General features: G+C 47.6%; 6 protein-coding genes across 14 annotated transcripts; 2 read left to right on the top strand and 4 right to left on the bottom strand.

The window, feature by feature from the left end:
- Positions 1-10,049: 10,049 nt before the first annotated feature.
- On the bottom strand, positions 10,050-18,877 carry AP1M1 (adaptor related protein complex 1 subunit mu 1). Of its 2 annotated transcripts, none has more exons than XM_080634050.1 (12): positions 18,528-18,877; positions 17,783-17,939; positions 17,353-17,420; positions 16,653-16,783; positions 16,363-16,510; positions 15,611-15,737; positions 15,102-15,244; positions 14,437-14,508; positions 14,054-14,212; positions 13,272-13,397; positions 12,996-13,071; positions 10,050-11,979 (listed from the first exon to the last, which is right to left on the bottom strand). In XM_080634050.1, exons 1-12 carry the CDS (start codon positions 18,678-18,680, stop codon positions 11,957-11,959), a joined length of 1,383 nt encoding a protein of 460 aa, XP_080490176.1. In that variant the 5' UTR covers positions 18,681-18,877; the 3' UTR covers positions 10,050-11,956. The 2 variants fall into 2 exon arrangements, with proteins under 2 accessions (XP_080490176.1, XP_080490177.1); XM_080634051.1 differs by lacking the exon at positions 18,528-18,877 and adding an exon at positions 18,257-18,513.
- A 138-nt stretch (positions 18,878-19,015) lies between these two features.
- Positions 19,016-20,172, bottom strand: FAM32A (family with sequence similarity 32 member A). Its single transcript, XM_080634052.1, has 4 exons — positions 20,069-20,172; positions 19,850-19,988; positions 19,700-19,753; positions 19,016-19,545 (listed from the first exon to the last, which is right to left on the bottom strand). The coding sequence occupies exons 1-4, from the start codon at positions 20,143-20,145 to the stop codon at positions 19,477-19,479; spliced, it is 339 nt and encodes a 112-aa protein (XP_080490178.1). The 5' UTR covers positions 20,146-20,172; the 3' UTR covers positions 19,016-19,476.
- Positions 20,173-21,555: 1,383 nt separating this feature from the next.
- Positions 21,556-25,749, top strand: CIB3 (calcium and integrin binding family member 3; the record flags this gene model as incomplete). 2 transcript variants are annotated; one of them, XM_080634117.1, is made up of 6 exons in its annotated part: positions 21,556-21,606; positions 21,921-21,955; positions 23,614-23,725; positions 24,079-24,226; positions 25,102-25,297; positions 25,728-25,749. In XM_080634117.1, 6 exons carry the CDS (start codon positions 21,556-21,558, stop codon positions 25,747-25,749), a joined length of 564 nt encoding a protein of 187 aa, XP_080490243.1. The 2 variants fall into 2 exon arrangements, with proteins under 2 accessions (XP_080490243.1, XP_080490244.1); XM_080634118.1 differs by lacking the exons at positions 21,921-21,955; positions 23,614-23,725.
- Positions 25,750-26,268: 519 nt separating this feature from the next.
- RAB8A (RAB8A, member RAS oncogene family) lies at positions 26,269-33,377 on the bottom strand. Of its 5 annotated transcripts, XM_080633788.1 has the most exons (8): positions 33,244-33,377; positions 32,990-33,050; positions 32,724-32,784; positions 32,377-32,454; positions 31,930-32,019; positions 31,279-31,344; positions 30,764-30,814; positions 26,269-30,354 (listed from the first exon to the last, which is right to left on the bottom strand). In XM_080633788.1, the coding sequence occupies exons 1-8, from the start codon at positions 33,365-33,367 to the stop codon at positions 30,262-30,264; spliced, it is 624 nt and encodes a 207-aa protein (XP_080489914.1). In that variant the 5' UTR covers positions 33,368-33,377; the 3' UTR covers positions 26,269-30,261. The 5 variants fall into 5 exon arrangements, 3 of the variants coding, with proteins under 3 accessions (XP_080489914.1, XP_080489915.1, XP_080489913.1); XM_080633789.1 differs by lacking the exon at positions 30,764-30,814; XR_013958442.1 differs by having other exon boundaries at positions 30,322-30,354; positions 31,279-32,019.
- Positions 33,378-33,585: 208 nt separating this feature from the next.
- Positions 33,586-42,665, bottom strand: TPM4 (tropomyosin 4; the record flags this gene model as incomplete). Of its 3 annotated transcripts, none has more annotated exons than XM_080634088.1 (9): positions 33,586-34,049; positions 35,219-35,288; positions 35,368-35,430; positions 35,951-36,026; positions 36,243-36,313; positions 36,625-36,742; positions 37,019-37,152; positions 39,949-40,074; positions 42,552-42,665. In XM_080634088.1, 9 exons carry the CDS (start codon positions 42,663-42,665, stop codon positions 33,967-33,969), a joined length of 855 nt encoding a protein of 284 aa, XP_080490214.1. The 3 variants fall into 3 exon arrangements, with proteins under 3 accessions (XP_080490214.1, XP_080490216.1, XP_080490215.1); XM_080634089.1 differs by lacking the exon at positions 33,586-34,049 and adding an exon at positions 34,623-34,705; XM_080634090.1 differs by lacking the exons at positions 39,949-40,074; positions 42,552-42,665 and adding an exon at positions 39,086-39,217.
- A 9,547-nt stretch (positions 42,666-52,212) lies between these two features.
- Positions 52,213-52,476, top strand: TINCR (TINCR ubiquitin domain containing; the record flags this gene model as incomplete). Its single annotated transcript, XM_080634071.1, has 1 exon — positions 52,213-52,476. One exon carries the CDS (start codon positions 52,213-52,215, stop codon positions 52,474-52,476), a length of 264 nt encoding a protein of 87 aa, XP_080490197.1.
- Between the last annotated feature and the right edge of the window lie 16,365 nt (positions 52,477-68,841).

The following is a 68,841-nucleotide window of genomic DNA, read 5'->3' as shown; positions in this document are numbered from 1 at the left end:
GTAAACGGGCTTGTGGCAGCAGAGGAGCAGCTCAGTTTTTCACCCCAGATGGACACGGTGCAGGCGAAGTGCTGCCTTGTGCACTGGCTTTTCATTTGGCTGTGGGGGGTTTGAAGAGCACGGATGAGTTTTCAACCCCTCCACAGTTCTGTATCAAGCAAACAAGTCCTGAAACCACCAAACCCCAATCCTTTATGAAAGCAGTGGTCCCACGAACGTGAGAGGCAGCCGAGGCAGGGGCTGAGCTGACACATAAATCAGAGTGACTGTTAGAAAGAATTCTCTTTTTACCTTTGGAGCTGGTTTGGAGGGTGCTGCTGTGGCTGGAGAAGGACGCGACAGCCCCTGTCCCTGCACTGCCATTGGCACCTCCTGAGAGCTCAAATGGCCTTTTCTGCAGCAAAGCAACTCTTCAAACTCACTGTCAGCTTTGAAACTGTGGCCTGAGCACAAACAAAACTCATTGCATCTCCCCAGTGAGATAGCCCTTGCTGTCTCTGACATTTCTGTGTGAGGTGGATATTGCACAGATGCTGGTCCTCCAAAAGGGATTAAACCCCAGCAGTGATAAAAGTGAGCTCTTTAGGGCAAGGACCGACTGCTCTCTTTGGCACTTGTTCACTTTGTGGCGCAGGGGAGGCTTTCCTGTGCTCGGGATCTCTCGATACCACAGCGCAAGGCAGTGCCAATAAAACGCTATGAATCAGAGCAGGTCAATCCTAGGGCTGTTTAAGCAGCGGGTGATGTAATATTGCTGTATGCAATAGCATATCTCTGAGATTTGCAGCGCTCCGAGCAGATGTGATGGGCTCGCTGCAGGGAACAGGCGGGTGAGATTCTCTGGCCCTTCTAGTGCGGATCAGATGGGGAATCACAGCGTTCTCCTTGGGCTTCACAACCTCTTTCTCCCTCCAAATGCCTCTTGGCTCCTCCACTCGTGCAGCTGGTAAGGACGTGCGATGAGGCAACCCCTACAGGCACTCTGCATTTGGAAACGTGCTGCTCAGTGAAGCAAGGCAGTTGTTGTCCTCCTCCCCCCTAGAAAAGGTCCAGGGATAAGATGCTGGAGCCAAAGTGAAGCCTGCCAAGGAACGAATGCCCTTGGGTGGGGATTACGGATCTTGGGTTTGTTATATGAGAACTCGGACCTTTCTTTAAGCTACAATAAACAAGCCGGGGAGCTGAGCCCTTCAAACGTTTCATTACTGATGAGTTTGAACGTTCAGCGCTTCTATCGGACAAATCTCGATCGAGGGGAAGATAAAGTCTGCTGTTTTTTAGCGTTTCACTACGAACACGGTGTTTGTGCCAACTGACACAATGATTAAATAGGATCCTCTCTTCTCAGAAATGAGAACTGTAACCGCACCGAGCTCTCCGCCGCTGACAGGAGATAAAAAGGAGTCAAATCGTGTGTGGTTTCCTTCAGACCAAACTTGCGGCGTAGCATTTCGTGAATGGTGCTGTCCAAAGCCAAAAGAACCTGTTTTGCCCCAAAGGTATTCTTACAGAAGGCTCCAGGGATGTGTTTTTCTGCAGAAGAAGAGGAAAGGTTTTAGCTGTTATCATTCATCCTTTGCACCGTGCTCAGTGTTGGCTCTTTGTCAGTGCAAATAGAAACCCAGCACCCCAGTATGGGAATGGGATTGCTTTCATTCAATGATGGCTAAGGAGGGCGACGCAGCTTTAAAACCAAGCTGGGTTTGTGCTGGTTTGGTTTGGGTTTAAACACACAAATGACTGTTCAGGACATCTTCCCAGCACTGTGTCACTGGCAGGGGCTCAGCTCAGCACCATGCAGCATCGTGCAGGCTGGGACAGCAGCTCCATCGCTGACCCCTGCTGCAGCCCCGGTGCTGATTAACATGGAAAATGAAAAGCAGCTGCTTGTTTCTTTTCAAGAGTATCAGCAAAACAAGAAGTTGGTCCCCTCCTGATGTGGGCCAAAGGCTTCTTCAGCCTTTTCGCTTTCAGCCACGCCAACAGCCACAGCTCTCTGCCTTTCTCTAAGGAGCTTTTCCAGTTTATTCCCCTCTGCAGGCCTGTGGCAATGAGCTACAAGTGCCCTTCCCCTGCTGTAGACCAAGAGAAAAGCAATGACAGAGCCACCCCAAAGAGAAGAGGTGAGGAATCGCAGCCCCAGGTACCTCTGAGAGTGCTACAGACGTTGTGCTCTGCAGCCTCTCGAAGCCCTGCAGAAGGGTTGGTTTGCTCAGTTTAAATAGGATGCCTCACCCTTCTCACGAGCAAAGTGCAGCCCTTCTCACACTTCCTTCATAGAAAGCTCTGACACTGCAGTGAACGGCAACCACTGTTGCCAGGCTCCACCAAAACAGGCCCAGCTCAGTTGTGCCCCCTTTACCCCAAGTCTTTGAAGCTCTGCTTTACAGGACCCAGGCTTGGTGAGGTGCCCTGCTGTGCAAAGGACCCCTCCATGGGCAGCCCTGGAGAGCAGCACTCGCACCACCAGGAATATGATCTTGGAGGAAACTGTGAGACCCCTGCTAATTCCTCCTGTGCTCTAGGACAGCCCCGTATCCACAATAGGGTCTTAAAACCTTTCCTCTGCTTACAGAGGTTTCTAATGGCTCTGAACTGAGACTGCTGCTGGTGGGATCCAGCATGGGGCACGATTAAATGTTGGACCAAAGCAAGGCACACTGAGAGCATCCCTTCAAAAACACACGATGGATGCAGGGAAAAGCAGCTGTAACATTTAATATTTTCTCTCACTCTGCGGGTATGGGGAGAGGAGGATGGTCAGAAGCCAGGAGACGTGAGGCCAGCATCCCTCATGCAAGCATGAAGCCAACAGCTTCTAACCCATATGGCAATGGAAAGGGTAACCAATGGCTTGGCCGGGGGGGAAAGGGGAAAATGCCTGATACTCAGCCCAAAAGAGAGGCCGTTTTTCCAGCCATGGGCTGTGTATGTGGATGGAGGGCAGGGAATAGAAGAGCTCTGGTCCTGGCTGCTGAGCAAGGCAGGATGGGACATGCCATGCACCGTCACGCTTCCCACGCCTCTGCCTTCCCCCGTGCCCTCGCACGGCCGCCGCTCTCACCCGGGATTCGTGCAGGAAACGTGGGTGAGGAGCTCCCCAAGAGCAGACACGGCCCCGCCGCGGGCTCCCACAGAGGCACCCGGGCACCCGCCGCGCTCCGGGCACGGCGTTGACTCAGAGCCTGGTGCCGGGGACGTCCCATGGCACCTGCAGGAAACTCAGGCTGAGGCTGTGCGAGGGCAGCGGCTTTGATGGGCTCCGCGGGGTAAAACCCCTCGAGGAAGGGTTACCCTGAACTGTTGGAGGGGAGGGACCACCACGGTCCTTGGTAGCATCACCTTTAGTGTAACGCGTGGCGCAGCATCCGCTCCGCATCCACGGGTATGAGCTCTGAGTCTGCTTTTGGAGATGGGGGCATCTTTTGGAAGAGATTCCCCCATGTTCACCCCGGGACCTCTGAGCTCTCCTCTGCCTCAATTCTTCCAGCATAAAACACACATATTTTGCTGGAAGCAAACACTTCTAACTTGTCTTTAACTTCCAGCCATTGCAGCTGCTGTTTCCTTTTCTCTGCTGAATTCATGTTCCTAACCCCATAAAAACCCCGTCTATCTTGTGTTTGCTGCAACACCATTTCACTTCATCAATCTAAACCCCTCCGGCTCCGCTGTCACAAAGTACTGCTTAGAGAAAAGAAAGCTGCTTTGACACTGCTGCCTTGGAGAGCTCCGTTACTCAAACGCTGAAGTCAGAAGAGCAAAATGTTCCCTCCTTTCCTGCCACCTCCACCAGCGTGTCGCAAGAGTGAGCAAAGAGGGAGCAAAAAGCCTCTTACCATGCCCCATCTCTGTGCTGTGTCAGCCCCTCTGAAATAACCCCTGTTGTCATCAGCACCTGGTATTCGTGGTATTCGGCACCATACAGGGAGATAAGGCCAGGGACATCATTGTGCAGAGCAATCTGCAGCCTGGTGATGCGGAGATGTTTTGGGATGGGGCTGCCCAGCACCTAGTGGCATCGGTGAGGGCTGCTTTGTACCAAATGAAGCTTCTGCGACCAACCCAGTGCTGAAATGAGCCTGCAAACTGCTGCAGCTCTTTATTGTGGTGTTATACACTGAAATGGAAAACAAGAGATGTTCCTCGAGGTAGAAATCAGTTTTATCGATGACAAAATGATCCCTTCACCCAGCTCTACCAAAGAATTTGCTGTAGAGAAATAACCTGGATTTCTAAAGTCAAGGGATGCTTAAGACAAACCATGGTAAGAGTGGAAGTTAGAGAACCTGTCTTTGGGAACTCCATAGAAGCAGCCACAGACAAGGGCACCAAAGGTGGTGTAGTGCTGTTTATCCTGGATGAAAATGACCCCCCAGTTATTTGAGTTTAGGAACATTTCAGGGCTCTCATCATGCTGGGGCTTTGCTGTTGTCGTTCCTCCTTGGTACTTCGTTACTTTGGACCAAAACAGTGACAGCAGCCATGGAAAAACCCACTCCAGCTTTGTCAAATGGTCCAAATGAGTTTGCTATAATCAGCGAGTGGTGTAATTCTGTACAGAATATTAATGGCAATATTGGCCCCCTTCCAGCTCAGCTCTTTACAGCTCCATTTAAACGCTGTTTGCTCTGATCTAATACTAGTTATAGATGTTACTCGACCTTTTTTGCCATTAACTGCATGAGGCAGGAGGGCTGTTCCTTTCAACACATAGATCATCCAGTGCCCGGACCACTTCTTCTTTCAAAGCCCAAATATAACATTTTATCATCTAATGAATCTGAAATTTACTTGGATAGAGCTCAGTCCTACACCATAGAAGTCTGTGAGTATTTAACGAGAGCTAAACAAGGCCCGCATTGATATGATTTATGGACTCAATGTTTATTTGCTAAAGGCTTCTTTACGAGACTTATATCACCATGATAATTACTTTAACTATGTCCATCGCCACTCCAATAATAAAACTATATGGATGAACCCCAATGAAATACCACCCGTGAGCAGGCAGGGCCAGAAAAATCATTCATGCTGCAACTATAGCAACTACTAAAATAGCAAAGCCCGCTGACTTCTGCCATGAACCTGTTCCGAATGTCCAAAGACACTGTGTGCCGCCAGCTTTATATACCAGCTCCCAAAATATCCGAATCCTGATAGGATGAGAAAATACTGTCATGTTCTTGCACCAGGCCAATTACAAAGCTGTAGTTCCTGTGCCGGTAAAGATGTTTCCTGTTGATAACACAAAAGGACAACATGGCTCTTAGCTGCTAATGTTATCTGGGACCCTCGTGACCTCTTGGAAACTGGAACAATTGCAGGGTTCACAACACGTAGAAGCCTCTGGCTTGTGCTTTTGTTTCAATAAATAAGCAAGGAAGAAAATAAACACTGGCTCCATGTGCTCACCATTGGTCAGGGAGCAATGATGGGGACTGAGATGAGAGCTCAGCTCTGTTAGCAAAGGGCTCCTACCTCTGTTGCGGCGCAGCACCGGATCGATGAGTCCTTTTCTAAACAGGGTGAAAAGGGGGCATTTTGCACGGGGCTGTTTTCTTTTGTTGGTTTTAAACCTCTTCCTTTTCAATTGTACAAACTGGGGCTGTATGTCTGAAGATGAAAAACCAGGTTTTCTTTGTTTATAACATTGGCATTTGGAAACAGACCTCATTCGTAGCCTTTCCCCCAAGCTTTCTTCAGACTCTTCCTGTCTGTGGAGCTTTGTCCCATTGCCTTGGCTGGACCACAGCAGTCCCTGGTACACAGCCTGGAATGCAGCATTCCCAGGGCTTTGAGGAAGAGCTTGCTGCAAATACAAAACTGCACCTGGGTTTGGGTGTTAGATTACCTCTTAACTGGCTCTTTCTGACACACAGGTGAGATCTCCTACCTGACACTCGAGGGGTATTTGCCAGCCCATTCACAAAGCCCTCATGGCAAAACCTCCTGAATCTTGATACAAGGAAGTCAGTACCTGTGCCTGCTCCTGGGCTTTATGGGATTCTCAAATCCTTCATTCCCCGCTGGCGCAGGAACATGCTTACCCTCACCAGGACATCGATAGCAGAACCAGCAGCTTCTATAAGCCCTGTAACTAAGGCTTAAAGTAGAAAAACCCAGGGTGAGATTTGTCCTCTCTCCAACCTGGAGCTAAGGTTCGAACCTGGTTACCAACAGTGCAACCCTGAGCCTGCCAGAAAGAAATCCCTCTATGGAGCCTTCCATGGGATCCCACAGGTACAGCAAGGACTCGGAACCCAGTGGCTTGAAGATTCATAACTAACACCTTTCTGGATTTAACCGAGTCGGCCTGATTTCCTTCAAAATCCGTGGCGCAACAACCACGCTGCTTCAGATGGTCTAAAAGTCCCAAATGAGGTCTAGGACGCTCCTTAGGAAGGATAGAAAAGAGGTTTCTTAAACAGAAAACGCATTTTTAAAGCCTCATAATTGACTATTTGGGCTTTAATTCCGTGCTAAGGGTGAGTCCTTTCAATGCTGCTTAAAAACACTCCATCTGCTCTTCGTCGCTACCTGCCCAACTGGAAGAGCAGGGAGAAAACTAGTCAGCGTTTTTCCTTGCTCAATTGTTATTCCTGCTGGAAAGAGGCAGAACTCCTTGCGATAGTTTCCTTTGAGCAGTGCTTATTCACAGCAAGTCACAGTGGGAGAGGGTGGGAGGCAGAGTTCATTCGTTTTTGTAGCATAACATCGAGCAGATTGTGTTTGGATTTCACTGGGTATTTGTTGTTCTACATTTCTTCGCTTTATATTGGAGAAGGGCCTGCAACAAAACGTTGATCCAAGGTACAAATCCACAGCCAACATTTGAACTAAGCCTACAAAACTTGCTCCAGGACGGGCCCTAGCCCTGCACGCTGACTTTGGGAGCGCCTTGTTCTTCACGTTGCTGAGCATTTGAGTCAGGCCTGTTTCTGCTTATTTATTTGACCATCAGCCTGCAAATGACCTCGGAGGCTCCAAGTTCTAGCCCACATTGTTTTCAGAATAACCCAGAGTAATTCCACCTACAGCAAAATGAAGCTGCATCCGTGCAATGCTGCAGCTGCCAGGGCAGCCAACAAGAGCAGAATGAGCATTAAGAGATGCTCACAGCTTGAAGGGGGAGGAAGAAGAGGTCATAAGGTGAAGCTGGGCGTAATTTTTGCTATTAAACTCAGAATTATCCAAACCCTCTGATCCAACCAGTCTGCAACACCCCCAGAGCAGCAGAACTGGGAAAAGTGGATTTAATCTTCCCATGCCATGCCATTGGTTTTGCAGGGCTCTCGATGATCTCAGTTTCAGGTGGCTGTTTGCACCAAGTTGCTAATAAAACAGTCCTTCACTTCCATGAGAACAAACACAGAACTGAGTTAAAGTCCTATCTTTCAAAAGCACGTTATATTTTGCTGTTTAGGAAGTGGGGCACAAGGCCCAGAGCCGGATGTGCTGCTGCCCAGAGCAATGGTCGTGTTGTGAAGATCCCACATCCAGAGCTGGCCACGATCTGCACATAGATCCCACGGTTCCAAAACCAAAGAGATCAAAGGTACAGCCCAGCTCACTGGCCCCGGGAAGGGAGGACATACAGAAAGACCCAAGCCCAATGTGCTAACGACACAGTGGAATAACTCCAAAAGGGAACCTCCTGCATCTGGGTACAGTGAGCGATGTGACTAACTGTGCTTGCACAAACGCTGAGTCAAGACAACATGCCCCAGCTACAAGAGAAACAAGTTTTATCTGTGCAGAGAGAGGGCAGGACTCATAGAACATTCCAGGCTGCACAAAAATCACAGTGGAGAAGGTGGTTTACGATGGTTTGTGATTTCACTACAACTTCTCCTGGAACGTAAATGACATTGTTGTATCATTAATTACCATAGCAATGCAGATTATTCATCTTGTGCCTTAACTTTGCTCTCTCACGCTATTTTCTGCAAGGCCATCAACCCTCGTGGTGCCAGGGCTGCTGAAATTACAAACAGCGGTGGGTGTCAACCACAGAGGGGAAAAAAAAGCGCTGAACGAATTGCAACACACTGCATTTGGCACCAGATAAAGCTAGAAATGCCAAGCCCATTTCTTGTCAGAGAATATACAGTCAGAAATAAACAGGTGCAGTCCCTTAACCCGAGACAAACCCACTATGGATAAAGTCTTATTGCCTCTTTTTATGTGTAAGAATGTTTCATAGACAAAACTGGCTGGGATTAGAGTCGGGAAGCAAATATAAGCAGTGCAGTCAGTACAAAAGCATAAAGGATGGCAATAAGGAAGAGTAGAAACATTAAAGAGAACACCAATGAAAATCTCTCCAGTGGGAAGACAGATGTGGAATGAAGCTTTTCTTTGGCACCCCCTTTCCTTGATTGGGAGGCAGGTTCTGGCTTCTTTTATCAAGACAAAGAGTTTTCTCCAGAGATAATCAAATAGGGGTGAAAAAGGGAAGAAGATGCTCTCTCACGTATCAAACAGGAGCTTTCAGACCGGCTGAGCCTTAACTTGTGACCCAGCAAGGTCCCAGCCAATGTACAACAACCAAGTAGCTGTTCAGTGGCACTGCGGTGCAGCTCATCCCTCCCTTTGCGCTGATGCTCCCTGCTCTGCATCGCAGTATCACCACTATCAGCCACATGGGAGTAACAGAAAGAACAGAGAGAATGTCAAACTACATAAAGAAGTTACTGAACTCCAACAATCAGACTGCATAAGCCTAAAAACCAAATACTTTCAGATAGGTTTTTTTCAGAGGCACTGAAATAGCTGTACTGTTCAAACGAAGAGATACATTCAGCACACAGTTTGCACGACTCTGGTCATTAAGACACACAGTGAGCTCCGAATGCCATCTACTGGTAGAAGTTGCCACGAAGGGAACAAAAAAAGACAGTTTGATGCAATCTTTCATTCTAAGAAAGCCAAGAGATCAGATACACACACACACTACTACAGGAAGTAACACTACCTATTTACTGCAGCGGGGAGTGCCGCTGACGCACCTTGAGGGACAGCTATCTAATCGGCTAGCAATTAAATAATGAGTAGATGAGGTTAGTCTTGCATGCCAAGAAAAGGAGAGGGGAATGCTTCCTGCTGTTGAAATATCTGAGCCAGCAGTCTGTGCTAGGATAGAGACTGGAAACACACTTAAGCTCACCGAGGAAAAAAACCAGCCTGCTTCCCAGGGTACCACACAAGACTGCAGAGAGTATTTAAACATCAGGCTTAGGAACAGTGGTTTCAGAGCCACTTAAGTTTAGTCTTTCAATATTCCAAATTCCAGGTAACACAGCTATGAAACCACATGGAGCTGAAAACACAGATGAGATACTTCACTGCTTACCTGAATTGTGCAAATTGTCTTTCAGAACTATTTTGTATTAGGTATTTACCTGTAAGGCAGCAGCAGACCATAAAACTTACAGTTTTCCATACTAGGCAGAGAACAGAAGGCACCAAGGGAAAGAAGATTTAGCAGCTGCTCTAAGAACAAAGCTTACAAAGCATAAACAAGGTACTCCTGGAGTAAGAGCTAGAGATGTTGTAATGTTCGAGCACTGAGTTTGTCTTTCTGCCCAAACAACCCAACACTTCAACAAGGAACGGATGAAGACGTAGGGATTTATTTTGCTTTCTGAAATAGAGGGTGATAATGAGCACTAGTTTTATGGCACACAGGCAAATTTGGCAGAGAACAACAGAAGAGCAAGGGTTTGTTCAGTATTTGGTAGAAAATCAGGAATACTTTTATGAAGTCAGTTCCAATCACCCAGGCCTCATATCAGAACAGCTGAGGGTACCTGAAGATTAGAGGCTACAATCTGAAGTACAACTGACTCAAAGCAGAGTTTTTGCCCTTTATTACTTCCTGGACAAGCACGGCTGATGCCTCATCACGAAAACAGAAATAGGAGAAAACACTGTCCTGGTCTGCAAGACACAACCCTTAACAGGAAAACAAACAGTGATCAAGAGTCACATTTTACAGAGAAGTAATAAAAGTGAACACTTGGAAGAAAAACAGTCATGAGAGAATGATCTGTCCACCAGTTACAGTTTTAATATAAAAATGTTCAGTCCAGTCATATGCTTTATTATTCACATGAAAATGAGTGGTGGAACCAAATCTTGAGGATGATTTAATTTGTTTCAACATTGAGCTTGTGGGGTGACCAATACACTAACCTGACTGCAGAATATACACATCCAAACCTACCATTGCTTAACTGGTATTGCCTCGGTACTGCCAGAGATCAGCTCTTTCTGAGGCTGATCTTCCTCTAATGTCACAGCAGCTGCACTGCAAGGGAATTTAACTGGGTCTTTTTGCTAACAGTATATACTGTATACCCAAGTATATCTATATATAGGGTCTACAACGATTTAGTGGGGACAATGAGTGAAATGTCTTCTCAATCTGGCGGGAGAGTCAAGGACTGTCACCAGAGTGGTGTGAAGAAACCTTGAGCACAGTGTAGTACATCACGTTTGCAGACATACATTTAGATTCTGCTGGTTTAAGTTTAGCATCTGTCAGGAGTACTAAACTCAAACAAAAGCATTCTAAAAACTGTTCATAAAGAAAAATACTGATAACCATCATTTTTCTGGAAAAAAAACCCAACCCAAAATTAAATCAAAATGACTATGTACACCCATGCCAACCTCAGCTTCTCAGAATACAAAATGAAACGGCATGTAAAAAAACATAATACCTTTAAGTATAACATTCTGAACTGTTATCCATCTGCCAGGAAGCTAGAATTCTAGTTGTTTACAAATGGAAAAGACTGAGAAAGAAAGCATCTCGCTTAGGACAAATCAAGTTAAATTCTAGCAAGCTATACCAAAAAAGGGAAATATTCACCCTAAATTAACACAAAGGCAAGCTGGAATTAAAATGGCAACTGTATTTTTATCAGCCTCTTCATCAACAACAATCAATTTGCCAGAAGGGGTTGGAGTATGTTACTATCATCTGGAAAAATAATAGTAAAACCCCAATCTTCCTACCAAATGTCATCACCTCCAAAATGGTTTTGATCTTTCTTTCAACAACTGATCTAAGGTTTTATGCTTACTTATTACAGTTTGGAACTTGTTTTACAAACAGAAATTAAAAGAAAGCAAAAGCTCATCAATTGGCAGAATGTTTCCAGGCCCTAGGGGTAGCACAGGGTTGAAACTTTTCAGTCTGCATTCTGACTAACTCAAACTAGCAATCATCATGCTTCTACAGAGATGTTCCCATAGACATTTACTTCTGTGATCGCTTGTTCTTGGTTAACGTAGTCTTTAACAAACACGTATTTTCATTTCCAAACCCTTCACTTGAAGTTGCTCTGTCAGACAAACTGGTTTGAAACCATGCAAAAGAAGAGCAAATAGTAATTGTTGATTTCACGTAGTTTCAACTCATATCCCGTTAATTTTTATAAGTTAACAGAGCTTTGAATGAGTTAAGGCACTCATATGCCCAGAAAAAAATAAATACCTTGGGCTAAATACAACTAAGTGTTCAGCAGTCATTTTAATTGCACAATTGTCTCCCTAATTTGTAGCATAACCCTGCCCACGTCTTTAGAGATCCTAAAATATGAATACTAGAAACTTTGTGGATGTAACAGACAAGGCATTGACAAGACATTCTCAAGGTCTGTTCTGTATTCCTGGCTCCTCAAGGTAACTGCTATTCAGAATTAGCATTTAGCAGCAAGATCAGCATGTTCTAAGAATGAAATAAATATTCACACAATCAATACTAATGGTTCAAATGCTCAAACACATTATTGAAAACAGTAAATTTCCAATCTCTGTCCTGCCAATCCAAGACTGCAGAAACAAGACCCTTGGCAACAACATTCACAGCTCTTGATACCACAGAAGCTTCTGCAAACAAATTCCAGGCCCGAAGTTTTGTCGTCTGTGGTGCTTGCAAGGGGTTTTACTGCGTTCGAAGCTGGTAGTCTGTAAAGGGGAAGAAACCCAAAAGTGGTTTAGTAAATCATTTCAGTAAAGCAGATGAGCAAATTGGGATGAAGAGATGCGAAATAAACCCGTCACTTTGCTTAGAATGGCCATGATAATGAGCTCTAAAGTGATTAAGGTAATTGCAGGCAGACTAAAACCAAACCCCCCCCCCTTTTACTTGCTAACAATCTAGTATCATGTAGTAGACAGTGTCTTACACATCTTGAAGCCGGCAGAATAGTATGTGTGAGTGATCTCTTTTTAAATTTACGTTCCAAAAATCTCACCATATCTCAGCTTAATTACAAAATATTGAACTATCCCATTGGGTCCTTCATTAAGACACCAAAAAAGGTGACTGGAAAAAGCAACAAACCTTAATCTGTGTCTAAACCATACAGTTTAATACTTAGAAATATGAGCAAACTGCATTTGTGCGTTTCTATTTGGAGGTTTATGCTCGGGAAACAAAATATGCACGTTGGAGATGCCTACAGTGTATTGCCTTCTTGTGCCCTCGACATAAGAAGGACATGGAGCTGTTGGAGCAAGTCCAGAGGAGACCACAGGGATGGTCAAGGCCTGGAGCACCTCCCATATGGAAACAGGCTGAGAAAATCGGGGCTGTTCACCTTGGACAAGAGAAGCTGCATGGAGATCTCAGAGCAACTTCCAGCATCTGAAGAGGGCTACAAAGATGCTGGAGAGGGGCTCTTCATCAGGGACTGTAGTGATGGGACAAGGGGTGATGGATTCAAACTGAAATAGGGAAAGTCCAGGTTGGAGATAAGGAAGGAGTTCTTTACTGTGAGGGTGGTGAGGCACTGGAGCAGATTTAGCCAAAGAGGTGGTAGATGCTCTGTCCCTCGCAGAGTTCAAGGCCAGGATGGACAGAGCCTTGAGTGACATGGTCTAGCGTGAGGTGTTCCTGTTCATGGCAGGGGGGTTGGAACCGTATGATTTTAAGGTCCTTTCCAACCCAAGCCATTTTGTGATTCTATTATTCTACTTACCTCCATTCTGGGTAATATAACGAACCCATGGGAGAGCCTGATAGCCACTCTTCTCAATTATCTTTAAGTAGCGAACCTAGAAAGAAAGGGATGTTAAAGAAATAGTCTTCAATGTAAGCCAAGCAGCATTCAGCAAAGAAGATAAAAATAAGATTTTTTTCGGGGGTCAAAAATATGGATTATGGATAACATTGAACAGGAATCAACAAGATGAGAAAAACTTGTGCATGAAGAGCCCAAAAATACTCGTCAGTATTTCTATTTTCAGCTACTAACCTGGATTCCTGAAGTGGTGAAATATGGAATCTCAAACTTTACACTTATGGGAGGTTTTCCTTCCTTATCTTCAGCTTCAACACTTGGAAGTCCAAAGTGAGCTCTCATCAGGTATTCTTTTCCACCCTAGCCAAAAAGGACAGATTTTTTTTCTTGAAACAAAAAATACAACACACTTGCACCAATACAAGGGCTATATTCTTAATGTCAAATCACTGAGCTCCACCATCCCTTCAGCTCTTCTCTAGGACTTAAAAGTGAGCACTTGTTTTTATTTAAAAAATGTTTTGGTTTTTCTTAGATTCAGATAAAATTAGGACCAGCCTGAGGCATAATTCATTTTCTTCCAGCCTCATACTCAAATGAAAACAATGCTGTTGCCCTTTCTGATTAAACAGTGACAGACAGCTGTAGCACCACTACATTAGCATTTGAAAGAGCTCATGCTCATGGAAACACCCAAGAAGCACAGTCTGACAAACTTAAACAGCTGCTGCTAAACCTAGGCCAAGGGATTGCACCATCCACAGACATGGCTCAAAAATCTGCTCTCTAACCTTGTTCTGAAAAAAATATCCCAGTTAAACTAATATAAACAGCAGTATCTTAAACATCTATTAGCAAGTTCCAACCCTTCAGCCAAGGGAGAAGAGGAAGAAGCCAGTACTATTAGATACTACTGGATATTAGAATCTGCTTCTAATAGGCAGAGTCTGAACATGCATAAAATATTAATATTAATTATTACACTATCAGGCAATAAGACTAAAAATAACACTTACTGGAAAAGACTTAATGGACCAGACAATTTCACTGTTCTCTGGAACCCATTTGACACTTCCAACAGTGGTTTTAAACTTTGGCGAGTCCGCATCGTTTGGAACTGGAATGTGAATCTCCACATTGTTGGCAGTTGATCTACGTTTAAATTGACTTTTTGCCTAGAGAAATTTAAAAACTGTGTCAGAAAAGCAGCCCTCTAAATATTTCCATTATGCTAGTGAGTGCCGAGAGCTGAGACACACAATTCCCCCTGTCCCAACCTACACAGCGAGGAACAGAGCTGTAATATGCACTTACTAATGAAGTTACAAATGCCCAAACTGCTGGTCAAGCTTTGAGAACAAATGAAAGACTGAAATTAGCCATGATTAGAATTGCTGACCTTGATCATGTACTCGATGCGGCTATGGGAATGTTTTTCAATCACAGACTCAATCCAGATCAGTGGTTTTACCTAATGGGGGAAGAAACACATTTAACAGCTATAGTTTTCCTTTGACATGGTCATTCCAATGTTGCTTCCCCATAAAGATACACTCAGCATGTGAACCCCACAGAAAACAAAATCTGTGATGCTTGTAATGATAACCAAGTTGTGGTTTTATTAAAAATACAATTATACAAACGAGCAAGCACTGACATGCCAAGGACCAAATTCTTGACTTTAGTCTGAGGACAAAACCATCAGTGTGTTATCAGCATTGTTCTCAGACTAAAGTCGAAAGGAGAAAAATAACTGCTCCAGCTGAACCAAGGACACTGGTCAATTGCTACACTGACATTTCATCATGCAGGTAGCTGAAAAAGTCACCATAGGAATGGTACTTCAGGAAGAGTTTCAACAGTAGTTGAAAATACAGAGGCTTACTGACAAGTCCAAACTCATTCTTCTTCCAAACAGGGAAGCACAAAGCTTCATTAGTAGTTGATCTGAAAACTACTGTGCTGCCCAGATTTTAAGGAAAACAAATAATTAAGGGAAAGCTATCAGCAATGCTGCCCACAATCTGAACTGTTATCATGGAAAAAGCAAACATCCAGACTCACGTGGGTATTGAGGCGATATGACATGAGCTCAAACTCTCCATCAGGCGGAATGAAAGAAATTGTCCTGTCGTTCTCAAAGCGAGAGAGACGAACGCACTGGTGAAACTTCACATCTTCCAGTTCTACTGATTTACTTTTGCCACCTAGATATCAATACGTATTTCAAGGTGCTGCACAACCGATGCCCAAAGTCTCATCAGTGCCAGCCACACAGCAGAGCTGTTGTCTGCTCACGTTCCTCCCTTTTAGCCAGTCTGTTCTTTAGCTTGCTAGAGCTTTTTAGGACTACAGAAGTCCCAGTGAAAAAAGGGATGAGGAAACCTAGATGGTTACCACACATTACCATGGTATTCCATCTTTGCCTGATAGTGTCGCACAAGACCCAATATGGTTTTCTATCCTGAAAAAGGGTGTATTTCTATCATCTCTGACTAAATCCTTTCAGCTGAACTTCAGCTGATTTCAGACAGCATCTTTCATGATTACTGAGGTTTCACTGAAATACTCACGGCCTGTATTATCAAAGAGAACTTTGTCATTTAAACCCAGGCGCAGCTCTGGCATTCCTGAGAGGAAGACTCGCATTTTAATGGATCCAACTATCTCACTCCGTAATACGTTTCCATTGGCACTGACCTGAAGTAAAACAAAAAGAAAGGTAAGACTGCTCTGATGGGATACATTATGACATCAAGCACTCCTATCCCATTCCCATGTCCCAAGTCTTCTAGGATGTCTTTCTCCTGAGAAATTAATCCAGCAGATTAGAATTAGATCAGGGAGGTGATGGGCACAGACAGAGGAGGGAAGGACAGATCAGAAATCAGCAATTCAGGTTAGATATAAGGAAGAAATTCTTTACTGTGAGGGTGGTGAGACATTGGCACAGGTTGCCCAGAGAAGTGGTAAATGCTTGATCCCTGGCAGTGTTCAAGGCCAGGCTGGACAGAGCCTTGAGTGACATGGTCTAGAGTGAGGAGACCCTGCTCATGGCAAGCGGGTTGGAACTAGATGATCTTTAGGTCCTTTCCAACATAAACCATTCTATGATTCTACAGTGCATACAAGTAAAGCATTGTTTGTTTACTAGATGTCCTTATGGGTACTTGAGTCTCAATAACTGACGTTGTTTTGAGCAGCACAGGCCACTAGCCACATTCAACCTGACTTTTTATTGCAACTTGCAGGTTTTCAGACAGTAAGCCACTTTCAGCACTTCTTATTATGATTTTCATTCCAAGTTAAAATAGAAGGTACCCACCAAAAGGTTAACAGACTCTATAACATCCAGGAACACCTCATTTTTCCTGTATTTTATCCCTTCTGATCTCCATGATACAGCATTGGTAACAGTGGCAGGTGGACGTGGAGCTCCAGTTTCAAGTTTGTGGCCTTCCTGAGTGATGTACCTTTACACATAATTGGCATGAAAAAAAGCAACATTAATTCTTTTGCTAACCAGACCAAAGCAAAGCATTTGTCTGCATCTAGAAGGATGCTCAAAACTTTCCAAGAAGTCTGTCACTGTAAGTGACACAGAATGATACTTACTCTTGTAAAATTTTACTATCAGTGGTTTGTGGGTAACCAAAATCCATAAGCTCATCTAACAACTCATAAATAATAACAAAATTGTCCCTAATGCTCTCTTCTTCCAACTCCTTGAAATATTCAGAAAAAACCTGAAACAAAATGACAGGAGGGAGGGGAGGGAGGAGGATGTTAACTGAGGGAAGTACAGCACATTCAGAATGTATTCTTGTATCTAAAATGACAAGTCTTAAAAAGCCCCAAACCAAACCACATCGTTCACATACAGCATTCTATTCAGCAGATTTAGCCTCAGGAAGTCCACCTCCATTAAAAGAGTCGGAGAATCCTAAAAGCAACTCTAACTATTGTGAAAAATAATTATTTTGAAGAAAATCTTTTTCACACCAGGTACAGATGAACCAAACGTAGGAACTACACGATATGCCACTACTCACGCATCAAGTTCACAATTCTCCTCCATGTTCTCAGGCTTTGTGCAACTACTTACAGCACTGTGTCACATCTTTTGCCTACTCAGCTACAAAATATCAATTCCATTACTGTAGGAAGATAGTTCTACAAAATAACCAAATATAAAGTAAAAAATGCTATTACCATATTCCCATATCCATGGGAAAGCTCCATGCACTTATATTTAGATTAGATTTAGACTGAACTGAAAAGAAGCCAGAGGTGACTTTGGAGATTTCATACTCACCTGAACTACTTTATATAAAAACGAAAACACCAGTGACACACAAGCATTTTTCTTAGAGGTTGCAACAACTGATCAAGGATGTTCAGGAAAATGCATTCAAAGTCACCACTCAAAAGTTTAATAAATGCCTTTAGGAAATTAGAATTGGCAAAAAAATAACCCTCCTAAGAGTTAATTAATTCACCTCTGGTCTAACAAGAACTGAAGATAAACTTTTGGGAAAGAGTAGAATTAATATAAACCCTTTTCTACACCCTGTGCTGCTGGTGCACATTACACTATGCAAAGCATAAACCAACTTTATTTAATAAAGCCTCCTTATGTTACCTCACCCATTCTCCAGCTTTGCATTTAGACACAAAACAACACAAATATTGTAGCAGCCCTCTGTATCTCAGCACACAGGAGTTATCTGAAGTATAAAGGATACGATACAAGTTGTTATGTTTAATCCACATAAAACGAACTCCTCCATGTGCTAGAATGGGAGAAAGTGTCCCCTCTTCTTCCTTTTCCATAAGAATTGGCATAAAATGCTCCACCTCTGACATGTCCACATCTCCACGGTAATTCCGACAGATAAGAACCTATGAAGAGAGCGACAAACTCATCTTTTCTTTCTCTTTCATGAGACAATGTTACCATGCAAGGCCAATGCACAAGGTATTCGGAAGGCCTCATTAAGTAACTTTCACTTCACTCCAGCCATTGCACAAACACAAACTACAACGCTAAAACACTGATTAGAACGTGACTCCTTAACCTTTCACTGGAAAGTCATGTATTAATGTTTTTCATTGCTCTTCACCTATTGCTGCACGAACCCTAAAGACGCTTTTAAGACAGGAAAACAAGCCAGCTCCTCGGAGACAAACTACCTCCAATTAGTGCAAAGATTAATTACCCTGGGGCTGCCCAAGGTCGCAACTCAGCTCTCCGCAGCCACCTCACTCAGCACCTGCAGCTGAGCCACAGGCCACGACTCTCCCGCTACAGCTGAGGCCCACATTGCCACATGAGGCTGGGCTGGCAGCAAAGAGGTGCCGGAGAGGGGAGCGCGGCTCTCGCAGCCCCCAGCGAGGCCGGGGCATCCTCCGGGCCCCTCAGCACCCCCACCGGGGCGAGAGACGCCGCTCCTCCGCCTCCAGCCCTGCAGAGCCGCAGCCGGGCCTCACCTTCCCCTTCAGGTCCAGCACGTAGACAGCGCTGGCCGACATCGCCGCCCCGCCGCCCGCCCGGGCCGCCGTGTCGCCCGGCCGCGCACGCACCGACTTCCGCTTCCGGGAGGAAGCGACGCAATGAGACCCGGCTGCTGCGCGGAGGGGCATGCGCAGGGCATCGCGGAAGAACACGTTGACCCACCGAGTCCCACTGCTAAATAGTCCCGGGGTCTTTTTCCCCAACCCATGGTGGTGAAAGCAGCACCGTGATAAGAGGGGAAAGTTTGTCCAGGCTGAGGTGGGGCTCCGGGCAGCAAGAGCAGAGGGACGGTGTTCACATTCAAGAACAATATTCAGGTTTAAGAGGCATATTGGGGTTTTAATTGAGGTACATGGTACATGTCATCTCTCAAAGGCAGTACGAGTTATAACGACAGGAAAGGCACTACAGAAACTCCACACGCAAATTCTTTCCCCCATTTATAAGTAAATCAGCACCAATAAAACGATGAAAGCGGCATTTTAATGGTGACATTGAAGTTACGCATTACAGCAGACCCTCTACCTCTAGATGAAAAGAAACTATACAATTCCTCTCTCCTGCAAGAGAAACTTATGCTATGAGAGGCTGCCAGGCTCTTGATGTCCGAAAAGAACTGTACCAAATAAATAAAGGAACACTCTGCAGCTGGCTAACAGCAACCGATTGTGGCCTTAATGTTGCTGTAAGCACTAAAAACCCCCAAACCCTCTGCACCTTCATAAATCAGAGCTCATCAGAAAAGAGGGAGTTTGTAAAATATTCAGTTTCAAAACCCAAAACAATGAAATAAAAGTACAAATCCCTCAACATTCGGGAGATAGGTAAAACAGTCAGTGTGGAGATTACACACATTTACATGGCAACCCTGTTCAACACCAATAAAACACATCCCCTGGTCCAAAGCCTTGAAAAGCAGCCCATTCACTTTGTCCAGCTGACTTTGGGAATGTCATAGTGCTCAGTCAGAGTATCCAAGTGCCTGTTGAAGTCCTAAGGGGACAGAAAGAGGAACAGAATGTTTAATATTTGGCACTGACATCACAAGGCCCCTCGCCTCCCTGCTTCTGTGTTTCAAGGAGGCAAAACAGCTCCCCCAGCCCAACAAACCACACCAGCCTCAGTGAATCAGGATAATTCAGCTCACCTCCACCCTCTGTTTATGGGTTTTGGATGCTTTCTTCAGGATCCTCTCCATTTGCTGTAGACACAAGAGAGCCCAGTTACCACCAGCACCCACAGCCCCTCAGGGGCCGCCTCTGAGGGCTTCAACTGGGGGTTTTAAAGCCGGTTTTACCCGCTTCTCCTGCATTTTCTCGTAGGCCACCTGCGCTGGGGTGCGCTTGTCCAGGCCGCGCTTCTTCTCCTCCTCCTGCTTCTTGCTGCTCACGATCTGCTCCAGGATCTGAGTCTTCTCCTTTGCCTTCTTCTTCTTCCTGCGGGCGGAGGGCGATCAGGGCACAACCTCGGCTGCCCACCCGGTGGCCCCCACCCCGTTGCCCCCCTCGTTACTCACCGCTTGCCGGCCCCCAGCCCCGCTCCGCCGCCCTTCAGCCGCAGCGGCCCGCGCTGCACCGCCTCGTAGTCCGCCATGGCTCTTCCGCCGCGCCACGGCGCCCCCTGGCGGGCGGCGTCGTTACCACGGCAACGGCGCGTCCCCCTCCAGCCGTGAGGGAAGGGCCGGGGCCGCCCTGAGGGGAGAGAGCGGAGCTCCGGGATGCACCGGGATCAACCCGGCCCCACACGCTGTGTGCCCCTCCGAACAGCGCCGTTCCCAATGGGTTTTGGTGGTTTTTACTGAGGCTGTTCAGCCTGGAGAAGAGAAGCTGCGTGGAGACCTCGGAGCAGCTTCCAGTGTCTGAAAGGGGACTACAAGGATGCTGGAGAAGGACTCTTCATCAGGGACTGTAGCGATAGGACAGGGGGAGATGGGTTCAAACTGAAACAGGGGAGATTTAAGCTAGATATAAGGCAGAAGCTCTTCCCTGTGAGGGTGCTGAGGCGCTGGCACAGGGTGCCCAGAGGAGCTGTGGCTGCCCCATCCCTGGCAGTGTTCAAGGCCAGGTTGGACACAGGGGCTTGGAGCAAGCTGCTCCAGTGGAAGGGGTCCGTGCCCGTGGCAGGGGTTGGAGCTGGATGAGCTTTAAAGTCCCTTCAACCCAAACCATTCCATGATTTTATGACTCTATCTGAAGGCACACTGATGCGTGAGGCCAGTCTTCCTTCACTGAGGGGAGCAGGACACCGGGCACAGTAGCAATGCCCAAGAAATGAAGGTGATCAATAGATAAAGGCTGTGGTTGTGCGGCCTCCTCTTCCTCTGCCCCTTGTTTTTCATATTCCATACAGCCTGTAACATCATATGCCTGTTCACATGTATGAACTCTGTATACGTGTATATGCACTATATACGTATGCATGTCACGCTAATAATCATTAACTAGTGATAATGTGTATCAGCAGATAATGCAGAATAAAGAGACTGGACTTTATAGATACTACCTCCAGCACAAATTACTGTATAGTAGTGTATAATGTGTATTACAAGGAACAGTGAGACGGAAAGGATGAGGGGTTACCATCACTGTTACGAATTCCTCATCTTTGGTGTTAATTCTTAAAGCAGACAGACACCACTGATGCTTTGCAGTTAATTTACCATAGGTGAAGGAATGAAAAAGCGTGCCCCATGAAGTCTTCCTGCTGCTTCAAAGACACAAACCAGCTGCTATTACTTGTTTGGGTAAATACTGTAACATGAGTCTCCACTGTGCACACCGGAGACAGGTGAGTGATGCTGGATAAGAGCCTTGAGACTAAAGATTTGATGAAATGCTCCTATTATGATACTTTACAGCGTGCAGCATAGGGAAGCTGGTTACCTGATCCTCTGCTATACCTGAACCTCATTGTTGCAGCTTTTAATAACTGAATATCGAGCCCGCCTATAAAGGTGCCCCGAGGAAAGAATGATGGGACTAGAATTGGCATTCGGAGCTAGAAATGGGCAACAAGCAAACTGTTTTCACTCAAGAACAACTGGATGCATATCAGGTATAAGACAAACTAAATGGCTGTTTGGACAGAACGTTGAATAATGGCAAATAATTGTTTCTTTAAACAATCTCTCTTAAAAACTATTAATTAGGAGCACTAAAATACAGCAAAGATTTTACTAACATAGTTTGGTTCTTACATCTAGAAGAAGAGTTATAAAATACTCCTAATTATGTGTCAAAAAGAAAGAGATTTAATGTTTGGCCACGTATATTGCAGTATAACTCCGTTTAAGTTGTTATATGGGAAGAGTTTGGGTCAGTACTTGATAAATACTGGCATTACATGTTATATCTTTTCTTATTTCACAGGACTGCACATTCTTTACAAGGAAAGAAATTCTGAGGTGAGTTTTCTATATGCATTTTGTGGGTAAAAGACAGAGATTGCTGTAAGGACAAGTTACATATAGGGTGAGGTGTTTGGAAAGAATTTGAAAATGGATTTACACAAATTCAAAGTGATACCTTTGGGAAGTCTGAGCATTTTTGTTGCCTTTTTGTGTGCAAACCCTCTGGTATCTATCCTAAACTGAGACAGAATCCTAAATTTTGTATTAAGGTACCAGTCTCTCTCTAGTTAACAGAGATAAATGTAAAAGGTTATATCAGTGCCTCCTTTGCCAGGGATATCCGCAGTTTTATGACAGATTCTTCCACGTGTGCTGTTATTCTTTAGAATACTTCACCTGGTTTATGAAAACCTTAATGACTGTGTCAAATTTTCTTCATGTCTTCTTATAAATAATTATACTGATGTTCTAAGATGCGTTTTTCCCAAAGCCTTCAGTCACCCCATCAAGCACTCCTTTTAATCTCTGGCCAAAGGATCTGATAAAGACAGGCTCTGTCTTCTGTTCATGTAAGACTGAGAATCTTCACTGAAAACCTGAACTTGTTCTCCTCTCATTAAAAATACTCACCCACACTATTGAAGTTGCATTTGCCATTCTTAACCATGTGGTGTGCCAGCAGAAAGGGAAGTGTTCAGTTTCTGCATCTCTCAAGATATCACCACTGTTTTTGCTAATTCAGCTGAAGGTAACAACCTTGTCCAGAGTCTGTCTCTCTTTAGAACCTGCACATCTGTGTATGAAATCTAGACAGGATAAAATATGAATGGTTCTGTAATAATTAAAATCTAAACCTGTTATCTTTCCACACCGTAAATAGATGCCAGGCCCATAACTGTGTCATAAGACATTTATTATTGATAAAGATCCCTTTTAAAGTTCTGCCCTATTGTTTTGTTGGTAACGGCTGTTACCAAAAGCTTACTCCTTACTCTAGCACAAAAACTAAAGGAAATAGCATCCTGAAAGTGTTGGATAAATTAAAATCCTTACCCACATATTCTGTCTTTTGACCCTGAGTTCTATGAAAAACAGGAAGATACGCGGGGTGGATAGAATCCTGCTAGAGTTAGTTCCAGATATCTCTTCCTGCCCATGGCTTTAGGCGTTCAGGGTTTTATTCTGCTATTTAAACTGAATCTTTCATGCTCCAGTTTAAGCCCATTATTTTTGGTCACATTCACTGTGGACAAGGAAAACAAACCCCTTCTGCCTTGCCACAAGCATTTCTCTGTTTGGAAACTGATTAGGTGGACCTGCATGTGGAAGGTCTTGTGCCTTGTTCTCATAAACACAGACATCTAACTACACCCAGTAGTAAAGTAGAAAAATATCTGAAACGGTAACATTCTGGTTTCAGATGCACAGTATCTGGTGGTTTGCCTGCCTGACCTGGGTAAGCGTTTTCACCTGATTGTTCAGTGAACGTGAAAGGCTTTGCATTTTTCACCAGTTAAATATGTTGTTCTTTTTAATACTCCCTTCCACCAACAACTACAGAGCGTACTAAATGTTATTTAGTGACTGATACTGATCTGGTAAAGCATGCAAAGTGTGAGGAGTGAGATGGAAAAGGCAGTTCTGGAAAAGATACATTGTTCTCGGAGATCTACAGAACTTGTTCCCTAAACAAATCTTTCTTTCTATTGCAGACTGTTTTACAGATACCGAGATCTAGCCCCACAGCTAGTTCCACTTGACTACACACATAAACCAGACGTGACACTTCCCTATGAACTCATTGGCAGCATGCCAGAGCTAAAGGTACACAACTGGAATCGAGTGACACATTTCGGTTTAATCTAACCCTGTTTTAATAATTTATCTGCTACTAATTGCTGGGAGGTTGAAATACAAAGAAATTTTGGCTATTGAAGTCAAAAGGCTTTCTGGAAGCTTCTAGTGATTCCTGAAAACGCCCTGAAATTGCATAAAGGTTAAAGAAGGCTACAGCTGTGTCTACCTCTGGTACTTTAGACAAGAACAGAACAGCAGAAAAGAGAGCACTTGCCAAAAAGAGGTTACAGCAAAAATAATCTCGCTCCAATTGTCTTATCTGCAGTGAAATAAATGCTGGTGAAGATGACCTTCCCCTGCTCCTGTGTTCTGTTTCCCAGGACAACCCGTTCCGCCAGCGGATAGCAGAGGTTTTCTCAGAGGGTGGAGATGGCAACATGACTTTAGATGATTTTTTGGACATGTTTTCAGTGCTGAGTGAAATGGCTCCCAGAGACTTGAAAGCTTATTATGCTTTTAAAATTTATGGTGAGTGAGACATGCATTAAAAAGTAAACTTTGGGGAAATTCTGCAGCTTCGTGTAGGGATGCAAAATACTCATTTTGTCACCATAACGATGCTAGTTAGACATGTTTTAATACAGCCTTTCATTTCCTTGCATTTGAATGTCCCTTCTCTCTCCTAAAACCTTCTGGTCGTCTTTACCCTTTTGTCTCTTCTTTATTTGAGGTTAGGGCTTACTCCAAAATTTACAACCTGAAATTATCTGCAGTTTTCAAGAGCTGATAAACATGTAAGAAATACTTGTGTCTCAGGGACTGCTTGGAACAGCGCAGCACAAGGGATCTGGCTGCCCATGAATAATCTGTTGGGTGGTTTTGGTGTGGGGAGCACACTTCCAGCATCTTGTTCCAAGGACAAATTTAAAGATTGTTTTTCTTTTTACAGTTACTTTCCTTATGATCAGCTAAAGCCAAAAAATACATCGACCAACCAACAGCTTTTTCTTACCATTTAAACTGTGCACGATTCAGCCAAGCTCTTACAGAAGTAAAGCCCCACCAAAACTGCACAGCCCGTTCTCTTCCTTCGACTTACTAGTTCTTGCTTTTAGTTCAGTAGTAGTGCTTTACTAGAACAATTTAATGATGGCTAAGCTATGTTTAGCCATTAAACTATTCACAACTGTACCCCTTAAGTACGACGGGGGAATTATTCCAGGATTTTTATTTTGTATTTCCTTTCTTTACAAGCAAGCACAGATAAGATTTTCTGATTTGAAATTCCTCCTCATAAATACATCATGCTCTGGGAACCAAACCTTTCCTGTTAGGTCTTGGCAGTCGACCTCGTCAAAGGGCTGAGTTTTGTCACTTTGAATTCCTTTTGTTTCCCTTGCCAGATTTTAACAATGATGACTACATATGCAAATCTGATCTGGAGAAAACAGTCAACAAATTAACCCGAAATGAACTTACCCCAGAAGAGGTGAGCCTTGTATGTGAAAAGGTGATTTACGAAGCTGACGTGGACAACGATGGCAAGCTGTCTCTGGAAGACTTCCAGCATATGATAATACGGGCTCCAGATTTCCTTAGGTAGTATCTGCTTTGCATTTCTAACACAAGATTGATCTTACTTTTTTGTCAGAAGTCTCTATAGTGTGTTTTATGTCTCCTTAGCCATTGCAGATCCCTGACAGTAGCAGCAGAGCTGTCCACTGGGAAAAACAGACACTTGAAAAAGTGGGGAGGCTTCTTGAGTTGCTTTTGGAACCTCTGATATATTTTGGACATTTAAGTCCTCAACTTAAAATGTTAGTATTAGCTCTTAGGCTCCATTGAGAAGTATATGAGATGATGCTTGACAGAGTCTTACTGTGGTTTTTGACACACATCTTGCACAAAGCAGCACTCAAATGTTGCATTTCTTTGATGTACAAAGTTTCCAACTTATAGGATTTAATTGTAGTGAATCCTTTTAATTGATCGACACATAAGTGATCATTACTTCCTCTTTCTTTAATAGCACATTTCACATTCGAATCTGAATCTACTGAAACGTGGAGGGAAGCACTTCCTGAACCGTCAACAACTATTACTTCACCTGAGATTACTGTCCATGAGGGAGCAAAAGGAAGGGAGCAAAGAGGACAACTTCTGGTAACCGAACCAGTCAGAGAACTCTGTAGAAGGAGCAATTCATTAAGCTCTTCATCATGATTTCTCTGTCATTTATCAAAATGTCTATTTTCCCTGCAATGTAACAAAAACTTTATTCCTCCTCCCTCCCCCCAGCTAAAGCAAATCTGACCTAGACAGAGAGATGAGAAATAGATGTTTCAAGTTCGGATACCACCAGGTAATAAAGGAACTTGTACCAATCTATACACAGAAGAGTTTTCAACTTCCAAATTTACAATGAAAAGTGAACATATTTCCAAGGACAAGAAAGCCTCCCCTGGGTTGCTGCCCCCCTTTTCTATGCCTATAAATATCCTATTTTCCACACAAGAACCTGCATGTGTGAGTGATGAACGGGACTGAAACTCAGTTGGTAAAATTCTCTTTTCATAAAGAAGTTTATTTATGCAGTGCTCAGGGTCCTGTACAACAGAGTAAAAACATACGTACTGTAATAAACAACAGGTTTGGTTTTCATACAAACATGGAAATCAAGGAGAAGTGTTTCAGAAAGCAGTTGCCATGTGGGAAGGGTGGCAGCCAAAAGTGGGCATTCTAAAAAACACAATTTACAGTTGTTTTACAAAATTCTGGGATGCATGAAGTTCCCTTCAAAGCAAAGTCCTAAGTCCCAACTCACGCCCAACGTAGAGCATCTGATTCCTGCAGAAGGGCTGGAGAGCCCGGCCCAAAAAACTTGCATTGACTACAGAAACAAGATCTCCAACGATCACTGGAAGAGATGGGTCCAAGAATAAGGCAGCCTGAAATAATCAGACTGCACGTTACCATCAACGTTCAATTGAACAGCTCCTCAGTTAATCTAGAAATGAAGACAGAAGTTAGACTCATTCCTTCCCAACCCCTCTGAGCTTCTGGTTCTAATGGAGACGGTCCTCCACGCAGCTGTTTGCTCATTCACCAGCACAGACACCAGCCAGTTCAAGTCCAAGAGAACAAGAAATCATGGTAGATTTTGAGCATGATCATCAAGCCAAAGACACCACCACTACAATCATCATCCCCTAACAATTGTCAGTGAGATGAGCAGCATTTCACATGAAAGGAGACACCAAATAAGTTTCAGCAGCAGTAAAGAGACTTACAATAATCCATAGGATTTATAAACCTGAGGCTAAAAGTCTGATGCTGGCATAAGGCTCTGATGTCAAGGAACATGAGGTGTGCCCACCGGTATAGGACCAAGATAACATTAGGGTTAAAATGGCAGTGTTCAGACTGCAGTTCCCCTACTTATTGACAGACGAGCTCCTGACAGGCCCACAGCCAAAGGGGGTGAAGACTATCTGAAATATTGCAACCAGCCTCAAAAATAAGGTCAGTCACAGAATTCTGTGATACTCATTAAAGTAAGGGAGCTTGAGAACATGCTCAAAAATGGGCTTGTTTTTCTACAAACCAAGTGTTGCTCCATTACCTGAAATTTTAATGGCATTTAGACACTGAGAATGTGTAGGAAGCAGAGTTAGTTTTTTTCAGATCCACTTAAATTCCTCAGTTATACAAATTGAACAAGTTTTCTTCCTTAAAGAAAGCTCAGCTACAAACACGTTACTGGAGGTATTTACACAGTACCTCGTTCCATCCTTGTGTCTTCCAGAACATTCATACTTAAAAACCACAGTAATTTAATTACGTGATGGAAACACCAACTACAGATTGTCCTTCTCCAAGATTTGATGTCCGCGTTCAGGAACATGCAGTCAAGTGTACGTACAACTGCAGTGTCTTCAACCTTTTACTGTCTTACATTTGCATTTTATGTTTCATATTGCTTGCTCTGATTTAATATTGGTGTAGAGTCTGTAGACCCCAGAAGTACAGTGATGACCGTAATCACAGTAACTATGAAACTTCCTGAGTTTGGGCAAAATGTAGTTGTTCATGGAGTAAACCAAATCATGTCATAAAAGGAAAGCATGCTATAAATTAGGTACATAAACATGTGCAACAACCAGCACAGGCTGAAACAAAAGGTATTCACATACAGAATTCATTCTGAATGAAAACAGTAACTTCAGATTTAGAAAATGAGGAGTGAAAAACACAATCCCATCCTTCAAGTTTTATCCACTTGGAAATGAACATAGTTTGCTTTCTCACTGCAAGACGAGTAATCAGTTTAGATACTGCCACCAGGCAGCATCATGGTGGACAGCCCATGGTATCAAGTTAGACCCACCACTTGTTTTTCCAGTCCCTTTGAAAAAGTCTGGCTGCAGCATCTGGCTCTGCTGAAGTAGAAGGATGGATGTGAGACAATCCACATTTACTACCAAGCCAGAAACAAATCATTGAACAGATGAGTTTTGTGCAGGAAAACAACATTCAGCCCATGCCTTAATGACCTCCCCACCTCTGCCTCAGCCATTTCTTGAAGCACGCATAAAGTCTTTCTTTAAAAGCATCCTCATCTCAAGATCAAAGTGTTGCTTGCCCAATCTATAGCTCTGCATTAACGATGCTTTGAAGCACGCACTGACTAGAAGGCTCTTCAGTAGCTTAAAGTGATTTATCCTACAGATACACCAGCGTGTACATCCCCGTATGGTGTATGGTCACCAAGTCCTCACGCTAAAAAGCCACAAGTAAGCAAAAAAAGAAACCCAAAATCATAAAGTTCTGGCTAGAGGGAAGCTCTATGTATGATTTTAATCATGAACAGAGCTCACTGTAATCTGCTCTTTAAACATAAAATAACAAAAGGCTGGTAGCACAGAAAATGCATTTTTATAAAGCAGTAACTTCTGCAGGAAAACTTCCTTTTCTATTCTAGAAGAACAGACAATGCTCCTGTTGAGCCCAGCTGCATGCTGCAGACTCCTAGTTTCAGCCTGAATCTGACAGACCATTAACTATAGCAATATGCAGGAGTGCTCCTTCTAGGCCAGGCTGTAATACCACAAGCTTGAAGAAAACAAAACTGGTGAGTAAATTCATTAACTTTAAAATCAGCTTTAATTTTACCCTTGAAGTGCAGTTGTCAATGTAAACAAAGCATGTTAACAATTCCAGTGAGTTGCAGGACACAGCTGGTATGGTTGTGTCAATTCAATACACCATAACTGCAATCACTCCACAGCAGACTTTGAAGGAGATGGCTCTTCCTGGCTCCTTCTGTCAGCCTAATGAAGTCAGGCTTACAGCCTCTGAACTGACAGTAATAAGCTATGGAGGAGCTTTACTAGGCTGTTACATTTTACACATTGGAATGTACTAGACTGTGTATATCAGAATAAATACATAGACTATTTCCACTGAGGACTAACACTGTCTGCACTGCTGCTCACCAGTGACAGCATTGCTGCTGCCTGAAATCCGGGTCAGCAGCAAGGCAAATCTCAGCTTCACAAAGTTGGTTTGCAGAAAGTGTTTGTATGTGCAACATTCCTTTGCGCATGTGAGCAAAGTGCGCGTGAGGCCACACCACTGGAAGCAGTGCAATACATGGTCTTGTCACGATATAAACTGAGCTATTAGGTCACGACAGATCTGGAGTTGCTCTCAAGTGGAGAAGGAAAAGCTGGAATGCTTGAGTGAGTGTCCCCTGCCTGAACCAAGGCCTGTTTCTCTAAGAACAGACCACAGACCATTCGCACAGGACTCGCTGTAGCCATCATCTCCTCTGAAACACGTCTGGAGTACTTAATTAAGCACAGTCACATCTAACAAGGAGAACATAATTCCTGCTGGGAAGGAACCATTCCATTTACAGCACACTTTGGTTTCTTAAAAAAATAAGAGATTCTTTTAAGGAGGATTACTTTTGAACTTCAAATGTACTCGTGGATTGTCCACAGTGACACAACTGTAACAGGCAGATAAAGGGGTTTTCTCCATAGCAGCCAAGAGGTGGAGATGCAGAAAGCTTCCTTCTACCTTCCAAGAAGGTACAAGCCTCTACTGCTCACAGCAGCACAATTCTTTGTTGTTTTGAAGCAACTGTCCTATATGCACCTCTAGATGTGGCTACACACACGTCTCACCTACACACACCTGTACTTCACCAGTACTGGCATTCCCATGTCTTGTTTTGATCATAACTTCATCTCTCCACGTTGGATATATCACGGGTACAAACCAGAAGGTTGAAGCCTGCCAGCAAAGGTGCTGTATCACAGGTTCCAGCTGCTCTGCACTGCCTCTGCTAGACAACATGCCCCGGGGCAATCTGACAGACATAAGCTTGTTTCATCTCCAAACTTGAAGAGTCAATTCCTAAAAGAACCAATTTCTTACTCGTACGGTCACGACGTGATGGGGTTGAGAATGCAAAGTCCACACAGCCAGAGGAAAGCTCGCTCGGAACAGGCAGAGTCCAGCCCAGGGAGCAGCCGCTCAGGTTAAGGCCGTGTCCCTCACAGAAGAACACATCGGAAAAAGCTGCTTTTCTTTTGCTGGTCCGGGGTGATTTTGACGCCCTGGTTGCTGCCCTGGGGGCTGTTGCCTTCCTGGAGACACAAAGAGTATTTTGTTACTTATCTAGCAGAGAACTGCAACCGCTGCCTTCAGCTCTAACACCCGCGGCACCCATTCTCCTGCTCTCCATGGGCTCAGAGGCAGCCAGGATAAAAAGCCCCCAGTGAATGCTCAAACACATAGGAATCCACAGCAAGACCCAAACCTACACCCCTCCCTTTCAAGAAAACAGAGAACCTCACCCATTGCACCCACCTCCTGCACTGCACAGACAGTTAGTTGAAAGCCAAGGTCAGAGCCTGCCTTGGCAAAACTAAGTTAATTCCTCTGACATTTGGTGCACTCCCCATGTAAAACACCACAAAATATTTCCTACGCACTCTTTGGCTTTGGGGTTGTTTCCCACTGAACTACAATGTGGATGAAATAAAAGTCACTCACCAACTTCTTGTCCATTTTCGCTTTGATATCTCTTGCCAGAGTGAAAAATGCCTGCAGCGAGCGCAACAGTTGGGTGTTACATGGTGAATAAGATGTACTCAGGAACACTTTTGCTTAGCAGTGAGCTGCCTTCCCCAGTTCCTATGTACGCTGAGCTCCTGAAAAGCCAAGTTCTCAGCTTTTCCCCCCTCCTCTGTGTTTTTAATGCTCCTTTTCCAACTCCAAACCTCCCTTCTGAGCCCAAAACCCTGCACAGGCCACACCTGCAGGCCCAGCTTTATGGAGCAGGAAAGCGTTGCCCTTTATCAGTCACAGCAGTGATGCAAAGACACGAGCCAAGGTTCTCACTTTGCTCTCAGCCCCCTGTGGCACGTCCCATATTAAACAAATGAGCACAACGCTGGGCAGCCAAGGCCTTCACAGGACATTTCATAGCCCCACACAGCACCAAGTGCTCCCACCCCCTGTCTGCACAAGCCAATGAGTCCTGCAAGGGGGGGGGTCCCGGTACTCACGTTCTCTATGTTTATATTTGCCTTTGCACTGGTCTCCATGAACTTAATCCCGAAGCTGGCAGCGAGCTGCACGCAAACAGGTTGCAGGTGAGATGAGGAACAGCTCCAACCCCTCCCCAGCGTGATTCTTGGGAACGGGGGGATTTACTCAGGCAGAACAAGCTGCAAATATTGGGAAGTGAATCTCATTCCCGATAGCATCGGTTCCACCGGCTCTGCTCGGCTGCTTTACACTCTGCACACACTCCTTTGTATTTGCTCTCGCATGGACACCGTGTCAGCCCTGTAGCATCTGCAGCGTGCAAATGGACCATCTCTACCTCAATTAAGCAGCACCTGATGCCGCAAAGACAACCCTGCCTCCTCATCTCAGTAGCTTTCAGCCAAGGAGAGGCATTTCCTCAAGGCCCAACTCCAGCAAACCTTTCCTTCCTTTCTCTCAGGAAACCTCCAGGCCGTTGCTTGGCATGTGGCGAGCACAGAACGGACACAAACCCTTCCCACAGACCCAGCTTTTACCAGAGCAGGACAAGGCGCTGCAACTACAGCTTGGGGAACGCTTGACAGCTCCACCTGGAAACATCGCCCCAGGACCGACACCGACGGCTGCTTCCAGCCCGCGTTGCGAGGCGGTGACGCTACAGCACTCACCTTCTCCCCTTGCTCCCTGGACACTTGTCTTTTGTCATTGGCATCGCATTTGTTCCCCAGGATCATCTTCTCGACATCGGGAGAGGCGTGCTGAGACACAAACACACCACAGGCTTTGCCCTGGGAGCCCACGCACACACCGAGGCCCTAACATGCAGATGCTGGTGCTCAGCAGGCTTCCCACAGCCCATGTCCCAGTGGGTGTCCTGCATCACAACCGCTCCCAGACCACTTGCAGCAGCAGGAACACATCACCCCTCAGGTCCCCTCGTCCACCCCTCAGTTACTGCTCACCACGACATTCCAGGATCACTATCACTGATCTTACTCCATTTGGTTCCCTTCAAATTCAAAAGAAGCTCAACGCATCTGAAGCAATGAAGCTCCAGCTACTTTGAGAGGCAGAAACACCACCTTTAACATTCAGTGAGGAAACATAGAAATTACCTCTTCAATATTCCTGACCCAGTTCCGAATGTTCTCAAACGATTTCTCATTGGTGATGTCGTAGACTAACATAATGCCCTAAAGATTAAAAGGAGGCAGCTTCAGCGGGTGTTACTTGAAACAGGAGCTAAAGTTCTCCTTTCACAGCACAAAGGAGCCACCGAACAACAGCGACTTTGGCAACCCTTGGGTCACGGTTCCGCATAACACAACCACGGCTGCTTGGCCACAGAAGGTGCCCGGGACACGTGCTCATGGAGGGACCCTGCCCCAGCACAGGGGTAAATACAGAGCCAGGCACCGCGTACGCGCCCCGCGGTGAACCCGCCCCGTCCGCCCGCTCCTACCATGGCTCCCCGGTAGTAGGCGGTTGTGATGGTTCGAAATCGCTCCTGCCCGGCGGTGTCCCTGCACCAGAGAGAACACGGGGGTCACACAAACCACCAGCACACACCGGCTACAGCCACCAAACGTCGGAGGCATTGGAACTTGAAGCAGTCACTGGGGGCACTGGAGCTGTCTTTTGGGTTCTAAGAGCTCCCAAAGCGCCAAAGAGCAACCAAAACTTCCCAGGAGCGTGGCCCCCGCGCCCCACAGCGGGCACGGCTCTTACCATATCTGCAGCTTAATCCTCTTGCCGTCCAGCTCTATGGTTCTGATTTTAAAGTCAATGCCTGCAAAGAGAAGCCACCAAGTCACGGCCGCGCTTCCCGCCCGGTCCCGGAAGAGCCCCGGGGGCCGAGCGCCCTTCCCCGCCGCTACCCGGCGGAGCAAATCGGTAACGGCCTCACGGAGCGAGGGCGGCCGGGCCGGGGCGGCGCAGCCCGCACCGACAGCGCCGAGCGCCGCGGGCCGGCGGGCGCTCACCGATGGTGGAGATGAAGGTGGCGTTGAAGGCGTCCTCGGAGAAGCGGAAGAGCGCGCAGGTCTTGCCCACGCCCGAGTCGCCGATGAGCAGCAGCTTGAAGAGGTAATCGTACGTCTTCGCCATGTTCGCGGGCCCCGCCCCCCGCCTCCTCATTGGCTGAGCCCGGTATACGTCATCGCCGACTCCGACGGGAAGAGCCCGGCGCCGCCGCTGCGGGCGGAAGACGCGCATAGGGCTGGGCGGGGCGATGGCGTCACGCCTCGGCGTGACGTGTTGAGTCGTGACGTCACCCGACCGGAAACGCTACAAAGACGCCCCGAGGACACGTTGGTAACTGTGAGAAACGGTTTAATATGAAACGTCGGTGAGAGGCTCGCGGCGGGGGCGACGCTACTGCACGGGGACAGCTTCTACCAGGGCTGTATAGAAACGACCGATGGACCGGGAGCGAGAGCTGCGGCCACGCTGGTGCAGACCGGCACAGAGGGGACCAGGCGGGTGCGCGGCCCCGGGTGCGGCTCATGCTCTCCTGCACACTGCAGGCGCGGTGGCAGCCTCTGCCCCAAGATGAGCCCAGGCTGGCTCCTGGGGCACAGCAGCACCGAGGCCTCGTGTGCAGCTGCACTGTCCATAACTTATTGGTTCTGGCAGGGTGCGGGGGACGATGCGGGAGATGCGGGTGGAGGGGGCAGTGCCTGGCGGCGCGGGCGTCCGGCACTGTTTCATATACAGTTCAGCTCGTTGAGTGTCTGGTCCAGTGTCTGGTGCAAGCCCAGGTTCTCCTCTTTGGCTTGGGCAAGTTTTTCTAGGAAGAAAGAAAAACCAAGACTTAAACCACGTTATTTTCTCTTTAAAGAACCCTGTGATTACTTACCTTCACCTCTGGGACACCGCTGTAACTGCCTTCATAAAATTCACCCATTTCTTTGGCAACTGCTCTGTGAGGCTTTTGTACACATTTTACATGTCATGTACCATAATTAACATGTCATTTACATCCTTCATGGTTTTTGCTGTCCCAGAGGTGTTTAACCCAGCAGATGGAACACTGCCAGCGCACACTGGAGATGCTCAGAGCCTTCCGCTGCTAAGCGTGTCCTTAGAACACTGATCCAACATGACCCCAAGCGTGGGGTCCTGCCCCGGCACCACCTGTGCGTCCTGGTGCCACGGTCAGTGGGACCGCTGTGGGGTGTAGGAGAGTTCTAGAGAAGCAAAGCCCAAAGCGGAGAGGTCGAGGTATCTCGGTTTTATTGAGCTCGGTTCTTACAGAGGAGGCGGAGGGGGCGCCTGTGGTGGCTGCACAGAAGGGACAGGTTTTACAGGCAAGGAAAGCGTGAAAGATGCGGAGGGCAGAGCGGCCCGGCCCGGGTGAAGGTCACAGAGAAGTCATGTCGTTGAGAGCATGGTCAAGCTCCTCGCTGATGGCTTTGTACTTCAGCTTCTGAGCGTAGAGCTCGTCTATCGGCCCCAGGGCAGGAGGCAGGTTGCAGCAAGAGAGGTGGAAAAACAGTCCAGAGAAGAGGCGGACAGCGGGAGATGTGCAGCAAGGAAGGCGAGGCAGCAGAAGGAAGCAGTTGGGGAGGGAAACAAGAGAAGGAAAGATGCAGAGTTGAGCACCAGTATGGAACAGGAAACCCCCCAGCTACAGGGCAGGAGCTTCCCCTACGCTCCCCTTCTTTAACCTTAAAATAATCATTTTTCACTTATGGAATGCAGCAGGTTGTGATCTGGTTACACCAGAAGGGCCCGGGAGCCCTCAGATCTGAGATGGCCAAACCTGGGTCAGTGTTACCAGCTTCTCAAAAGAGAACCTCCACCAGGAGAACTCCCTCTGCCTACAGGCACTGATGGACATCGGACACCCGATGCGTTCCACTGTCCTTGCCCAACACAATCCACCACCCGCTCCCAGGATTTTGTTTTCTGATTGGAAACTGCCTACTTTTAAAGGAAACTCCAGTGATTTCGTACCTTCCAGGTCATCAATCGACTTCTCCAGTTTGGCAACAGTTCTCTCTGCAAATTCAGCACGAGTTTCAGCCTAGAAAAAATGAAATCAAGTAACTGGATGCTGTTAAAAGCACGGTGCCAAAATGCAGTTTGAGGCTGCACAAACTTACTTCTTTAAGCTTGTCAGAGAGAATCTTGATTTCTTCTTCATATTTATCTTCTTTTTCCGAGTACTGTGAAAACAATAAACACTCTTTAAGGGAAGCTGCAGCAACAATAACACGTTTATGAAGCCCCGACCTATTTATAACCACTTTTCCTTTTCCACAAGCTGCAAATGTCCCTTTCACGCTTCCCTCTTCCTCCCAGAGACATTGCAGACTCCGGTTCATAAACCCCCCATTGTGAGAAGGGGGATGTCTGTGTTCCTTCGTTATCGTCTTGTCCTTTAACAGGCACATGTGCCCATGCAGAGCAGAAAGAAGTGAACAGGTGAGAGCATGAAGCCTTCCAGAGCCTGATTATCGAAATCAAGTGTTATGAAGATAGCAAAACCCCCCAGAAGAGCAAGATCAGGAACTTGAGAGCAGCCGGAGGGTGTGGGAAAGGACATGCAGGTGCTGGCTCAAAGTTGTGTCGCAGAGAATCACCCAACGACTGCTCTGGGTTTGGGCAGCGCAGCCCTTCACCATCCCTCTATTTTATGTACAAGCTCCGACTCTGCCCCTGTCCCTTCGTTTAGTGACGACCCACCTTTTCAGATTGAGCTTCCAAAGACTTCAGGTTGTTGGTGACATTCTTTAACTCCTCTTCAAGGTCACTACATTTACTACAGGAAAAAAAGAAGACAAAATTACTATTGTCCCTGTTACGACTTCACATACAAGAGAGGGAGTCATTGTAATCAATCTGAATGGAGAAAACTGGGTACACAAGGTACAAAACAGCTTTTCTAGCCACACGACACACCTGCCTACCAAGAACAGGCTTTCCTATTGAAATACACCGTGCTCTAAACTGCTTCCATGTAGCTGAAGTTACTCACACTTCAGACACCTCTGCACGCTCTTCAGCTCTTTCCAGTTCACCCTCCAAAATAACCAGTTTACGGGCAACCTGTGGAGAGAAAACGACCATTCTGGAGCCAGGCTGGAATTTCTTAGGTGTTTCTCTCACAGCACCATGCTCGTGCTTTCCTTCTGACTGAAGAAATCAGGTTAACACCGACACGCACAGCCAGGGCAGCCTTTTTCCCAAAGAAGCTACATTTTTGTGGCATTTTTAGTATTAAACATCTAAGATGCTCCCTTTTGGGCACGTTCCCAAGCTGAACGCAGTGAGGAGTGTACAAGGAGTGAGTAACACGAAGAGTAACGAAGCTGTTCCTCGTCCTCCCGTGTGTTTAATCCTTCCCTCAGCCCTTTTACCTCTTCGTATTTGCGGTCAGCCTCTTCGGCGATGTGCTTGGCCTCCTTCAGCTGCATTTCCTGGATTTCCATTTTCTCTTCATCTTTCATTGCTCTGTTCTCAATAACCTTCATTCCTCTGCAGAAGTCAAAGCAAGGGTAGTTAATGTAGAAGCATTTAAGCCCTCTTATTTCAAAGGTCCTAAGGTAGAATTCAATATTTAGAACCAAAATATCCTGTTCTGCCCACACCACCCCATTCCTCAAGGTTAACAGAATCACTTGTTCAAGCTTATAGGAAAGTTCTGAGTCTCTGACCTGCCATCCACAATTAGCACATGCAGGTACTAAATGATACAGGAGTATTTGATTCATATTGTTCTGCTTTACAAGAAAGAAGAAGGAGGGACCATACCGCTCGCTCTCATCCGCTGCCTTCTCGGCCTCCTCCAGTTTCTGCAAGGCTGTGGCCAGCCGCTCCTGGGCACGATCCAGCTCCTCTTCCACGAGCTGGATACGCCTGTTCAGAGCCGCCACCTCCCCTTCAGCCTGTTGGGAATACAACCATCAGACCCAGGTCATGGACAAGCCACTCTCATGCTCTGACAGATGTTCTCAATTCATGTTCCCTTCAACCTGTGCAGGCTTCTCCTGGGCACACAGAGGAAACTTTCTGTTTCCCAGGGCTGCTTTTTGTTTGCTTAAACAAAGGCATCTCAGGAATTTCAAGGTAGGAAGTAGGTGCTGCTCCTTTCTTTCCTAATGGTACTTATCATTCCTGCCCTACAACAAAGGACTTGACACCATGGAGAAGTATTTTCAAATCCAGGTGCTGCATCTACCCCATTGGATTCCAGAGTTAAAACCTGAACTGTTTCCATCATGGACTACGCCAAGAACCTCACAGCAGATTCCTCTGCCCTTGGCTAAAGCCATTTCATTCTCTTTATGTGCTCGGCTGGGCAGATGCCGTTGGCCGCAGTGTGGGGGAGACCCTCAGCTTTGTAACATAAATAGGGCAAAAATGAGATGTGTTCTTAAAATAAGTTCACTTCCCCTTTTCACTGCTTCCTGTAGTAGTTAACAGATTAAGCAGAAAGCTGTTCTTAATAAGAAGATGTTTGTATGTTATCGAATAAACTGCAGACTAATTGGAGACACTATTAATGTTTAAAAAATAGACTAGATAAGAGATGGAGGCTGCTGGGAGAGCTGCTCACACGGAGCCAACACCAACAACTCAGTGTCTCTAAAAACATGGTGGTTATTACTACACTGCTCCTTTAAATGCTTGTTCTTTGAAGGAAATCAAGCCCCACTTTAATAACCACCAACTTTGTGCACTGACATTGTCCCCAGTCTGGGCATGACTGCCATAGATACAATTAGCTTTTAATTATGATCTTTTAAACACTTTTTGGGCTACAGATCCTGGAAGGGTCCTTGTTTGATGCGTTATGTTGAACACTTGGAACAATAACTTGACTGGTCCCCCACCGCTGCTCCTAAGCTGGAGGAAGTGGTTTCCATTTGCAGCTGCACCATCTTGGAAAGGATTTCAGTGACTGATCCAAATGGAAGCTGACCCAGGATTCCTGTAGTCATCAATTACCCAGCGTTTCATTTGCTTTCTACCCAGGGCTGTGTGTTTAACTTTCTCGATTTACACACAAAGCATCCATCATGGGGAAAACTGGCAGCTGCTCCGGGGCTGCCTGCAGCTCCTTCCACTAGCCGGGCCACTTTTAAGACGGTTTAATTAAGCAAGATTCCAAAGCTGTGGAGACGGGTCACTGGGAAGCTGGAGTTCTGGCTCCACCTCTCCCAGCAGCAGCCCGCAGTCCTTATACGGTAAAACTAACTCGCTGACATGCGATAAAATAGCAGGAAGATGCCGGGAAGGCTGATCACACACAAATCTAAGTGAAACCAGCTGTCCGGCCCCGGGAGAGCCGCTCACTAGCGGAGAGTTCTCACTGCTCTGTGAACACCAGGAGGGAAAGTTATTTCTCAGCAGTTCGGACATTTCCCAGCTGTGCTGGAGCCAGCGGTGCGGCGCCGAGAGGCGGGAACTCCCCGCTCGTTGTCATGCAGCGCTTTTTCCTAATTAAACAGCCATTTCCTACTAATCTCATCACCGCTCCCCGATGCCGACCGGTGCTCGCAACGCCTTTTCCGAAAGAAAACAGCCCCAAAGCGCGACAAGCGGCGGGGCCGGGACCGAACCGCCGCCGTACCCCGCGCCCCCGGGGGTCGGAGCGGGCGAGGCGTGGCGACAGCGCGGCGGGTTCCGCGGGGAGTTTGCGGAGCAGCGAGAAGGGCAGCCGAGGAGTGGAGGCAAGCGGCAGCCGAGCCGCGCTCCCGGAGCGGGAGAGAGCCAGGCACGCCCCAGCGAGAGAGAGCCAGAGACAGGAAGGAAGGAGCAGGGCAGCCCGGGAGAGAGCGACCGAGAGAGGCGAGCAGGCAGCCCGGGCGGTCTCACTTTCTCCCGCAGGTCCCGTTCCAGGTCCAGCTCCCGCTGGAGGACCTGGGCGCGATCCTCCGCCTCATCCGCCTGTTGCTGCAGGCACTGGATCTTCCTCTTCACCGCTTCCAGGGAGCTCGGCGCGGCCATGGGCGCGGCGCTGGCGGCGGGCAGGGCGCGGAGGTGCTGCACGTGGCGGCGCGCGGCCCCGCGCCTTTCAATGGGCCGATGACGTCACGCCGCTGGAGGTGGGGGTGGTGACGTAGCACTGAGGAGTCTGCGCAAGCAGCGCCGGGACGGTCGCGCCCGCGGCCGCCCCGCCCGTTACCCGCTCCCTCGCCCCCCATCCCGCGGGGCTCCCGGGCCGTCCCCCCCCCTCGGCGGTGGGGTTCAGCCGGGGGGGCCCCGCGCAGGCCCGGCGCAGCCAGACCTGCCCGTGGTGCCGGCAGAACGCACCGCTGCGCGGCCCGGCCTGCCTCGCCAGCCTGCGACGTGGCCGAAGCCAAAGCGCATCCTCAACGCCCCAGCGTGTCCCTGCTTCTGCCCCAGCTCCCCTGGAAGATCACCGTCTGTTTCCTTAGTCTTTCCTAATGAATTGCCACCCATGACACCTTTCCCCCCCGCCCCCGGCCCCATTCAGACACCCCTGAGGGTGCAGTGCTACAAGCTCCTCTTTGGGTACCCAGCCAACCCCCGGTGCAGAACAGCCAGCCCCAGCTCATTTTGGCCCTGGGGACAGGGGACTGATGTACCTGCAATGTACCACTGCCTTCCCTATCCCCTGAGCAACGTCCCGTGATATAAAGATTACAATCACTACTACGTATGTAGTGCAAGCTACACAGTGTAGCTCCAGGCAAATACTAGCTTTAGGTACGTACATCCGTGGCCTTCTTCTCAGCCTGCTCTAGTTTTTCCTGGGCATCTTTGAGCGCCTCGGAGTACTTATCCAGCTCATCTTCAGTTCCTTTCAGCTTCTTCTGCAGAGCCATCAGCTCATCCTCTACCTTTCAAGAAAGAAAAACCCCAAAACACAACGAAGTGACCATTCTGATCCATTAACAATTCCAGTTTAGTATGGTTAAACCCTCCCTTTACTACCAGTTTTAACCTAACATAACATACAAAGAGTCACAAAAGACTAGATCAAAGTTGTGCTGGGGCAAATAGTTTGAGGAGGACCAGTAGCAGTTGCCAGGGAAGAATCACTGGAAATACACTATCCTTGGAGCAGCAGTCCCTCCCATAGCACATACGGGATCTGATTTAATACATAACTCGGTATAAGCCCCTTTTCACCTCATTTCTGTTTTGGACTCAACACCCTGCACCAGTTAGTTTTACAGCATAACTGTAAAGGTTTTAAAATGAAATCCTTGTGTTTGTCCTAACACTACCTGATGGTTTATTAGGAAATTCCTGTATAGCTAGTGGCCATTCCCTAATCATCGTTTCATGTTGTTCAGGACACTTCAAGCCCAATGGGATGCTCTGGAAGCAGGGAGGAGCAGACCCTACTGTAAGTGGGAGGTGGGGCTTGGTGACCTCGGAGGTCCCTTCCAGCCTCAATTATTCCCTGACTAACTGGGGCCCAACAAGGTATGCCCCATCCTCCTGCGAACTCCAGCTTTTTCCTCCATACCATATAAATCCAGGCAGTACAACACTAGAATGGAACTATTTATAACCTGCCAGGAGACTGTTTAATGACAAACTGTCTCCTGCTCCCTGAAGAATTTACATTATCAGGAGGCTTGCTGCTGATAAGGGTGTGCCTGCAAACCCATCTGCTCCATCGTTTCATTTGCAATACAAACCACTTCAGTCTGGAGAGAAACCCATTTAACCATTTAGCTCTGCTTTCACATAAATGTAGTCTATCAAAATAGTTCACTCAAAATAGTTTGTGTTTGAGTGCACTGCCTGTTTTCATTCTAGCTTCAAGGATAGCTTGAATGACATTTTTGGTAGCGTGCTATTCTTGAATGTTGTGATGTTGCTATACTTTTACTCAGAGTAACCAGACGGTGTGAGAGAACTGCCTGTGCTTGCTTGGATGCTTTAACAGCGGGACAGTGAGCAGGATGAAGGAGGTGATGCTGCCTTTGTGCATGCCATTAAAATCACCACTCAAGTACTGTGCCCACAGAGGGAAAAAAGGAAAGCTGAAACATTTGAGACAACTCAGAAAAGAGGGGTAGGATCAAAGATTGATTTTTCTCTTTCAGCTCTTCATTGTGAATTATCCTCATAGAGATACTTGAAAAGTCCCACAAGTGTGTCATTTATCACTCTGTAGGAAATCACCTTTGAGAACTAAATGTAAAGGAAGGCTAAGCATTCAATCACCATTAACCGCTCTGAAGAACAGTCTGCTGTGGCTGTTACTGAGTGCAGGAAGATTAGTGGGTGGAACAGAGGCCCAACAGAAACAGCATCTGATCAGCACCTCTGAAGCTAGGGAAGAAATAGGGACTATGTACGTGGGGTGACAAGGGTGACAAGTGTGCAGCTTGCAGCAGCTTACTGTAGAGACAGGGAGGAGACAAGTAGCTTTCCTTATGTTGGGGGTAGAGGGTAAGGTCACAGCAGCTGACCCTCTGGAAAGGTTTTTCTGTTGCTTTAGCTGAATGGGTATGGGTTGAAAGTTTAGTTCTATCATCCAGGCTCTCAAACTAAACTTGAACATAAGAAACAGTTGGCCAAATGAATACTACATATTGTAGTAGCCTGGAGGATGTAGTAGAAGCAGCCACATTTAGAGAATGCACAAGGCAAAGACATGGGGATTTTACAAGAAGTCCGGTAAGAAACTTGAATGTAGACAGCTTACATTTCAAGATCGTTCTGAAAATGCTACGGCTCAAATAGGAGGTAGACCCCCAGAATAAAGAACAGGGGTAAGCAGAAGGAGAATGATACCACTAAAATTCAATTAAAAGCTTTTGAGTTAAGACCTTTCTGATTATTCTCAACAACAAATAACACTGTTGAGTCACAGCTGGCACCTCTACGGGGCACTCTGTATACTCAGCTCTAGCCAAGCGAACATCACTAACTCATTCCAAGGAGAGGCTCAATGAATGTTTAGGCACAGCTGCCTCTTCAGGAGGTATTAACACTTGTCCTACAGGTGTTCAAGGTACACAGCTTTGATTTGGAGTAGGTAATGCCTTGTCCACGGCATCACAAGCACAAGAAAATTAAGGCAATTACGTCAGATTCAAGAAAACTCAGACAAAAACCCCTCAGTAATCTGTGGGTAGTGCTAATTTTGCGAAGAATCAGCTGGCTGAAAAGAGACGTTAATACCCAGGCAGGCTGAATGAGCCTGACATCAAAAAGAGGCAAAAGACTTCAAAAGAGGCTTAACAGAAAACCTGACTTCAGATGATGTTGTTTCCTGCATCAGAAAGTTGCAACACCGTCTTGTTAAACTTATTTCCACAGTGCACGCACAACCCGCGGCTTTATTCCTTCTTACCTGTTTGCATTTGTCCTCAGCTGCCTTCTTATCCGTTTCAGCCTGTTCTGCTCTGTCAATGGCATTCTCCTTGTCTAACTTCAACATCTGCATCTTCTTCTTGATCGCTTCCATTCTGGCAGCAGGGTAGGCTTGTATCTGTCACGCAGCTAAAAGAATTCCCAAAAGTAAAGCTCAAGGGGTTTAACAGCTTGGGCAGAGCAAGAAGCTGCACCCAGCCAAGTCACAGGGCAAATGAGCTCAAGTGCTTGTAGAGAGCTTTAAACCCAGAGACCCCTGGACAAACCCCAGATCTACCGGCCTCTCCTCTGCGCTTTCACACACAGCCTTTCTAAGGAATGAGCTGGAACAGGCTCGCTAGAGGAATCTTCACCACTCCATCATCTCCTTATTTGGGTCCTGTTTTCTTAGAGAGAAAACTGTTTCCATTTTTAAGCTTCTGACAGAAGCAAAAGTGTTGACATCTGAACACATGCTTGAAAGAAAGCTTATTAGCACCCCTCCGTGTTTGCAGAGCAATGAAACAGCCCAGGAGATCTATGGGGATGGCCTGGCTTCTGATAATAATGGCATAGGGCTCATGAAGGAAAGGATCTTTTTGGATTACTCCAACATAAATACATGCATTTATGTTCAAAGCATGCCGGCTGTGTTATGAGACAGCAGGATTTGTCCGTGTGCTTTCGTCTTTTCCTGGGAAAATCAGCCCTGCTGTTAAGGAACTAGCTATATCTATAACGGTATCGATACGTAAGAGAGTCAGATTCAGACACCGGGTTCAGGCTCAAAGGCATTCAGTGAGCTTGAGTGCCCGTCTTTGCAATTTCACCACTAAATCCTTAGGACACACAACGATACACCCGAAGTCGCAGCCTGATGAGCACCATCCATTATTCCTTCTGCTGTGCGAAGGAGTCACCTTCTCTCTATCAGGCAACGCAAGAGCAGGCTCTGGGAAGAGCATCAGGAGCAGCTCCACAGAGGACACCAACAAAGGCATCGACGGCCTCGGGACAAGCCCTGGTCGCTTTGCAGTCCTATTGACCACATCCCCATGCCCCTTGCTGCCCTCTCCCATCCCTTCCTATCCTCTTGCTTAGCTTCACAGCCCGATACCTGCTCTGTCCTGACTGCAGCAAGGGCACCTTCACCTCCCAGCGCACAAGGGAAGCTCTTGTTGCCTTTCCTGCCCAGGGACCCGCATGCCCTCGTATTCCCCCACTTCCTTCCCGAATTCAGGCCCCATTAACCACCCCGTCATCCCTTCCTTCCTGATTCTGCTCCTGCTCTGCTCTCCGCAGCCCAAATTCCCTGCACACAGCATGAGGGGGTACCAGAGGCACAAGACCCAAGAACTCCCTTACAGAATCATGGAGCATTTTGGGTTGGAAGGGCCCTTAAAGCCCCTCCAGACACCTTCCAGTAGAGCAGGCTGCTCCAAGCCCTGTCCAACCCGGCCTTGAACAACCTGCACAAACCACCCCCAAAGCACCACCAGCCCTGTCAAAGCACTCCCGAGGCTGCTCAGGCCGCCTTTTGTGGGGGACTTAAAGCGGTCTCGATCCAACATCTAAACAACGCCCACACTCAACCCAAGCTCTCTGCCCCAGCCGCCGCCTGACACAGCGCTTCCCCCCCAAGATGGCTGCCGGGGAGCGCCCCCAGGGGCTGTGTAGTGGCAGCACCAAGATGGCGGCGCGCCCGAGGACTACAGCTCCCAGAAGGCTGTGCGCGATCGCGCCGCGGCTTCTCGCCCGACACCTCCCGTACCTCCATCACTAATTAACGGCAATTAAATACCCCCGGTTCAGCAGCCAGGTCCTCCCTGCCCCCTTTATAAAGCAATGTTCATTGTTTTTAACAGCCGCAGGTTGAGCGTTCTCTGGGAAGCCAGTGCTCGCTCTTCCCGCTCTGGGGGGTGTCCTCGACACGCTTAACATCATTAAATGTGCTTTATCCCTCCGGAATCACGGTGGTTGCCTCCCCTCCGCAGGCACTGCTGCAACAAGCTGTCCTGATGGGCGGTTTTTGTGCAATTCCAAGGATTGGAACAGTGAAGGATAAGAACAGACAGGTCCTGAGCCCGGGAGCAGGTTTAAGGAGTAGGAGTGCGGCACTGAATTAACAGTGCTGCTGAACCTGGACAGATGGCATTAAACCCGAATAAACTACATTAATCCCCATCATGGCTTGTGCTTCCCCTTGCCCTCCTTGCCCATGAGCTTGCTGGCTCAGCCCTGGCTGAGGGCAGTGGGTTGCTGCAGTGATTTGAGCTGATGCTGAGAGCCCAGATCGGAGCTTGGGCTGGTGCCGGTGAGCACACCGGTGCTGGAGTGCTTGAGGAAGCACCCGGGGTCCCAGTGCCCCATCTACCAGCCAGTGCCACGCAGCCATGATGACCTCCATTGGCTTTCCTCGGGGCAATGCACACCACGAGGGGTACACGTGCCCTATCTGTAGCTCTGTGTCAGAAGGAGCAGGTTTTGGGGTGCATCAAGTAGAGGAGGAAACGGGGGGGGGGGGCGGGGAATGACTGCGTTAGCCCCGTTTGACCTGGCACATGTAGGAACTCGCATGATGAAGGCAGATACAAGACCCTGCATGCCTCTCCCTGGGACCGCAGCTGCACGTAGCCTTAGGTGAGTGTTTGGAGCTGTTTCTGTGGCTGCTTCTCGCAGGAGAAGTGGCTTCCAACCAGCTCGCCAGCCCTTCTCTGCTGCTGCAGGCTCAGAGCCAGGGCTGGGGAAGTGAACACTGAACAAATCCCTTTTTGCCTTTGTATTTCTGTTGCAGGAGGTAATTTTTCTCCTCAACTCTGTAGAATGACTCAGAGCCGCATTTAGAAAGGAACATCAAGGAACATGTCACCCTGTGTAGCCCTTCAAGCAGGTACATTCCCTTCTTCCCTCTCTGCTTCTTGAACTGGAGAGAAATACCTGAACTGTATTGCCCCAGTGATGATAATCCTGTCATTCTCACAGCCTCTGGCTCTTCTTAGCTTGGAAAACAGTGAGAACCAGGAGAGAAAGAAGAGCCTTCCAAAGCACTGATTTCTTTCTTTTCCTTTCGGGCAGCAGGAAGGGGCTTTACAGGCTGTAGGAGCTCCTTTGGTTTTCCTTCTCTTCCAGAGGGATTGTTTGGGCCCAGCAAGGCTTGGCCAGGTTGGGTGCATAAATAGGAGAGAATACCAGGAGGAAATGAAGTGGGATTGCTCCAGAGTGGGCTCATTTCTTTGCATGGAAGCACATCGCAGCAGGCATTGTAACACACTGGGGGACCTGTGGCCTCCAGTCTGGCAGGTCTCAGTTTTCGATGCTCTCAATCCCTATTCCTTTCTTATTGCCCAGAAGTTAGCTGGGACCCACACCATGTCCCATGTCAGCATCTGGGAAAAGCAGACTCTTTATATCCCCATTTTGTCCCCCGGCTCCTGCTCCATTCTAAGCTCCCGTTCGTCTTCCTCTCTTCCTGAGCTCCAGCTCCTCCTCATACACAAAGCTGCACGCGTCAAGGCTAGAAACATCTGAAAGCAGAAGAAAAGAACCTGTTGACAACCCCTTACCAAATTTTCTTTGGTTCCTTAATGTCGGTATCTCCTAACAGTCTACTCTCTTGTACTCTTCTGTTCTAGAAACTACGTAATCCGGTGTATCATGTAGCAAAGGTGGCACTGGAATGAACATCAAGCTTGTCTCTTCCTAGTGCTTCCTTTTAAATGCCAAAATCCATAAACCCTCACGTCTCACTGAATGGCTTTTCTGCTGTCTCCCAGGGTGAAGTGCAGAGCAGGGCAGGAATGGTTTGTAATACCCTCTTTCTGCTGCTTTCTCGGTCGGTATCCACTACAATGGACAAAGACAAGGAACTGGGCTCAGTGTGAGCAAACTGGTACATTTACTCTTCCTGTGCTTAGATCCAAGGGGAATTCACCTCTTTTCTTAACTAATTCTGGTTATCTGCGACTTCCAGCAGGGTCTTGAAGACCTGAGATGCTGAACTGGACACCAGAAGAAAGCAAATCCCATCCTATATGCATGTTAAAATTCCTGGCTAATGCAGAATGGTACAGAGAGGATGCCAAAAGAGGAAGAATCAGCATCAGACCTTGGCTGCCCTTCCTTTCTCTGGGTTTATGTATCGCCTTCACCAGTGAGACCATTCAGTTGCAGAGAAGGATTTGCTTTTCCACCCAGAGACAATCCCTTGTATGGACCATCCCTTTCACGGTTACTTTGCTGTTACAGCCCGTTTCTGGGCTACAGGGGAAGCTTTAAGCTCTTCCTTGCCATTAGATGGCAATGTAGATCCACAAATCGTCTTTCTTCCTTGAGCCCCTGGAAAACCCTCTGGCTGCTGGTGGAACGGCTGGTAGAGCCTCAAATCTATGTCTGCTTACCTCTTAACACTGAGGCATCCCGAATCTGTTTCAGCTGCAAACGGATGGAGCTGCCTCCCTGGGATGCCAGCTCCTTGGAGTCCTCAGTGGCACGAGCATTCACTCCTTCTTTCCATCTCGGGCCCTCCTTTGTGCACAGGGGTTTATTCTTCCAGCATTTAATTCATTTGTCTCTTGTTCTGCCCTTTCCACAACCATTTTGCTGTCTTGCTTCTTTCCCAGCTTATTGCCAAACCTGGCAGGCGAGTGAGTCATGGGCTGCTGCGGGCCAGACCCTGGCGGATACAGACTTCTTCCTAGGGTCATGAATCTCCCATCTGGGAAGCCATAAAGAACTGCAGTGAGAAATCACTACCACTGCAAAATGCTTTCCTCCATAGCCATTTTTCAGCTTTTCCATTGTCTGCACTTGACTGGTTCATTTAACATGTGCGTTCCTGGGGTTTTTTTTTCCCCTCTACATTTCCTTTTCCAGCAGAAAATGTCACCAACTCCCATCCAACTTTTGCACAGAAAACTTGCAGGTCCATTTGTTGTTCCAAAACCAGGCAAGTTTGCTCCTTCGACGCTGAATATACAGAGCTGTTTTCTGGAGCCTGTTTAAATTGAAATGCCATTCCAAACACTCGACCAATTCTCAGTAATGCAATATTGATGCTGGGCAGCTCTCCAGGTTGTTGGACCTTTTGGAGTCTACTGCAGCAGACTGTGGTCTAGAACAGGGCAGGATGACAGGGACATTTTCCTCTGTGCAAGGCAAGGATGGGAGATGTATGGGTATGCAGTGGAAGAGAGAGGACCCTATAGCTTGACAGGCTGATGACAGGACAGGGTCAGTGCAGAGACTGTCACCTTCCCTCATCACTCACACCTCCCCTGTATGTTAACATAAGCCCCTTTCAGCTTTTCTGGGTTTGAAATAGTCTAAACAATGAGGATTTTGCCCTAATCCCCAGGAGAAGTGCTCCTCCACCATAGAAAGGCTCCCTTTATTCCTGGGGCACAGGAAGTTAATAGCATTCCTAAGCACTCTCGCAGATGTGAGCAGTATGCTGTAGATAAGTTATATCAGAAGAAAGTGTTATCACTTGAGCTTACATATTTTGTGCTTACCCATTGGACTCTAAAAAGCTTTTGCATTTAATTACCCATTTCTCAAAGCATTTATTAATAATTTATTAGCTCTTTGTTCGTTTGCTGTAGATGGAAGTTGACATCTAAAGTGAGCCCAGTCATTTTATAACCAAGCACGTCTCAGGGGGAGGAAAGCACTGGGCGATAGGAAAGGCCTTACTCATCTTGGCACACGGTGGTACAGCTCTAGCTGGGGCCACTGGGTGCTTCAGGAATAGAAATACAGGCACTTTAAGCTGCCCCATCACCTGAGATATCTGAGGGACTGAATGAATCAGGTGGCAGCTGCATATTGGACTGGAGATTTCTGACCTTATCACTGTCAAGCCTCACGATTCGTCCTGCATGGCCGTTCACCTCTGTGAGTGGACATTTCCCTGTGCTCCCCAGCACCCAGTGTGGGTCTCCAAGCTTACAACACTGCAGCCTTCCCTCTGCACCATCAGCCATTGAAGCAAGGGGACAGTCATGGGGCAGAGAACATGCCCACCAGCAGAGTGGTGTGCTTAGGGCTGTCTAACAAAAAGCCTCTCTTTGGTTGCAGGTGTAAGTGTGGTCCAGGGCAAACATCTCTCACACTTCATCCCTTCCCATCCATCTGCTCTCAAACACAAACCCACCCCAAAGAAACATCAGAGGAGAGCCCTCAGTGTTCAGTATTACTGACCACAAGTCCTGGGAGCAGAGAGCTTCAGGAAACAGCAAAGTATCTTCCTTGCTGGAAAGACAAGGAAAAGAGCGGTGTTCTCAAAGACTCACAGGCCCTGCCAGGGAACTGGGGTGAGATTTTCCCTGGGTGTTGCAGTGATTGCTACCAGGAAATACCGAACCCGTTATTTCCTTAGGGAGCGACATCCCACTTCTGCCCTGCTGTCCTCTGCAGGGAGAGCAGCACAGCAAGCAGCAAAAGGCAGCCACTGCCAAACAAAGTGCCTAAGAAATGAGTGTCTCTATTCTGCCATTATAAGAAGATATTACGAGGCCCAGCATCATCTCAGCCAGCTTGAGACATCTTAATGAGGAGCCTAATTTAGGCAGGTGTTTCTCTTTTGCTCTTGTCAATGGAGTACAGGAGCTTTGAGAACAGCAGCAGAGACAGGGTTTTATAAATGCTGTTGCTTTATTTCTCCCCCTCCCCCTAAAACCAATCAGAGCCCACCTGAGTTTTAAATTGCTTTTCAGGCCTTCCTAATGAATGTTTCTCAGAACCTTTGCGTGGCTTCTGTTTGCCCTCAATAGGGGCAAAAGCTTAAGCCAAGAGGTTTGTGTTTGATGTGTAAAGAATGCCAGAGCAACACATTATTGCAGGTCCTCAGGACTCTGGCTCCATCTCGTCCCGCAGATGTGATGTGCCAGAGACATCACCCAAGCAGGCTGCAAGGCACAGGCTAAGGATGGAAATCAAAATCAGGTGGAGGAAAACCATCTAGAACTTTACGCTGTACCTCTGTTTAGCCCACGAACCATCAGAAGCTGGTGAAATAATTGCTTTGGACAGATAATAAAACATCCTCCAGCAAAACTAAGGTACTTAATATACTGCCCAAGTCAATTCCCCTTATTTCTGCTGTCCTCTTGCTTTTAATAATGGTTTAATGAAAAATTCAGAATTAATTGGAACTGGCATTAGACATTCACGTGTTCCAGCGAGGGCTTCTCTGCTTCAATATTTCATAAGCTGGCTTCACTGCTGTGCTTCTCCTTACCCTGGCTTTCATAGGCTAGAATATAATCTCTTCATAAAATGAAGGCTCCCAGTATGGGTGGATGGGGCTGCACGAGAGAAGCGTGCAACCACGTCGGGGCAAAGCAACGCAAAGCAAAGCCGTGCGTTTTCTTTCGGCCACCATCCCTCTTTCCCATGTCACGATGCACATCTGAGCCGTGCCTGCAAGGAGCTGGCCTAAAAATAACCAGGAGCAGTCTGAAAGGTGTCTCAGGGAGGTATCAGGCAGCTGTCAGGCTGCTGCGTGTGCTGGAAGGATGGAGCTGATGGGCTCGACACCAGACAGGCTCTGCTGCAATGAGAATGCCTTATGCTTCCCTTGGCACTCACCGGGCCAAGGCTGGTGGCCAGAGCCAACAGATCAGACCTCGGTGTGTCTGGGGCCTGATCCAGTTCTGGCTGTCGTCAATGAGAGTCTGCCCTTGGATGGCAGTGGGAGTTGGATCAGTCCCTTTACTCCCCGGGACTCTGGCTCTAGGCCAGGGATGATTTGTGGTTCCCCAAGGGAATGTCACCCCAATGGAGAAGGATGCACCAGGCCCCAGGTCTCTGAAAGTGAGACCCATCACTGAGATGCCTACATATGGGGATCAGAGCCTAACTTTTGACACTTCTTTGTAATAACAGCTTTGCACCACTCCGTGCCTCAGTTTCCCCTTCTCTAACTGGGGTGGTGTTCTGTCTTCAACATTATTAACATATCCATAGATCCAGGCATCTTTAAATGCTTCCAGACCATGACTGTGCTAAAAGCTCTTCCTGTTGCCCACAAGGCACTTAATGGGCACGTGTTACACCACGCAGCAGTCATGAGATGAGCAACCAGAAGCACGAAGGCATGCCATGGCTCACGTCAAACCTTTGCAGCAACTCAGCGGCAGAGTGAGGACCCCGAATCCCAGACCCCAGCCGAACAGTCCTACCTTTACAGTGGCTCAATCTGGAAACAAAATGTTGCTAACAGAAGCTTCAGTCCTTCTCAGCGCACAGGGGAATCTCCATTGCCTGTGGTGTAGCTGAAGATACTTGTGGCTGTTCTTGGCAAAGACGTAGTGTGCTGGGAAGGGATAAAAGAAGAGAGGCGTGAAGACGCGGTGGAAACCTTGTTTTCAGTGGGAGAGTGGATCCCTCTCTTGTTCTCGAATAGGAGCTGCCTGCTGCCGTATCTGAAAATGTGATTCTTTTGTTATCTAATGGGCAAGAGCAGCCCCTTTTTAGTGAAGAGCAGGCTCCGAAGTCAACTCTCTTGCAGTACTTTGGTCTAAAAATACCGGTCTGTGTTGAGAAGAATGGAGGAGGGAGTTAATTCCTGTAACATGGGCTGTAGGAAATTACCTCCAAGATAAGAGGGTGACTTGATCTTCTTGAGAAAAAGACAGAAAAATGAATCAAGAGGAGACTTCCTTATCTTGATGATGTTTGCTCTGGAGCATCATCTGGTGACTGCCTGAGTCTGCTTTGCAGGATCAGGCAATCACAACGGGCTCCTGTGGCCGGCATCGCTCACTTCCGTTTGGAAGTATTGGATTTACCAAAGCATCGCTTGTCCCTCTCGGTGTTCTGGGGCTTCTGTTGCCTCCTGGTTGCCTCCAGTAGCCTGCAGCCCCGTGATGCTGATCCTGCTCACATGGCAGAGCAGGATGCGATCAGCCCTTCAATTAGGCAGAGATCTGAAAGGAAGAGGAAATCAAGATGATGAACCAGTGAGGAGCACGTGTGAGTCAGTATTAGATATCTGATGGCATTACGAGCAATGAATGAGTCCTACCGCTTTTGGAGGGTCCCCGCCTGTTTGCCTGCAATAACTATACACGTCTTCTAGGGGGAAACTGTGCTGCACTGATGAGGGGTGTTCCCACCAACCGGGCTCTGTGTCTCCTTCAGGGTGCTCTGGCTCTCATCCGTGAGGAATTTTTCACTATGCAGAGTACTTTTCTTCATTCGAATGGCCATGTTAAATAGCTGTGAGGTTCCTCCACGCCTACTTCGTTGAACTGATCTACTCCACAGCTGGCAGCTCTTTAGAGAAGGAAACATGAGGTTACTAAACCCATTCATTTCTCACATGCACCCACGTTTCGAATGGCTATGGAGATCCAGCTTTAAAGTCCTCTGAGAGCCATTGGAACGAAGAGCACTTTGTGAAGGCATTATAATTACGATGGAGGATTTAGGGGTGTGTGGAAATGAGTCATGGAGACGTTTCCCAGCCAGCAGGCTCTTGGAGCCAGGTGAGCTCTTCCCTGGAATGTGAAGCATGCGGCATGGCAACTGGGAGGAACAGGTTTGGCAGGACACTTGAAGCTGTTCACAGCAGACAGCCTCTTCAGAGCCACATCCCTGCTTTACCCACCTCCCAGGCGGATGCTCCTCTCTGCCACACTGGCCCTGGTGAGCTGGAGAGGATGGACACGCTGCGAAGGAGCCTCTCCCGCTGGAAGAGGTACCACATTAAGGTGCACCTGGCCGATGAGGACCTGATGATGCCGCTGACGGTCAAGCCCAGAGACACGGTGATGGACCTACGGGCTCACTTAGTGCGGGAGGGCGTCACTTCCTGGAAGAAGACATTTTATTACAACTCCAGGCAGCTCGAGGAGCACGAGACTCTCAAAGAAGCCAACATCCAGAATGGCTCCGTCCTGCTTCTTGTCAGCAATAAAAGGTAGGCGAGGAGCTCGTCTGCAGCAGGGGCGGTGCAAAGGAAGGGGAATGCTCTGTGTATCTGAGCCACTCAGGGCTCTTTCCTGTTGGGGTTTGCAGAAAGCAGAGCAGGAACTCAAACCCTGCCGTTGCCAGCAGGTGGATTGAGATTCAAGGCTCTTTATATCCAGACATGCTGTGGTGTGAAGTAAGGGGGTAAGAGGAGGAGGAAGCCTGGTGGTGCTGCCTGTCCTGTCTCCGATCAGGACTCACTTTCTACTACGTGGCCAAGCACAGAGGGAAAGCCAAGAGGTGCAGAAGGGCAAAGGAGATTGTGTGACATGGTGGAGTGCGCTGGGAGCCTCTCACTTGTCCTCGGTCTGTGTTGTCAAGCCTGGCTCTCTCCGTTTCTTCCTAGCAGATACTTTCTGTGAGTACTGTGGGGTGGCACAGTCCTGCTTTGCCAGGGAAGAGCTGGTGAGTGCCGGCTCACAGCAAAGCCCAGAGAGTGCTGAACAGAGGCAGCAAGAGGCTGCAGCCTCCCAAAAGTGGCCAGAGTGAGACTGGAAACTTCCAGGAGATCCAGTGCAAAGGAGATCAATAAATCAGGGCGGGCCTCGTGGTCCAGGGGGATGAAAGCTGAACTGATGGACCCGAGATGCACTGGCCCACGGGACCAGTTAAGATTCAGTGGGGTGGATTTACGCCTGCCTGTGCTGTCTTCCCTATTGCCTGGTTGTTGCTGCCAGCACGATTAATCCTGTGAAGCATTTTGGGGAGACTGGGTAGAAGAGGTGCACAGCAGAGCATGGGCGTGTTGTGTCTAATTCAGCTTTCTAAATCCTGAGCCCTCTGAGTTATGTGTCTCTGCTGATCAGAGTTTCCTCTGCAGAAAAACCCGCACCAGACTTGAGTTCTGATGGTGTGCCGTGTACTGGAATGGTCCTATTTTCCAGTCCACAGGCAGCTTGAAATCTCACACAAAGAAGATTTAATAAAGCATTTCCTTTCAGAGCTCAGCCAGACGCAAGAGATTTCACACCGCTCAGCTAACTGCAAACCCCAAGTCACCCATGACCCCTTTCTCCAACAACTCATTTCAGCCCTCTGATTAACTTGGCTCAGCTCCTCCTTTTCACCTTGTTTTTAATAGCAGGAGCATTTCTATTTGTTGTTGTTTCCACTCTTTACTTTCCTAAATCCTACAGCCTGATTTCTGAGAGTAAGAAAGGATTTGGAGGGACTCAGTTGATGAAAGGCACAGATTGATGCTCTTTTGACAGATGCACCTTCCCACTTGCTGTCATTGTATCATGGTCCCCATGATATTTCTGAGGCACGCTTGTATGTGGCTTGGCAGTCATCATCCTGCTTGCTACCTGGTCCTGGGCTGAGCACAGCCTCTGTGACAGCACCCCATCACATCCTCAGCATGCAGGGGGCTGGTTTTTAGAGGGCTCACTCTACCACTTCAACTGGGAGTTAGGAAACACAGAGGTGGAAGGTGGTGTGTGCTGCATTGCAACTGAGATTGCAGCTGAGATTGCAGCACCGATTTGAGCCTTAAGATTATTCAGCCAGATCTTTAGGTATTAGAAATCCACATTGCTCCAAGAGTACCTGTGGAGTACACTGGTCTGTACCAGCTGGGCAAGTGTGCAAACTTGGGGAATACAAAGAGAGTAGCCAGTTGGGATTGTTCGGGAGCCATAGGAGCACAGAGGAATAGAAAACACAGTGCTGGGTTTGCCCAGCAGCCCTGAGGGTCTAAGAGCTGGTTTTAGTACTTGACCAACTCAGTGAAGGATGGACCCTCTCCATCAAAGGTCAGCATCTGCTTCTTAAGTTCTCCCTGAATATCTTGGTGTCTCCTACTTACTTTTCTGTACCAAGGTGCCAGTCAAGTAGAGCTGTATTAATTCCAGAAGTGGAATTACTCTGATGGCCAAGGTCTGCAGCTCAGAGTCGTGCCTATAAATATTATTGGTCACTCGGCATGCTGTGTGTTCCTACAAGGGGCTCATGAGACAGTTTACTTTGAAGCAGAGAAAACATAAAAATGACCTTATTTTCCATCTCTCCCTTCCTCCAATGCCTTTATAGATAATTGGCATTTAGCAAAGGCCAAGTCAGCATTTCCACTTCTCATTTGTGTTGTCGGGGGTTTATAACTTAGTAATAAAAACTCACTTAAGGCTGCCGCTTGGCAGGAACGGGACCCACATCCCAGCTAATGCTGACTATTAGGACCTTAGCGTTTAAAAGTTCAAGCAAGCCACTTTGGTGTTCAGTCAACATGACCTCTCACCCTGGGAGAACACACAGGCAGGCCAGAGCTGGGAATATTGCATCCACTGAGGATGCAATTCCCCCTTGCGCAGAGCCTGCTAATCGCATTACTGCTGCACTGATTCGAGATTGCGAGCCTGTTGCAGGAGAAGCTGAGCAAAGAACATGCTGCAGAACAGCTTCTAGCCCTAGAGAGCTACATATTACAATGACATGGTTATAAGTGGGTAAAACAAGCAAAGCAAGACTTGAAATGTGAAGGAACAAGCAGAGAGAGCAACCCCTCAGTGCAGTGTTCACACCACTGGTGCCCAGTGCAAGGAAGGAGACCACTGGTGAGTCTCAACACGAGAAGAGCAGCCACCCTGCAGAGATGCAGGAGCATCCAGGCGGGCATGCAGCAGGCTCTCCCAAATGCTGGCGCTCTGGACCACGCCACGGCAGAACCTGTTTGGCTCGCTCTGGAGGTGGTGCAGGGCCCCGAGGCTGCCGGGCTGGTCTGGTGGGGATGTGGGAGTTCCTGAAACTCGCCTGGCTCTTCCCCAGTCCTGCCTGCGAGCTGGGGAACACCAACCAAAGGGGCCTCCCAGCAGGCACCCAGCAGCAGTGCTGGAGGGCGGGTGGGTGGCATCAGCTCCTCCTTGTCAATAATCCCTTGGCTGCATTTTGATGCTCAGTGTTAGGGGGAGGGATGCTGATGAATCCACCGCTTAACCCATGAGCAGAGGATGTGAATGGGTGATCCAAGAGCAACTCCTAGCCATGCTGTGTGCCTGTCACTGACTGCCCCTAAGGATGTACAGCTCCAGCTGGAGTTGGACGTGTTATAAACACGAGCACATCAGCAGAGCCTTTGCACTTGTTTCAGGCTCCTTTCTTGTGCACTCATCTTGAGCAGTCAGGCAAGGTCTGTCCTAATAAACCAGTGCCTGAGCTGCTTTCTCTTACGGTGCTGGAGTACTGCACTGCACTTCTGGCCCAGTCCGGATGCATTTCAGGAGCTGCCATGTTCCCTGTGGGCCAAGACGCTGGCCACTCACATGCTACAGCACATGGGATGCCCTCAGTCTTTTGGAAGCCGGGGTTCATTGGAGCCAAGCAGCTCCTGTTGTCACGTATGGCTTGCCCAGAGAATGGAGTACAGCAAGCCATGGTTAAATAAAGTAGATGCCAGCAGTGAGTTTAGCAGAAGTCTATTATCTGGAATCTATTGGTGTTGATTTTCTGCCCTGGAGCCACCTGAAAACATCTCTCTCAGGGCACTACCTCAGTTACCATAACAGCTCATCTAGGAACAGCTCCTGACAGCTCCAAGAGCAGATCAAGGCCCCCCCCGTGCTATAGGAGCCACTCTAAGGTCAAGATAAGCCTCTCCAGGATGCACCCTCCTCAGCCATCCAGCCTCAGTGTGAGCACTGCCAGTGCTTGTACAAGCTTTAATATGCTCAGGACCCTGTTTTATCCTTCAGAGGCTATGCAGCCTAGTTCTCCTTCCATTCCAGGAGCTACCTGCCGACAGAGCACCAAACCCATCCACCTTAGGGGACCCCAGCTCATTCCCGTATTGGCATTTGGTTTCCAGGCTCTGATTTTTGGCCTCATAAATGAAAACTCTGACTGAGCCACTTGCGTAAGGTCCGGTTTAGCTCATGCTGAGAACCTGCTGCCTGCATTTGACTCCTGTGATGACACGAGGATTAACGCTTGACACAGACACTTGGCAGTGCCTCACTCCAGGCTTATTTTACTCCACTCTCCTGTCACCCCTTCTCACTCTCACTGGACTTGCCTGAGACGCAGTCACCAAGCACAGCAGATGATGTTGGATCTCTAGAGACCAGACAGATAATGGGATCTGCACAGTTTGACCCTGAAAGCCAACGTTACAGCCCAGGCATGAATTAAGCCCCTTGCGCTGCGTTTCAGTGTGGTTCTGTGCTGCCTGCTCCTTGCACTGACCTTGCAGCTCCCGGGGTTGCTCAGCAATTATTCCTCAGCATGGAAGGGAGATTTCTTTGCTCCCATCCAACTACTACAGACTCGCCCTGTTAAGCTTAGGCCCAGCAGCAGGCTCCAGGACACCTCAGTGGGATAACGATCCTTTAAATAGCACTGGGAGTCTCTTTTCTCAGGGAGAACTAATTAAGTTCCTCACTACATGCTTAGACATATGTCGACCTGGTATGGCTTTAACAGGCTCCTTCCTTCTACTGGATAAATAACACTGACTTAAAAAGCATCCTCTTCGAGATGCGTTACTTAGGCAACAGCCAGGTAGGGGACCGACTGCATCTCTGTGGCTGAAGGTAGTTTTCATGCATATTACTCACAGGCCAAGCTCTCTGCTGCTGTAAACTCCTTGAAATCAGTTAAGTGATTATGGAGTTCTGGAAGCACCAGTGCAGTTACTCTGCAGAGCCCCTGCAGCGTCCAGGCCAGGAAATGACGCCTGTATTTAGCTCAGTTACTGTTCAGCCCAAGAAGCTCATTTAACAACAGCAGAGCATCACATCGGCAGAGAACATGGTCTGTAGGATCTGAATTCCTCCCCTGTGCAGTTGCATGGGATTGCAGTCGATAAAACGGAGCTAATATGTCCCATGGGGGGGGGTTGTCTTGGCTCTAGGCAAAGAATTAATGAATGGAAAAGTACATCCTAAACTAGATTCTTTCCTGGAGTGATATGGCACAGCTTCCTGTTGTTGTGCTGATTCCGACCAGTGAGGAGTTTGCCTGGTTGGGAGAGGCACCCTCTCCTGGGTCCTGGTGGTTGATGGAGCAGATGTGTCCTAGGATGGGTTCACAGCAAATCCCTGACTATCACAGCCCCCTGAACTTCCAAGTGAGGAGGCAAGTGCTGGAATACGAATCCTGTTCTGGGCCTTGCAGAAAACCCAACCAGTGACTGGTATCAGCCGAAGTAGACCCGTAGCATCCTTTCCTAGGACCTAAGGAAACCCCCACCTCATAGATTGTGAACCTAAGCCCTGATGACACGTTTGCAGCACAGGCTCAGTTTCTTGTCTGCATAATTGCAAAGAGCAATTCACAGGAGTCAGAAGACTCAGCCCTGCACTTTCTGGCTCGGCTGGGTGGGGAGGCTGCTGGGAGAGCTGCTGCCTACAGGCCATGAGTAGCTTGGTTGCAGTCCAAGGCATGATATGAGCTCTCTAAGCAAATGCTAGCCCTGAAGAGGTACCCCCCGAAACGTTCAAGAGCTTCAGCCTATGTTCTGCAGACTGCAGGGGGTAGCCCTAGATGGTTTCTAAGGGTCTTCATCTAAATAAGTAATCCTAGTGTTGGTCAGCTTTAGTCTTCTATGCAAGGTCTGTGCTCCTGTTACAGAACGTTTGGGAACCATAACCCCAGAAACCCATGGTTTAGTGCTAATGCATGGGGGTGAGTATATCTTGAGTAATTCAAGCTCTGTCTCACTGCAAACATCCGCAAAGTGCTGCTAAAGGTAGAGGCTGTCCCTATTCTAAGATGCAAAATGGATTTCCAAGAACATGAGCTACAGAGGGAGAGCCTTGCTTATGGGAAGAAGGTTTCCAGGCAGTTGCAGATTATCTGAAGGAGGGTGAAGGCGTCTTCTGCAGAAGGGTGAACAGGTCTGGAACCCTGCAAGGAGCTCTATAGTGTGACTGGAAAACCACTCAGAGGATCAGGTTTATAATGTCCCCCTGCCAGGGTCAGTGCCTCTGTGGCGAAATGCTGTTTCTGATTGCGTGTCTACGGTGCTCCAAGTATTTGCCTCTTTCTTACCCAGATAATGCCAAAGAGCACAGCCAAAGCCGTGAGAGATGGGGAGTGTGACAAGGGCTGAAGGGAAGCAGACGGGGGAGAGCTTGGCCATGGAAAGGCAGCCCTGCCACCGGTAAGTCCCTCCCTGCACGTCAGCTCCAGGACTGTTCAGAAGCAGCTCCCAGTGTTTTCAGCGCTGAATAATGCCCATGAATAAGGAACCCAAACAGAACAACAAATACCGTTTCCTCATGCGCTCTCAGCTGCCAAAGGAGAAGTGTGGGCAGGACTGACTCAGCTCCTGAGGGCAGTGAATCAGAGAGAGATGCCCCTGAAAGGGCGACTTCTGCCTGGGTGATGAAGCGAGAGGGAGCTGAGGTGGACTTTGCTTAGGGCCCGAGATGGGGACTTTGGACAACTGAGCCTCCTTCCGACTCTCCCCCCAGGGACTCCTCAGGAAGTTGCTGCTCTTGCCCTTTGTCTTCCTCTGTGTAAGTCTGAGATAATTTATTCTTCCCTTTCTTCTCCTCTCTGTCCATCCAGTTGTGACTCGGGTTAGGGACTCTCTGGTTCCTGTACAGCAGGGCCCTCATTTCTAGGCTGGAAGTTCTGCACGGCAAATGAATGGTAAGAGCACTATAGAGAGTCCTGGAGCTTCACAGCCTTTATGTATCCAAAGGGCAGAGACACTGTTAATGGCAACCTCACCTAACATTAGGGACCTATTGTACACCAAAACTGCCTTATTTTTGAGCCAGGGTTTATAAGGCAAAGAGCATCCTTGTGTTGCCAGTCCCCCTGCTCTAGTAACTTCTGAACTGACCTGATTCAACCAAGTTGGATGGAAAGACAGGTCTCACAGAGCCAAGATTCTTTCAATTTTCATGAAAAACCAGCAGCTGGGTAGAAGAGAGACATTTAAGTTAATATCCTCCTGTAGGAAAGGGAATTACACCTCTAGCTCCCTGTCTATTTTGAGATGCAGCAGCCAAGTGACCAGCTGGCGTTTAGACCGACTGGTCAGTTGGTACCTGTCTAGCTTCAGCCCAGCTCCTGTACTCTCTGCCCCTTGCCTGCAAAGCAACAACCTGTTGGGAGAGCCAAGGACTTTGCTGGGGAGGTCTGGAAGGGATACGGATGCCCTGGGGATGTTACAGTGAGCTGGGAGCACCAAGAGAGGAGGAAATAAGAAGCAGTTGTAACGCACAAATCAGAGAACAGGTTTCACTGGTTTCTTGCTCACAGAACAACTGAGTTTTAGGTTCAAACTTATTTTCAGGACAAAATGGATGTTTCTCTAACAACTACAGTACTTTCCCCAGGGAATTCTAATGACCAGCAAATGCCTTCCCAGTGCCCCCAAACCTGCACTTCCTGGTTCTCAAGTGAAAAACATGCCTCTCTGAACTTGTTTTTGGCAATGAGAAGACATTCGATTCTTTTTTCCACCAAAAGCATCCAAAGAAATGCTGTGGAAAAATGGGAGTTTCGCATTTCCCATTGCTTTTATTCCTAGGAACAAAACTATTTCCCCAAGTACTTCCTTGAGCTTTGCACACAAAGAGATTCTAAGACAGATGAAGACGTGAACACAGTCACAGCTGGAGATCTGAGATGGACAGAGTGGGATGGGACTAAGCATGGGAAGAAGGAATGCGCCTTCCCAAGGTCACCCAGCAAGGCAGGCACCCGGTGGGCAGCACTGGAGCGGTTGGCTCGGCGTTCCTGCCTCTTGATCATGCGGTGCCTCCTCGCCTCTGTCTGTCCTGAAACAAGGAGTTTCCTGGAGCAGAGCCAGGGCGTTGCTGAGTGCTTGGAAAGTGCCTGGCGCAGCCCGAGGTGCAGTCATAAATAACAATTAAAATGATAATGGCGGTATTAAAGTGGAGGCGTGCCACTGAGGATGGGACCCACTCAGCAACAGACCTAAACCTGTGCCCCTCTTCTAGTAAATGGCCCAGTCTGCCTCACAAAGCCTGGGAGAGCAGGATTTACTTCTCTGGAGCTGCCAATCACAGCAAAAGGCAAAGTGACCCGAGCTGAATTAGGTCTGGGGTCTTCTCGAACACCTCATCCCTGCAGCTGGCAGCTCAGGGGATATCTGGTAAGAGTTACGTTAACTGGGGTGGTGGGGAGCTGCCTGGACTAATGTATTTTTCAGAGATAGGCCCTGATTGACGCTTCCAATCTGCCTGACAATCTCTTATTCTAAGTGCAGTTGCGGCCTTTCTTCCGAGCAGGAGGAGCTGGGTTGGTTGCTGTCCTTCAACCGATGGATCTTATCATATGGGAAAAAGAAGGAGAATGGAAAGAAAGGCAAACCACGTGGAAACAACCACAGGTACAGCATGAAGAGAGGTAAAACTCACTGGATCTGTTTGAGGTAGTTCTATTTCCCTCTATGCCATAACCCAATACAAGATATATGAGAAAAGAGGCTCTGCTCTGAGGAGCAAGAACTGACTTCCTTTCTTTGACTGTTCATTATGTTGTTGTTTCCTTTCATGCTCTGCAGATAAGACTGTGCAGCCCTCCAGTGACAGGGGCCTGGGAAGTCAGTGGGACAACCTCTGTTGCTCACTTGTTCTGCATGGCCTCTTCTACTGCCTGTCCTCCCCCAGCTGCCTCTTCCTCCTTAGCTTCAGGTACCCTCAGTGCTTGCTAAATGCTTCACACCACACTCAGATGCTCTCAGAAGAGGTGACAGCCACTCTTTACAATGTAATTTAGACATTTGGGCTTTAGCTGAGTCTGGCCAAGACGAAGGTCGGGTCTCCAAACGAGCAGAGGCATGCTCTGCATCCTCTGCTGGACACAGGCTTAGGTGGCAAAATAGATCTCTTATTTGAGATGTCCTGTCTCTCCCCACTCATCCAAGCCCATCTAAACCCATCCAAGTTCTTTAGACTGCAGAGTATAGAGGTGATGGTGTAATGTCCAAATACCAGGAAAGATAGTAAGAACTGCTCTGAAATGGATGTTTCCCTTGTTCTCTGTGAACACAGGTGTGGACAAGACCAAAGACCCAAGCTAAAAGGTGCTTGAGCTCCTGTCTGCATGCCACCCTCAGTGTATTGCAAGATGGAGATGTCTGCAGCTTCGCATGCTGTACTATGGATGGGATTTCTTCTTCATCATTGGGATCCTGCTGTTGATCCAGACAGGATTACCAAAAGCACTGCTGTTTGCTGCTGCTTCCGCCTCCACCTCGGAGCCGCATCCAGGCCTTCCCAGCCAGCTCCTTCTCTTCAGCTTCACAAGCAGGAGACAAGCCCAGGCAGGCTGTCTCCAGCAGCTGCTGTGCTTCAGCAGGGCAGCTCAGGCTCAGGCGTGTTCCAGTGCCTCTTCTCCAATACCCAAGTCATGAATGCGTCGAGTGCTTCAGTTTCCAGGGCCATCAGCCCTCCTCAGCACTGAATTTACTTTGTGAAGTTACATCAGTGTTCTACCCAGTGGGAATGGAGGAACAGATGTAGCCTCTGAAGTCTGCCTTTAAGTCACCTGCTTCATTTCATTTCCTGCCCTGCCTTCTGATCAATGAGCCTGCACTGGCGGTCCTGGGAATACAGAGGGACTTTCATATCCAGGCGAATCCAGTGCTGAGCTCTCAGGGCTCGAGCAGGCTGTGGCACATCTCCCTTGAGGCTGCTTCATTATGGGTTTCCCTGCCCCAGCAGCACTTGCACACACTCTCCCATGATGGCAGCTGCACCACATTTCCTTGCAGGGCCCTGTTGGCACAGGGCTGTGCCGCATTAGCCACTCTTAGGCTACTGGGCGGCATTCCCTCCTGGAAGTGCTCTGCTTCCAGGTGTTCCTGGTTTTCAGCCACATGGTTTTCTTTACAGGGCCACACGCTGCTTTCTGAGGCTCTGGCCCCATGGTGGCTCTGCTGTGCTACCTCAAACGGGATGCTGAGGCCAACTGTTACCTCCCAGGGGCTCCCAGCACCATTGCGGGGGCTCCCTTCTCAAGGCTGATGCTCCCTTCTCAGGCCTTCGGGCCATCACGTTGCTTCCAAGGTGTCCCTTCATCAAGGACAGCAGCACAACGTCACCTCAAAGGTGCTTTCAGGACCGCCTCAGCCACTCGGGGCTATCAGAGAGCCCTGATGAAAGGGTTTCTGGCACTTGGGGCTAAGCAGAATCCCACTGTCCTGCTTTTTTTGGCTCACGTTAATTCCAGGCAGTGCTGCTCAGCTGCTTAATAACCCAGTGTCAAAACCCTGGGGGAGCCAGGAAGGCTGCCTTTGGCTGGTGGCACCTATTTTGTGACATTGCTGCTTTCCCTTGCGTGTTATAATCTGTATCAGATTGCTCTTTGCCTGCTAAAATGGACAATTAGGAGGCAGTCGTCATGCAAATGGCACGGCAGAATAAAAACGGCGGGGAACAACATCAGAAAGAAGTGCTTCTGTCAGCTTTTGTTACCCTGTGATGGGTCCTGCTCAGCTCCGGCTCGCTGGGAAGCATCAGGCAGAAGAGAACCTGGTGTGCCTTTGTGTTTTATAGGCAAGAGCTGCGGAGCTGCTCTGTGTAGCGCTGCCTCCAGGCACTCACAGGCCCTGATAATGTGTCTGTGTGCAAACCCAACAGACAGATTGCCGCCTACACTGGAAATTTGATGATTGCCTTGTTTTTTCCAGGCTCTGCTTTATAAACTGCAGGCCAAAGCCATGGGGTAATTTCCAGTCTTTCTGCACAGGGCTGAGATGCTGTGGGGAGGGAAGCAGAGAGATGCTGACGTTCCAGTCTGCCACATAATGTGCTCTTAGTACTGATAGCCTTAGAAGTGTGGTGTCGTCGTGGCTGTTCCTGTCGTTGTCTTCCCATGTTTGGTGCTAAATGTTGTAAATGAAGAGAAATACCTAAATTTGTAAAGGAATCTAAAGTTCCAGTGCAATTAAACACACAGGAGTCCTGCAAACGCAAGTGGAACAGGTCTGTCTTCATTTACAGTGGCAAGTCATATCAAGGTAAAGCGATCTGCTGCTGATGTAGCTGCTTTTACTGCCTATCAGCTTTGCATTTCCCCAGGCCCTGGGTAACAAAGACTCAAAGTGCATGTTTTCATAGCAAAAGCCGTGTTTAGGAACTGAGGTGGAATATCCATACTTACAAACCACTACAGCTGGCAGCCAGGAGGCCAGTGGTTTAAGGGCTAGCTGAGCTCGTACCTGACCTGAGATCCAGAGGGAGAATGATGCCTCTTCATATCCCATTCTAGAGGACAGCAAGGAACAAGGGTGGGATGTTCTGAAGCCAGATGGATGAGCCGAGTTCAAAGTCCTCCTAGAAGCTATGGCAACATAGCTTGTACATCTACTCAGAAAAGCCTTTGCAACTACCATAAATGACTCTAAATGGCCTTATTTTCCTGCTAGCAGTGAAATAAACAGCTTCAATGGGAAGGAGTAAATCCATTTGATTGCACATGTTGCTGGGAATAACCCTCTTAGTTATTAGTAATAACCCAATGTATTGCTAGCAGCATGGCCACCAAACCGGACAGCCTTATCTGCCAGAGAATCATTGTATTGCTCCCAATGTTTCCAATTACAGCTGAGCAAGGGAAGTCAGAAGGGCCTCGAGGGAAGAAGCAGAAGGCAACACAGGAAACCTGGGTTATAAACAATGTGTGTGTCAAATGAAATATATCAGGGCCATTATAGCTTTTGAGGGAGACTTCTGGCAGGTGAAGCTGAGTTCCTTTTGTTCCTGACTTTCTTCTAAGCCAACACATGGTAGTTTAGTGTTAGGTTATGGGATGATGGAGGTATTTGGTTGTTAGCTCACCTTCTGAAGGGAAGAGGGGCTTCTACACCTTGTGTGTGTGAAGGTGTCAAGCTTGGGGCTCCAGCACAGGACTTAGATGAAAATACTCCCTTGAAATCAATGGCAAAGACCTGATCCCCTCGCTGTGGCAGAGGTGTTCTCACATGGCAATGCCCTGGGAACTTCTCACTTGGAATAGATCAGATTCCACTCTCATTTATGCAATTAGAAATCCAGAGTAGCTCCATCTGAAACAACTGTTTTCATCCAATGCAAATGAGATCAAGATCTGGCCCAGGCTGTTTTTGTACACAATGGAAAGCGACTGAATTATGGAAAACAGGAAACAAATCTAATGTAAATCTAAATGGAAATATCACGCTCGCTGTTACATCAGAATAAATTGGAAGCAAGTCTGTTGATTCTGATGGAATTCATCTGGATTTACACCAGACTGTGGCTCAGCATTTGTCAGTTGGCTGCACACCGACATCAAAACGCAAACCATGCTCCCTCATCTGAATAGCTTTGAACAATTTCTTCCTTTTCCTTTACATTTAAGCAATTGCCTCTGCATCCTGATAGCTGATTAGCCTTTTCAAACAAATAAACCCCTGCAAACAGACATCAACAAATGAACCCTGCCGTCGCTAGCGTTTGCACAATCTAAAGGATGAATGTGAAGTCTTGGAGTCACTTAAACTCGCTCCTGTTCCTCTGTGTTCACAATGTGGAGCGGTAGGATGGAGCTCACAGGACGCCGGCCGCTAGCAATGACTATTCTGATTTCCCCAAAGCACGTCAAATTCGTTGCCTCCCCAGCAGCAGTGGTCAAGGCCAGCTCTTTCCTAGGATGCACAGGAGACCTTTCAGTAGATAAGCAAATTACTGTCCTACTTCCACCCTTGTTGTGCTCAGTCGGATGGGCAGACTGGAGCCATAATCGTCCCAAATAGATCTGATAGAAAACTGTGGCATGCTCTGTTCCTGTAGGCAAGTTACTGCGCTGCTCTGTGCCACCGTGCAGCAATCTGACTCCCTGGGTGAGAGTTCCTGGGAGAGCACAATGAGTAAGAGCACAGCCACGTTAGCCCCTTCCCTTGGACTGCAGTTACCCAGCGTCTTGCACAACTGAGTTCTTAATCTGTGTTCATCTTTGGCTAATGAATAAAGTGCCACTGGTTTTCTGGGGGACCCTCAGGATGTTATGGGCAACGTTTTCACAAGTGGCCCCTGTCTATGGTTGCTTTAATGTGTCATGTTCAGCCTGGGACATGCACAATCACCCTTTGCTGGCCCGTTAGCAAGAAAGCCCATACGGATCTCAAGAAGCATCTGACTGTCCCAGCCACTACCTCTCAGTTTTTATGTTCCCATCTGTAAATTGTTATAATAAATACTCTCCTGATTTTATACAGCTATTAAAGTCTCGCTAATGAAACAGAAGTTTTCAAAGAGCTGTGATTATTATGGCTTACACTTGCTTAGGCTTATTCCTGCAGGTCAGCTTAATTTGTGAGAGCTTTCACAATCCCATCACTGCAAACCCTCTGTGCAAGGCAATGGCTTGGACTCTAGTTTCTGCACTTTACAGCATCACCTGGAATAAATGCCTGCAGCCAGGATGCACCTGACAATGGTGGTGTGGATGCACAAAGAAAAGCTCCAGCTTACTCCTTGCTCACAGCCTCCGTAACTCTGCCATGGACCACAGGCTTATTTCACCCATGTTGGTGAAGCTGGTGTGTGTGAACTGGAAGCAAAGAGAAAGCAGAAATGAGAAGTAACTGGGTCCTAGCCCAGTCGCAGCTCTCTGCAGGCATGCACCATACTGAGTCATGAGCAGAACTGGACAGGGAAGGACACATAACCCGAGGGAAGCAGCTGAAGTCAGTTTGCCAAGCTCCGTGGAGAGCCTTAGCAGCATCACTGCTCTTTACTCATTGCCTGTAAATGATCCTAGTGCACAAGCAAACAAAGCCTACATTGAGTTGGGTGTATCAGGGCCACCAAATACACAGTCGAAAGAAAATCACAATTGCAGAGGCATTTTGTGCTCCAGCAATACAAGAAGATGAGGGACAGTTATTTGCTTTTACAGGAATAAAACTCTTCAGGCAAGCACCTTAAAAGTGGGAATAATTGTAACTTACTGTTCCTCCTGTGCAGTGGGGAATCAGGCTGGAGCTTGCAGCTACAACCCTTAGCTATAAATGCTGTGGACTGGACTGTGCTGTGCAGAGCTTTGCTGAGTCACACTGGTTTCAGAAAGGCTTTCCCCAAGGTACAGCGCTGCTTTATGTGAGTCTGGATGTGAGACCCCCTGCTTGATTCTCATCTGACTTCTGGTGGGGACATGCCTGACTTACTGTAATGTGCACGTAATGTGGCTTCAAGGGCTGATACATCCTTTAGAAGATTCTTACTGAGTTATTCTAATGAAGCCCCGTCTATGTTGGGCAGATCCTATCCATTTCAGCATGGAGACTCTTGTGAACACCGAGCTGGGTCTTGTGTCTCTGGCCATGGTGGCAATAGAACAGGTTAGCCTATAAGCCCAAAGTAAACTTGCAAGCTCCATCTGTTTAAAAAGAAATGTATTAACAGATTCTATGACTGATCTCCCGAAATGTCATTTGAATAACTTTGACTGTGCATTTGTTTTATTCCTGGGAAATTTCTGAGTACAAAAAGACTTTTATTTCCCTTCTTCATTTGCCAAGAATCTCTTTGAAACTTGTTTATAATATAGGCAGAGACTTGGACCAGATCTATAGCTCACATACACAGATGGACCTTTATGGACTTCTGTAAAGCGATGCTGATATCCATGAGCTGAGGATCAAGGACAAGAAAATGAAAGCAAGACACTGCTTAGGCATGAAGCTTTTTGACCAGGGAAGTAGTTACTCCAGGAAATGTGTTATTGCCTAACAAACTGACTCTTCCAAAATGACAATCTTACCTCTTACAGTTACAATGAGTTTTTTCAATGCAGAGCCTTTGCCAATAGCTCCTGATTGTGAGTTGGACAATGTGGAGGGATGGGAGAGACTGGATTATTTTAGTGCTTGAAAGCCAAATGCTGAGGATGCCACAGATAAGGTGCAGTTGCTTCTGCGTGGTAAAGAGGTCTGGATGCCTCAGTACCAAGCACTCAGAGAGATGTTCAAAAGGGAGTCTGGACATAACGTTATGAGGCAGCACTATATGACAATGAAGAGGGTAAAAAGAACAATTCAGGGCTAAAGCCAGGGCTAGTTTAAGCTCTGGGTATATTAGACCTGCCCAGTTTTGGTTTCCTACAGGTTTCTCTGAAGCTTTTAGTACAGCAAAAGGATGCTGGAAGAGAAGAGGCTCCTGCTGTTCAGCCTCCCCCATCACTGGGGAGGTGACTTTTTGTAGTGTAATAGTAAGTTGTCAGGTTTCAAGCCTGTCAGTGCAGTGCCTTTCTCCCACAGCGAGTAGCTCATTTCAGCAAGGACTTATTCCTGGTAGATATGAAAGAGAAAAGAGGTTCTTTTTTCTTTAAAGGAGAGAAAAAATACTCCTGCTGACAGGATCCCAGGGCAGGCATTGGGCTCAAAGGCTGGGAGAACTCCCTGGCAATGTAAATCATGGTGATGCCAAATGCAGCATCTGCTGGGAGATGACATAGAAAGGCAAGGCTCTTGGTGAGACCTAGGGCTACCCCATCAGGAATGTGTTCTAGAGACCACTGCAGGTGCTTGAGGAAGGAGCACAAGATCAGGGGATGCTTGGAAGTGTCTGTTCTCTCCCATTGGAGCTCCTGGAGGTTCATGCTCTGCCCAGTGCCTCTCCTCCTTCCTATCGCTGTTTGACTGAATTTTGTTTCTATTTTCTTTCACTTGGAACATGGTGAGAGGAGGAAGCAGCTCTACAGAGCAATTCCCAGCGTGCTTCCCTGTCTGCCTGCTCCATACAAATAGTTGTTTTTCTTAGGGATAAAGGCAGAAGATAATTCCTTTAAGTGGCAATTAAGCTCCAGGTGGCTGCAGAAAGCTGCAGCTCCTGCAGAGCCACAGCTCGAGCCACAGGCTTCCCGACTTCCCTAAACCAGGAGATGGTTTTCACGCCTTTGTTTCGTGCCTGGTGGTGATTGCAGCCTCGCTCCTCCAGGGAAGCCCAGAGCGACTGGAACAGCAGGGAAACACAAACTCAGGATGCTCCATAAACTGGCACTGCCCTCTTTCCGAAAGGCCCCCTCAAACAGGGAACAGCTTCCTCCCAGTCCTGATTTGAACACCTCGTGTTTGCACCTCTGCTCTCCCAGCGCTGAGCCCGGTTCAATCTCCTTTTACCCCTGCTGTGCTGGCAAACGTTGGAAAGAGACTTTGGATCGTGTTGGATGGAATCCTGCGGGCTGATGGAGCAACACTCGCACTCCAAGACTCCGAGTGAGTCTCATCAGCAGATGTCTGTGATCACTTTGGCTCATTAGTTAATGAGGTTAATGAGGGCACCTGGATGAGCCACCTGATATGAAAGGGGACGTGTGGAGCCATAGGGATTGCTCAAGACGACGCAGCAAAGCACAGACAGAGCTGGGAGCAAGCAGAGCAC

The sequence above is a fragment of the Psittacula echo genome (assembly GCF_963264785.1).
Source record: "Psittacula echo genome assembly, chromosome: 24".
NCBI classification, from domain to species: Eukaryota; Metazoa; Chordata; class Aves; order Psittaciformes; family Psittacidae; genus Psittacula; species Psittacula echo.
This window is presented reverse-complemented; position numbering and strand designations above follow the sequence as displayed.

Excerpts from the sequence above, each read along its gene's own strand:
- FAM32A (XM_080634052.1), bottom strand. The coding sequence starts at position 20,145 with ATGGCGGACTACGAGGCGGTGCAGCGCGGGCCGCTGCGGCTGAAGGGC. Across the intron at positions 19,754-19,849 it reads AGAAAATGCAGGAGAAGCGG|CAAATGGAGAGGATCCTGAA; the intron begins GTAAAACCGGCT and ends TTGTGTCTACAG. Across the intron at positions 19,546-19,699 it reads CCCATAAACAGAGGGTGGAG|GACTTCAACAGGCACTTGGA; the intron begins GTGAGCTGAATT and ends CTGTCCCCTTAG.
- AP1M1 (XM_080634050.1), bottom strand. The coding sequence starts at position 18,680 with ATGCCCCTCCGCGCAGCAGCCGGGTCTCATTGCGTCGCTTCCTCCCGG. Across the intron at positions 14,509-15,101 it reads CATATCGCCTCAATACCCAC|GTAAAACCACTGATCTGGAT; the intron begins GTGAGTCTGGAT and ends TTCCCCCATTAG. Across the intron at positions 14,213-14,436 it reads GCATCGAGTACATGATCAAG|GCAAAAAGTCAATTTAAACG; the intron begins GTCAGCAATTCT and ends AAATTTCTCTAG.
- RAB8A (XM_080633787.1), bottom strand. The coding sequence starts at position 33,367 with ATGGCGAAGACGTACGATTACCTCTTCAAGCTGCTGCTCATCGGCGAC. Across the intron at positions 33,051-33,243 it reads CACCTTCATCTCCACCATCG|GCATTGACTTTAAAATCAGA; the intron begins GTGAGCGCCCGC and ends TTCTCTTTGCAG. Across the intron at positions 32,455-32,723 it reads CCTACTACCGGGGAGCCATG|GGCATTATGTTAGTCTACGA; the intron begins GTAGGAGCGGGC and ends TTTAATCTTTAG.